Source organism: Salvia splendens, chromosome 7, assembly GCF_004379255.2.
Source record: "Salvia splendens isolate huo1 chromosome 7, SspV2, whole genome shotgun sequence".
Classification (NCBI taxonomy): Eukaryota; Viridiplantae; Streptophyta; class Magnoliopsida; order Lamiales; family Lamiaceae; genus Salvia; species Salvia splendens.
In genome coordinates, this window is record NC_056038.1 from 5,225,101 (window position 1) to 5,291,542 (window position 66,442).

A 66,442-nucleotide genomic window follows, 5' to 3' on the forward strand; every position below is an offset into this window, starting at 1 on the left:
ATGCCCCAAGAGGAACAACACACTCGCCTCCAAGCCGATCTAATCGAAGAAATTTGGACTCGCACCAACGTTTTCCAGCATTGACGTTATGTATTTTATTTTCGGTTTTAAAATTTATATGTTGTAATTTTGCAGTATTCGGTGAAATTAAATTTTCCGTGTTATAAATTTCCGGCGTTTTTTATTTTACGTTCAAAATAGGTTGGAGTTGTGAATAATGTCATTTATTAGTTGCGGTCCGAGTTGCGGCCTGCAGGGTTACTGCAGTTGGGTCATGGGCCGCAACTGTAGAGGAATGATGATGTGAAGGGGACTTGGGGCCGGAAATGGGGACGGGGTTACTTATGCCCTTATAGAGTGAATTATTTTCTTTTTCATCCGTCTAAGAAAAGTATGAATTTTTCAATTTTGAAAAATTCAAACAATATATTACCCTTATAAATCATTTTATTTACAACTTATACCGTTATTATTAACAACTTATATCATTACAATAACGTAGACCTTACTCTTCACTAACATTATTTTCACTACCATTTCTCTCTCTCTTACTTTTTTCCTTATTTATTAAAATAAGTGCCGAACTCATTGTTCATATTCTTTGGGGAATGAGGGAGTATCTTGGTTAAGTTCGAGTACTACTATATTTTGGAAAATGATTGTAATACGGAGTAGTACTACTATAAGTTTGTTTAAATCCCAAGTTTTGTACAGTTGAGAAAAAATATGGAGTATCGGGATTGGAAATTGGGTCAAGAAATTATTAATCTCTTCGTTAAATTCTTTGTTGGTCGCGTAATTTTTATTTCATCAATGGAAGTTAATGTCTCGAATTTAAATTTTGAAAATTTTTCCTTAATTAAGGTTTTATTACTAAATCCATAAAAAAAATTATGGCTCGGCAAAATAATTTACAGCATCTTTTCATAAAATAAAATGAGGAAATCATTATAGTCGGTGATAGATTGAAAAGTATGTACATATATTGATGTTACTGATACAAGACAGCAGAGCAGGGCGGCGACCTGCAAATATCGCCTCGTTAACTACAAAACTTTTGTATAATGTAGAATATCCAAGTTCCAAAACTGCCTATATAAACAATGTGTATAGCAGATGTGTAAGTAATTCACCAAGCCTTGACTAACTTTAGTTGCTATATATAAAGAAATGTCGGATTCGAAGGTGAGCTTGAAGCTGTTGATAGACACACGAGGCAAGCGAGTCCTGTTCGCTGAGGCTGGCAAGGATTGTGTGGATTTCCTCTTCCACATACTTTCTTTGCCGTGGCCACCATCATTGGCCTTCTGAAAACCCAAGGAATGGTGGGATCTTTGCCCAATCTCTACAAAAGCTTAGAAACCCTCAGCGAAACCTACATACTTCCCGACCAGAAAAAAGATACATAACCGAAACCGATGCCGCCCATCTCCAGGTCCTCGGCACTGGTGCTGGTCAGTCTCCGAATAAATTTTACATATGCAGCCATTGTGTCGGTTATGTTTCTGATGAACCAGGCACCCCGCGTGGTTATGGCCTCGAATATAACCTATGTGGCTCCTCCAGCTGCCAAATCGTCGTCGGAAGAAGGCGGTTTGGTTAAGGGGGTGGTGACCTATATGGTCATGGACGATTTGATGATCAAGCCTATGTGTACCATCTCCAGCATTACTATGCTCATTAAGTTTAATGTTAAGGAGGTGGGTGCTTTGGAAGAGAAGCTTGTTACTCTGGGAATGAATGAGGTATCTTCTTCTCTCACTTACTATGTTTCTTCATCTTCTTCGCTTAAACTTACTTAATACTTTTAGTAACATTTTGTGTTATCTGATAGGCTGTGAAGTTGCTCAAGACTTCTGTGCAGAGCAAGAAGGTTCTCACAGATGTCTTCATTTAATTAGTTGAAGAAGAAATGTTGCCTGCTTTTGTTATCCTTTTGTGTATCCGGTTAGATTGCTTTTGCGGTAGTTGTGAGTTCTAACGCTTGTCGCTGCTAGTGTGTGTATGTATATGTATGGTGGCAAATGGCAATATATGTAAATATCTATGTATGAACTCTCCTTTTCAAACCGTGTGTCTCATTTTCTATCAATTTGTCTATGGGAACGCTGTTTAGAATCTTTAGATCAGATGTCCATGGCAATATTTTTTGATTAAATTGGCTTTGGACAGTTGGTAAGATTAAATTATTTTTGGTTTTTTAAGATCTTGCACCCTACATTTCATGTTGATCCTCGGTTTACACAATTGTTGATTTGTCGATGGATACGAACAATTCATAAATTTAATCTTATTTTAGTTACACATTGTTATTTCAAGTGAGAAAATAGAAATAAAGGTTACTAGTAGTATGGACTCCTATTAGTTTCCAACAGGCCCTAAATCTATGTATTGGGCTCGTCGACAGTTTGTGGGCATTTAATTAAAGCCCAACCAACGAAGTTTACGACTTAAACAAATCTGCCTCTCGTTTTCTAATTAGTTGTACTTGGCTAACGCAATATTCGATGCTATTGAGGACTTTGACTTGATTTTAAGCACATTGTCACAATAAATATGTTACTAGTACTCTTCAATGCGTAGGATAATGTGCATTAATTAGTCACATGCTAATAGTAGTAAAATGAGTATTGAGCTCAAATTGGCACAAAATTTATTGAATATACTAGGAGTATATGTTATTCTGCTAATGATACAAAGTGTATGGGATGTACTTAACAATTACCGTTAATTCGATCCATCATCTATGAGATCTTTAAACAATTACTTTTTACCATTTTGATTTTTTTTTAAATAGAGATTTTGTCCACATACACTTGATTCTTATGCTTTTATATTTTTATTCAGGTCCTTAAATTCTATTTGAAGCTTTGAATTTTTTATTTTTCTTTACTAAAACTAGGACTCTATGTCAAAAATAAGTAATATACTTACACTACAATTAGGAAGCTTAAAAATCATTATCCTTCAAACTATGTAATTTATTTGACTATGCGCAAATATTATTATAGTGAGAGGGACATTATATGTCCCATGGTTGGAGACAAAAAAAAAGGAGATAAACGCGTTAGATTTGCACATGAATTGAACTCCAAAGTCAGAGTTATTTCCACAAACATCAACTACTTCTATCTATTTTATTAGTCCATTTCTTAGCAGCCTTTTAAAAACTTTTTTCTGTGAATTTAAGGACTTGGGGTTCCCATTTGGATATAAATATCTTTATATAATAGTAGTAGATAACATATATATTCACCATCACTTTATAAATGGGCAAAAGGAGGCACCTACTCTTGACGAATAATCACAAGCTTTGTTATATGCTGAGCGTTAAATATTTATCTACTACTACTACTACTATATTTATCACAACAAGGTTATCAACTTTATTTTTTTATTGAGATTTGAGATGACAACCCTCTCTATTTTATTGAACAATAAAAATGGGATCAAAGGATATTGAGAAAAAGTGATTACGTATAATTTAAGATCAAAGAAAGACATTGCATATGTATGTAATCATGTAATGTAAGTTTTTAATGGAAGACTTCCAAAAATAAATGGTAGAATTCAAATCGCAGGAAAGTCTTCCTTTTAATTTGGGCCCTGCTGACACAGTCTCGGAAACACATACATAAATGGCAAACCGGTAAATCCTTCTCTTTTATTTTTAATAACAATGTTACTCTTCCCTCCGTCTACCATTTAAAAGTCATTTTGACTCTGGCACAAATTTTAAGAAACTGTTTGACATTATTAAGAAACACTAAAGAGAGAAAGTGAGTGAAATGTGAGACTTATTTAAAGTATTAGTAGTTTTATATTGAATTGTAAGTGTAAAAAGTTGGTAAATTGTAGGGTCAGTACTAAAAATAGAATAAACAAATGGTTCTATAAATCATGGTCTATGGACAACTAAAATGGCAAAATGATTCTTTAAATGGTGAACGGAGGGAGTAATTTGTAAATATACTCCATGCTAAAAGTAGTAAATTAATAGTAATGAATAAAATTAAATTAGTTATGGTAGTTTCTTACACAGTAAAAAGTGAGGGACTGAAATATTTAACTCTTCATCACAAATTCATGTAAAAAAGTCTTAATCACAAATTAGCGAAAAAAAACCTAGAATATGCTCTGTTTACCGACGTAGAATTTTGCCTGTAGTAACGGAAAGTTAGAATTGAATCGCCTGCTTTTTATGACTTTTTCTTTTAGAGCTTCTACAGTGAGACGGATGTCCCGTAGGACATCCCGATGGACTTCCCAAAAAAACCTCCTGCCACGTCATAAGGACATCCCACTGCACAATGACGGACATCCCTAAGGACATCCCGACGGACATCCACAAAAAAAATAAAAAATCGGGACATCCGCCGGGACGTCCGTCGTGGCACTGCAATGACAGACGTCCCAACGGATGTCCTGGAAAGCCGCGGATGTGCGGTGTCCGCAGCCGACGTCCGCCCCTCCCTCGCCTAATGGCGGACGTCCCGCGCAAATGTGCGGCACGCCATCCGACGTCCGACGGGACATCCTCCATTGTGGATGCTCTTAGAATAATTTTGTCCACCATTTAAAAAACACTTTTAATTCAGCGCAAGTTCAAAAGATTGCTTGACTTTTGTAAAAGAAAATAAATGACAAAAGTAAGTGAAATATGACTTTCATTTTTAGTACTCCCCCGGTTCTCAAAATATATAAAACTGTAAATAATACGGGTTCTAATGTATAATTGGCAAAGTAAGAGAGAAATTGAAAAATGTAACATAGAGAGAGCGAAAAGATAGTAGAAGGAGTGTTAGTGGATTGTGGGTACGCATTATAAATGAAAACTTTCGATATTTAAACTTGGTCTAATTTAGGGATGACAATAAATGATAAAATTAGTCTATTTTTTGTGCGGATAGAGTATTAATTTTATAAAGTACATCGAATGTAAAAAGTTATTGGAATATGAAGTTTGTATATTCAATATAGAAAAAAAGTAAATGATTCTTTAATTTAAATCATAAACAACCCAAAATGCAAAATGCTCCTTCTGTCCGCGAATAGGAGTCTCGTTTTTTCATTTTGGTCCGTCCGCGAATAGGAGTTCCGATTCATAATTACTATAAATGGTAAAGATGTCACACATTCTACTAACTCACTACACTCACATAGTATCATTTAAAACTGTATATATAAGTGAGACTCATATTCAACTCACTTTCTTCTACCCACTTTTCTTAACATTTCTTAAAATCAGTGCCGGATAGGAATGAAACTCCTATTTACAGACGGAGAGAGCAGCTATTTAAATAATGGACGGATCTTAATCTATAAATCGCTTAAATATATTTTGAAGGAAGCGAATGTAGTACTACTAAGAAAGAAAAGGAAACGAGCGTAAAAGTAACTGAAAATAATGTTTGCTTCATAATATATGGTTAAATATGTAAATTAGGTAGAACAAATAAAAAAAAGTGTAATATATTTGGGTATAATTTAATTATCGGTGAAAAATATAGGTCTACTATGAATTTGGAGAAAAAAACCTCAATACGTATACAGGCTGCTAATGGAACAAAAAATAAAACGGAATAAACCAAAAATTACTAAGAAACAATGATAACAAAGCAACTCAAGTGCAAGTTGAACAAAGAAAAGATCCTTCTTTTACACCAACAAGAGATCAAATAGTTTCCTTCTTGGTGAAATTAACTGAATTCCAAACTCACTAGACAAAAACCATGCCATTAATTTCCAACCGAACTTTCAATAAAAACTCTATGTTTTAAAGTAATCCCATCAATATAAACCACATGCGCTTTAACTTTTACGAGCAAGACGAATGCCTGTGTTGAACTTTATTAGAGAAAAACAAAATACTTGTCAATAAAACTCAAGACGTTAGTTAAAACAAATCCATCTTTTCTTTTTCCTTCTTGTAGAAAAAATCTACAAGAAAATAATATGTAGGACGGTATTAATTCAGAGAACACTATATAGTGTTGGTTCTACTGATTACAAGAGATAAAAGCCGAGCGTAATACAACCCAAAAGAAGGAATACAAGAAACGAAACTGAACTGAATTACAATGAAACAAATAAACCGTGAATGTTTAGCCGAGTCGAGGAGGCCTCTTCCCGCAAGACGAGATACGCCCCGGTAGTGCTCTTCGGTTTGACGTGTCGTCTCCAAAGGTAAAGCGGCTACGTCTCTATTGATGCAGCACCGCAATCAGTAGAGCTCCGGCGAACTGGATGGAGGAGAGGGCAGAGCTTCGACAGAAGGACAATGCAGAGAGAGGGAGAGAGCTTATGATGATGCAGAAGGCTTGTAATGGTGTGTACTAATGCAGTGGTATGGCTAGCCTATTTATAGGCCAAGCCACCATGCAGGGTCAACCGAGCCATGAAGGCTCATCATGGCAGATTCGTAACCGCCGTCGGTTACGAGCGTGTGGCAGGCGTGTGCCTATCGCATGTGGAGCGTGTGGATTTCTCACGTGACAGCCGTGATTGTGCCTCGCTTGACGACGTGTCAAGCCACTTGGATTGCTGACTCGGCGGTGGTCCAAAAAGAATAGTTTGGGCCAAGCCCCAAGCCCAAAGACCACCCAAAGACCAAGATCCAAGATCCAAGATTCCCGATCGGGCCCGAGGCCCGAGGCCCGCGCCCGCGCCCACGCCCCAAGCCCAAAGACCAATTGCCAAGATCCAAGTCCAAGTCCAAGTCCAAGTCCAAGTCCAAGTCCAAGCCCAAGCCCAAGCCCAAGATCGGGATCGGGATCGGGATCGGGCCCGAGGCCCGCGCCCACGCCCACGAGCACGGGCTCGGGCTCGGGCGGCGGCGGCGGCGCGCGTGTGTGGGCTTTTTCACCCATCTTGATCCACTATAATTATTAAGTAACATAAAGTCACTTAATTTAAACACATTAAAGATGTATTAATCTTCCAATGTGAGATAATTAACACTAGTTAATTATTCCCTAAGCACATGCTCCAAGCTTTAATTAAAAGCTAATTATGCCCAACTTTAATCCACTATTTCTCACTCACCGGAAATCGGATTTGAGAAAGTGAATATACTACATTTATCTACGTAAAATGTAGATCGACGCTATATCATTTAATTTCACAAAATTAAATGTCTCGTCACATTTATTCTTTGGTCAAAACCATTGACCGGACATATTTAATCCATGATTTTTACAATCCCCCACATGAGTGGAAATAGCCAAATGCATATGCATGCAGACATAAGCTCAACCCTCGAGAGGTATATAAGCATAAGGATAGGTAGTTGTTGACTTTGAACCCTCCATAGTCGACACCATCGGATACACAAGCGGCTTAGTAGCGCGATGCTTTGAACTAATCCCCCACGGCGTGCACCGAGACAATGGTGTTAACGCTTAAACACCTCAACCTCATCCGTTCTCACGTTTTGTGTCCATTGCGGTCTTGGACACCACTTTGGATTCATAAGTACGTTTTATGAAGCGACCACACTTCGCACTTACATAGGTGATTCTTAGTCAAGTACCTTGCCATACTTGGTCTCTTTGAGAACTCCATCTCTTTGAGATCTTTAAGAACCATTAAAAGTCATAGACTTAGCCTTTACCACTAGGCAAGTTCTCCAACACTCTATTGCTCTTAGAGAATAGATATAGTTTGAGTGTTTTCCATGAACTCTCATAGCTTAGTTGTCCCTTTGAACCAAGTTCTTGGAATCTCCAGTCATCATGGTTGGGTTACCACTGTGATAGTTCTTTAGTTTGAGGATTTCAAACCCATTCCCTCTAGCAACTTATTCATTTGATCACGGTTTAACCCTTTGGTTAGCGGATCCGCTAGATTATCTATTGACTTCACATAGTCAATTGTAATCACCCCTGTTGTGATCAAATGTCTCACGGTGTTATGTCGTCGACGTATATGTCGAGACTTACCGTTATAGAAGCCATTGTTTGCCCTTCCAATAGCTGCTTGGCTATCGCAGTGGATCAGCACTGGTGGCACTGGCTTAGACCAACATGGAATGTCTTCAAGGAAGTTCTTAAGCCACTCGGCTTCCTCACCAGCCTTATCCAAGGCAATGAACTCCGATTCCATTGTTGATCGGGCTATACAGGTCTGTTTTGTGGATTTCCACGATACAGCACCACCCCCAATAGTAAAGACATATCCACTTGTTGAAAGTGAGTCTCTATTATCGGATATCCAATTAGCATCACAGTACCCTTCAAGTACCGGGGGGTATCTCGAGAAGCGTAGCCCATAATTTTGAGTATGTTTTAAATATCTCAAAACCCTTACAAGAGCTCTCCAATGCTCTTTGCTTGGATTGCTCGTGTAACGACTCAACTTGTTCACGGCACAAGCGATGTCAGGTCGAGTGCAATTAGTCAAGTACATAATGCACCCGATGACCCGTGCATACTCTTCTTGAGCAACGGGCTCGCCTTTGTTCTTGCTCAAGTGAACGTCGAGTTCAATTGGAGTCTTAACCGGCGCGCCATCATAGGCTTTGAATTTATTCAATATCTTCTCAACATAATGTGATTGTGTTAAGATGATTCCATCATTCGTTCTTAGAATCTTCATTCCAAGAATTACATCGGCTAGACCCATGTCTTTCATGTCAAAGTTTCTCTTTAATATGGCCTTTGCATCGTTAATTACTTGAGTGTTGCTACCCAAGATTAACATATCATCAACGTAGAGACACACTATAACATGACCGTTATTAGTGCTCTTGATGTAGACACATTTGTCGCACTCGTTGATTTTAAACCCATTTGATAACATCACATTATCAAACTTCAAGTGCCATTGCAATGGCGCTTGTTTCAATCCATATAGGGACTTTACGAGCTTGCATACCTTTTTCTCTTGTCCAGGTACTACAAACCCTTCGGGTTGTTCCATATAGATTTCATCTTCTAGTTCACCATTTAGAAACGCGGTCTTTACATCCATTTGATGAATCTCAAGATTGTGCAATGCAGCAATAGCGAGAAGCACTCATATAGATGTAATCCTTGTTACAGGTGAATAGGTATCGAAGAAGTCATGTCCTTCCTTTTGTTTAAAACCCTTTACTACTAATCGGGCTTTATACTTATCAACTGTTCCATCGGCCTTAAACTTTCTTTTAAGAACTCATTTGCATCCTAAAGGTTTAGCACCTTCGGGCAAATCAACCAACACCCATGTGTGGTTTAGCAAAATTGAATCAATTTCGCTTTGAACAGCTTCTCTCCAATGCAGCCCGTCTGGGCCAGCAAAGGCTACTTTTATCGATGTTGGTTCTTCATCCAACATGAAAGCAATGTAGTCAGGACCAAAAGTTTTTGGTGTTCTGACTCTATTTCCACGTCTTAGTACTGTATCTTTTGGATCGGGCCTTGCACGCTTGCGCGATTCAGGTTCCGCATCTGCTGATTTAGAACTAGTGGCTTCTTCTTCCACTTGTTTAGAACTAGTGGCTTCTTCAATTCTTGTCTCAGAATTGGTTGAGACTTTTTCCTTGTCTTTGCAAGGAAATGTATTTTCGAGAAATACAGCATTCCTCGACTCAATTGTTGTTCCTACTGTGATAGTCGATATTTCAGACTTGTGAACAACAAATCGATATGCACTACTGTTAAGTGCATATCCAATGAAGATGCAATCAACCGTCTTAGGTCCGATTGTAACTTCTTTGGGCGGAGGAACCATCACCTTTGCCAAACACCCCTACACTTTGAGGTATTTGTAGGATGGCTTCCTTCCCTTCCACAACTCATAAGGAGTGACATCTTTTCCTTTGAGAGGGATCTTATTCAAGATATAGTTGGTTGTCAAAACAGCTTCTCCCCACATGTTATGTGGTAATCCTGAAGTTAGAAGCAGTGCATTCATCATCTCTTTTAGAGTTCGATTTTTGCGTTCTGCAACACCATTAGATTGTGGTGAATATGGAGCAGTTGTTTGATGAATTATACCACTTGCGTTGCATAACTCCTCAAACGGGGCTACATATTCGCCTCCTCTATCGCTTCGAATCATTTTGATTTTACAACCAAGTTGATTCTCAACTTCGTTCTTATAATTTTTGAACGCTTCTATTGCTTCATCTTTACTTCTTAAAAGATAAATGTAGCAATACCTTGTGCAATCATCTATGAAAGTGATAAAGTACTTTTTACCACCTCTTGTTTGCACCATCTTTAAATCACATACGTCCGTGTGAATTAATTCAAGGGGTTTTGTGCTTCGTTCAACCGAGTGAAACGGCAACTAAGTCATTTTTGCTTCAAGACAAATTTCACATTTATCTTGGGTATCCAATTCATTAGCCTTTAGTAAATCTAAATTCACTAATCTTTTAATAGCTTTTGAATTCACATGTCCCAATCTACAATGCCACAAATTTGAAGACTCAATCAAATAAGAGGAAGTAGATGTTTTATTCTTATTAGCCAGTGGCTTTGGAACACGCAGTGTTGCTACACTAAGCTTGAAAAGTCCGTCGGTTACATAACCTTTTCCGAGGGACTTCCCAAACTTATACAATGCAAACCTATCGGATTCAAATACAAGTTTAAAACCCTTATTCACTAGTATTGATCCTGAAACTAGGTTCTTCCGGATGTCCGGAACGTGCAGCGCATCCTTCAAGGTGATTGAGACGTCAGACGTCATCTTTAGGATTACATCACCAACTCTGAGGATTTCAGACGAGGCTTGATTCCCCATGTTTATCTTTGTCCCTTCAACGTTGTTGTAGGTGGAAAACATACTCCTATCTGCACAAACATGTGCAGTAGCGCCGGTATCAATATACCAGCCACCCTTGTTGTTGTTGACAAGGTTGACCTCTTCAGTGACCACAGCAATGAGGCCGTTCTCATCCCAGTCCTTGAATTCCTTCTCAATGACGTGGCAGCCGGCTTCTTCTTCTTGCTGCGGCAGTCTTTAGCAAAGTGGCCTGGTTTGCCACACTTGTAGCAGTCGCCTTCAAACTTCTTTGAAGGCTGCTTTCCCTTCCCTTTGTCGTTTGGACGGTTTGGGCGAGGGCGTTTGTTGGAGGGTCCGCCCCGCTCCAACAGATTGGCTTTGGCCTCATTTGGGGTGAAGCCCTTAGCCTTTTGATCACTTTTGCGCACGTCGGCCTCGATGCGCAACTTCACGATCAAGTCTTCAAGGGTCATCTGCTTTCGCTTGTGCTTGAGATAACTCTTGAAGTCCTTCCAACTTGGAGGGAGCTTGTCAATGATCGTGCACCTTAGGAATTTGTCGGGCAAGGTCATCCCTTCAGCCACTAATGAGTGGATGATCATTTGGAGCTCTTGGACTTGCTCCATGACGGGTCGAGAGTCGACCATTTTGTAGTCCATAAACTTGGATGCTACAACTTGTTCCGTCCCTGCAGCATTATCTATGCTATACTTCTTTTCTAGGTTTTCCCACATTTGTTTAGATGTGGTTACATTGGAGTATACATTATAGAGGCTATCATCTAATGCACTTAAAATAAAATTTTTACATAGATAATCCCCTTTTCTCCAAGCTTCATAGTCCGCCATGACTTCGAGCCTAGTCTCTTGGTCGCTTGGCGCGGGCGGCTCGTTCTCCGTGAGGAAGTTGGCGACGCCCAATGTTGTCAAGTAGAACAACATCTTCTGGTACCACCGCTTGAAGTCAGATCCTCCAAACTTTGGTGGCTTCTCGGCAGGTGGCATCATTCTTGGTGCCATAGGTGCCGCACTTGGTCCTTGGAATGAACCAATTCCGTTGCCCCCGAAGGAGCCAACAACATGGTTGGGCATAGAGCCCCCACCATTCATGTTGGGCATAGAGCCCGCCATGGTCGTACCAGCCCCGAAGGGACTAGCACCCGCATGAGACCCGAAGGCCCCAGCATTCGTGTGAGACCCGAAGGCCCCAACACCCGTGTGAGACCCGGAGGCCCCAGCACTCGATCCATTAAAGGACCCGAAGGAACCACTAAAAGTGGAACCAACCGACCCACTCGAAGTGGATCCACCAGTGAGCCCAAGGGGGTTAACGAACTCCCAAGGGGTTGTTGAGGAAGAAGGATAGCGCCCGGGAGTGGGCATCATCGTCGAAATCGACGACGTGTTGACAGGTCCAGTGGTCGCCATGGTTGAAGGAATGGCGGCGGTGGTGGCGGCAGCGGTGGTGTTGGATTCCGTCGACATCTCCAGCAAAGGTGTATTAAGTTTCGAAATTTTAAGTTCAGTTTAGAGGTCAAAAATCCCTTCAAAAGCAAGTTATCTCGTCTTGCGTTTGTTGGTTCTACTGATTACAAGAGATAAAAGCCGGGCGTAATACAACCCAAAAGAAGGAATACAAGAAACGAAACTGAACTGAATTACAATGAAACAAATAAACCGTGAATGTTTAGCCGAGTCGAGGAGGCCTCTTCCCGCAAGACGAAATACGCCCCGGTAGTGCTCTTCGGTTTGGCGTGTCGTCCCCAAAGGTAAAACGGCTACGTCTCTATTGATGCAGCACCGCAATCAGTAGAGCTCCGGCGAACTGGATGGAGGAGAGGGCAGAGCTTCGACAGAAGGACAATGCAGAGAGAGGGAGAGAGCTTATGATGATGCAGAAGGCTTGTAATGGTGTGTACTAATGCAGTGGTATGGCTAGCCTATTTATAGGCCAAGCCACCATGCAGGGTCAACCGAGCCATGAAGGCTCATCATGGCAGATTCGTAACCGCCGTCGGTTACGAGCGTGTGGCAGGCGTGTGCCTATCGCATGTGGAGCGTGTGGATTTCTCACGTGACAGCCGTGATTGTGCCTCGCTTGACGACGTGTCAAGCCACTTGGATTGCTGACTCGGCGGTGGTCCAAAAAGAATAGTTTGGGCCAAGCACCAAGCCCAAAGACCACCCAAAGACCAAGATCCAAGATCCAAGATTCCCGATCGGGCCCGAGGCCCGAGGCCCGCGCCCGCGCCCACGCCCCAAGCCCAAAGACCAATTGCCAAGATCCAAGTCCAAGTCCAAGTCCAAGTCCAAGTCCAAGTCCAAGTCCAAGCCCAAGCCCAAGCCCAAGATCGGGATCGGGATCGGGATCGGGCCCGAGGCCCGCGCCCACGCCCACGAGCACGGGCTCGGGCTCGGGCGGCGGCGGCGGCGCGCGTGTGTGGGCTTTTTCACCCATCTTGATCCACTATAATTATTAAGTAACATAAAGTCACTTAATTTAAACACATTAAAGATGTATTAATCTTCCAATGTGGGATAATTAACACTAGTTAATTATTCCCTAAGCACATGCTCCAAGCTTTAATTAAAAGCTAATTATGCCCAACTTTAATCCACTATTTCTCACTCACCGGAAATCGGATTTGAGAAAGTGAATATACTACATTTATCTACGTAAAATGTAGATCGACGCTATATCATTTAATTTCACAAAATTAAATGTCTCGTCACATTTATTCTTTGGTCAAAACCATTGACCGGGCATATTTAATCCATGATTTTTACATATAGTACTTAATTCAAGGCTATCGGAAGAAATTATTATCGTATATATTCACTAATTTAAGTTTTAGATGGATGAAATAAAAATTAGTGGATAATTGTATTATTATAGATACATACATGATAGTAGGAAAATGATCAATATAAAAATACATCTCAATACAAAATCCATATCAAATCCTGATCATGAGATTTGCTAATCTGATGGTTAATAATTAATTAAAAATATAAAGGGTTATTATTAAGGAGTTTTAGATCATATTATAAAATTAGGATTTAAGGTCGTGTTAAGATCATTTTAAATTTAATTTAATTTAATGAACTAAATATAAACTAACAATGACCTAAAAATAATATTTGCATGCTTGATTATATTAAAATTTAGTTTTGCAAAAATCAAAAACTCGGAAAATGATCAATATTAATAGTATATTGATTTGTATGAAATTCTCATCAAAAGATTGGTAATATCCAAGTGTATTAAATAGCGAAAAAATAAATGGAAGATGCAAAGTTTAAGGCGATAAACATATTTGCATTAAATCACAATTGAAAAATAATAATGATACAATGTGATCGTCATATTAGTGTTAGCTTGTTTATTTACCGTTAAACATAATTATCATTAGTTTGCTACAGGTAACACATTAAAGTTACGAACTCAATATCATACTCCTTCCGTTCTATAAAAATAACATCTTTCTATGTTTAGTAAGTCTTTTCTCTTTTATAAGGCGAGCCTCATTTTTCACTTACAATACTTCAATAACTTTTTTCTTTCTTCATCTCTCCTACTTCACCAATTTGGTAATAAATTAAATTCTTATCATCTCAAAAGTCCTTATTTCTTTTAATTTGGATTTGTAAACTAGGCAGAAATAATTAAATAAATAATAGAGAGTATAAAAACGAATTATACGAAACTGACGAAAAATGAAGAGTTTCATGATCCAACTACAACGACTTAGTTATTATTCAACTGATTTTCTTGCTTTTAGTATCACCAGAGTTATTAGATCTGTCACTTAATTAGATTAAACTCCTCCCAATGTGAGAGATATGTAGATTAAATGTTGATATCAAAGTCCCCGTTAAAAACCCAACGACCTCACATAAAATCTCAACTCTGCCGAATTCTATTGATTAAAGAGTGAATTATTCTTAAGCTCAAGTTAATATTTTATCTCCCAAATAATTTAATGAACACTAACACATTCAAGAGCTAGGTAATCAATTGAACGAAAAAAGCATAAGAATTACAAATAATTGCAAGAGCAAAACAAGGAAGAATCAATTGAAAAAAAAACTACTCCATCTGTCCCCTATTTTTGTCCACTTTTTGATATTTTCATTTGTCTCCCATTTATTGCCCACCTTCACTTTTTACCATGGTAAATAGGTCTCACATTCCACTAACTTATTACACCCATATTTTATTATACAACTAATATATAAAAGTGAGACTCACATTTCATTTACCTTTTCAACTCACTTTTCTGTATCTTTCTTAAAACCTGTGCTCACTATACAAAGTGGACTAAAAATGAGAGACAAAAGGTGTATGAATATAGTGCATCTTCACCAAGATTTCCACAAGTACTCACATACAAGAAGTAAAACAATAAATTTAAAGTACTAGACATGAAGTAAAAAAAAAACAAAACACAGTATTGAATTATGCGGTGTCCAGTCATATTATAAATTAGGTTATGAAGTATTTGTAAGTCTGGAAAAGATTTAGATATGGTAGGAAATGAATCCTAGAAGGTATAGAAGAGAGTTTTCACAAGGCAATATTTTATTTTCTTCCTTGAATTTCCGCCAGCTTTTTACTGTTTTGTGCAATGTTAGTAGAATGATCATAACTTTATCTATAGAACTCTGATTGAGGCGAAACCCTTTTCAGAGATGAAGAGAATGATATGTTTTAAGGACTAATTAGACTTCAAAAGTGCCAGCAAAATTGGCTCGAACTAAGAGTGTTGTACATCCTGTTGGGTCCAAACATCGGTTAATTTGGCTATTTTATCTTTTAAAGCCTTTTTCTGTAATTTTCAACAAACACGTCAAAATATAACAAAATGTAGAAACATACTCCATTTGTTCCACATTACTTGTGTCACTTCTTTTGCACTCATTTTGAAAAAATGACACTCCCTTCGTCCCACAAAGTTTGTCCCAGTTTGATCTGGTGCGGGTTTAAAGAAATTGTCTGACTTTGTATTAAATGGAGATGTGTAGTGGAATAAGGGTCTCATATTGAGGAGATTGAGGGGTGTATTTAATGTATATTTTTGGTAAAATTCCTAGTGGACAAACTTTGTGTGACGAACGAAAATGATAAAATGGGACAAACTTTGTGGGACGGGGATGGTAATAAATAGTTAAAGTGGAGAGAAAATTAAGTAAGCGAGAGAATAATGTGTAGAGAAGACTCTTTTCCTTTATATTCTTCTCTCTTACAAAATAATGAACATAATATGCATGATTAACATCTCAAACAAACCTAATATTTACCTACATGGAATATCCATGTTTTTCAAAAATCAATCACCAGGTTATAATATACTCATATAATTAGTTTTGTAGTATGGAATACTCATTAGAATGTCATAATTTTGTCATTATAGCAATGCGATTACCTATTTTAAAGTTACAACTTGCTCATTTATTACAATGATAAGGTTTAATCTTACAAATTGATGATCTTATTATTATTGTTACCCTAAAATTAGCAAAATTGAGAAATATGAGACCGACTTGACTAATAATATTTCTTAAAGTGAAAGTTATGAATCGTTTTTAGCAATCAAATTATAAAAATCCATGGTGAATTCATTATTTGAATGAATAAATAGTCTTTAATATGAATCTTATAAAGAAAGAATATACAAATAAAATACTCCGAACACAAAATCACTTACTATATATTTAATAAAATAAAATATACAAAATCAAATATCATTTCGCAAGTTCCATTAGCTTTTTTTAAGAGAAAATGTTCGTTCAAACCAACAGTTAGCAAGCGAGAGAAAAATTCACAAGCTAGAGAGTCCAAAATAATTCGTATTCAATCGATCATCTAATACTCTATTCAAATCATTACCCGCGGAATCTATTGTGAGGGAAAATTCGAACACCTTTAAAGCTCATTTTCAAGGGAGGAGGTAAATGTACAAGTGAAATAACTATTCCCCCGTTCCATAGTACTGAAGTTATTTTTTTCATTTTAGTAAGTTTCATAGTAGTGGAGTTATTTTTCTTTTTAGTAAAAGTCAATTCATTTCTTATCTCTTACATTACTATCTCTTACGTTATTTTCTTTTCATCTTTCTACCATTTTCATTTTTTTTCCTTTACTTAATTCACTTAACATAATATTTTCTAAATTTCGTGCAAAAAAAAAATGCTCCCACTGCCGCAAAATGAAGGGAGTATAATACTACTCCACTTTTTATCTCTTCTTCACAAAAACTCATTCTCCAATAAAAATGATATTTGGTACTTATGCTTTCTTCAATTTTGAACAAGTATATACTACTAGTAGTATAATATACTCATATCTCTTCTCCACACAAAAAGTAGATATAAAATAGTTGTTTTTTTACCTTTTCCGGTTTACCTTCTTTCAATGGATCTCACTACTTTGTAAGAAAGTACTATTATCTTTTTTTTAAAACAATAAAAAATATACATTTTCAATTTATAAATGCTTTAACATTTCATGATATGTTTGTTCAAAGTTATTGAATTCCACTCCCGTCGACACATAGCACTTTTTCTTATATATAGTCATTTTCTTTTCAATTTCATTAAAAGCAAAGGCAATCATAATCCGTCCAGGCATTGATTGGAACTATATATCACTACCTCACTTTGCAATAAATATGTGGGAATTTCTCGAGCCCATTTATGAATGTCTTACTTAATAACCAAATGATAATGGAAAATTCCATGTACAGAAAATTCTAAGCATAACGCGGTTGGAGAAAGAAACAATTACCCAAGTGTTATTAATTTCTTAATTAATTAAACAAATGGAAAACTTTCTCGATGTTCTACAAAAAAGTTAAAATAACCATACCTAACTCCCACTATTGCATAATTTAATAATGTGATTTTAGGAATTCTTTTATGCATAGTGTCTACTAACATTCTTCCAGCAACTGTTAGGGATAATTTAACCTCATCATTAAGCACTAATAAAGTAAGCCTTCATAGAGTGGTATCTCAAGGTAAAAAGGGTCAATTTAAGTCATATTATTTCCTTTTATTATAAAGCAAATTGTCAAATCAGTCTGACTTTTAGTTTAAAATAAGAGGTGAAGGAAGAAAAAATTGAGAAAGTAAGCTGAAGGAATGTACGTCTGCTTTTCAGGGCATCAACAGCAGTGGGGCGGCTAAGGGATGCCCTAAATCCCGTCATATGCATCGCTACCTTAGTATTTTATCCTCCTATTCTTTCACCTGCAGTGGGGCGCTCTAAGGCGCGTTCTATATGTTTTGCTATTGTTTTGTTAATTAATTTAAATGTTTTCAAATATATAAATGCAAACTAATTAAAAAACACAGCGATTAAATAAAAAATGGCAAATACTACATTGATTAAAAAAAAGGTACACGGGTTAGAAATAAAAAAAAGTTTTACTCTATAAAATTCTCAACTTCTGTCACAGCTCATCGATCAACCCCTTGAGGTATTCGGCTCTGACCGGATCCGTACACTTCATGAGGGCGTTGTGCGTGTCCAACAACGTCCGCGCCATTGAGGTCGTTGCCAACTCCGAGTAGACAAGTGCCGCCGGGGTCGGGGTCGTGATCGGCTATGGGGAGGCGGCTTGCGAGGAGGATGTCGCATTCGCCTTCCCCTTGTTATTCGCAACCTTGACGCCTATGGGACGTCGGGAGGACATCGGTGTGCCGGAACTCTCTTCCTCCGTGTACGTCCGGTTGAGGTCCACCGGACGAGTTCCGGTTTCGCTGCTCGTGTAACCACCAGCGTCGGTGGTCTTCGTCCTCTTCGTCGCACTGGTGTGTGCAGAATCCCGCCTTGAAACTTATGCTTGTCCCTCAAGAGCGCCCAGATGCTGAAATGCTTGAAGTCGCCGTACAGGGACTGGTACGACAACAATGCTCTATCGCGCACATCGCTCAAGCTCTCGCCGCTTCCCTACTCCCTCGAGCACTTCTTGTACTCCGCCGCGAACAGGTTGACTTGCTTCTTCACCTGATCCCAGTGCTTGCGGAGCTGCTCCCCATGGCGCTTATACGCGGTCGGCGGCTTCGCCTCATTGTAGCGCTCGGCGATGCGCTCCCAGTACGCGAGCTGCTTTAGGTTGTTCGCGAATATCGGATCCTCCGATATATCCACCCTACACCTCGCCAAGACGAGGGTTTCATCCGGTTGGTAGTTCGTATGTCCGGGGGCGTACTCTTCATTCGTTGCCGTAGGTGGCAACTTGTATGCCCTGTACTTGGTCCGCTTCTTTCTGGCGGGGGCGACGGCCGACGGCGCGTCGGCGGAGGGGCGGTGGCGCGACGGGAAGGGGCGGCAAGGCGAGTTAGAGACGGTTCCATGTCAGAGAGACCGTACGAATCCGTACTGAAATAGAGATCGTACTGCGTGTTGGGGTCGAACGACCGATATTCGTCAGGTTGTGTACCCGACCAACATGCACCGTCTCCAAACATCGGGCTATTGGGACTTGAGTATTCACCGGAATCCATTTTATAGCGTAAGTTGAGAGTGGAAAACTGAATCAAAAGGTTACAAATGAAATGTGGGGTAGGGGTATTTATATAAACACAATTTTCGAATTAAAAAAAAAACGTGTTGCATTGTCCGCGTCGTCCCAGTGGGTGGCCGATGCCCTATCGTCCGGGCTTGGTCCTCGGACTAAGCTTAGGGCGAGGACGACGCATCGTCCATCGTCCGCGCACCCACAGTGGCGGACGATGGCGCGCCCGAGGCATCGGGCGGCCTATCGTCCGCCCCACTGTGGAGAATTAAATTTGAACTGATCTCGTGTACTAATCCACTCCCCATTTCATTTCCTTAATTTTATCAACGAATAGTATCTTTTTAAGTTTGGGTAAAACTATAATAAAAAAATAATTTCTTTGTTATTTTCAATATAATACCAATAAATTATTACTATCACTATTTCTTATTTTAATTTTGTAACATATATTCTCATTTTAATTAGTAATATGTATTTGCTCACCGTGTTACTTACTACTAGTATATGGTAACGAATAGAGTTATGGTAATTTAGTGTACTGCTTGGGAGTGAATGCTTGTAATAAGGATATCCCTATTATAAATTTCGCAAATACGAAGGAAGTTATTTTAATTCCATTCCTACTACTACTACAAAACAAGGATTTATTGAGTATTCTTTGATAAGACAGCATGATTTAACCAAATTGCGATTTTAAAAAAAAAACACTTCTTTTTTTTTGGTCGTCGATAATTTTAGGCGGCCAGAATTTTTTTGAACGTCTACAGCTTATTCATTTCGCCTAGACATTGTCCACGCTCCACAGTCATAGATCGATTTATACATTAAGAGAGAAAGCATTATCGATAAATAATCCAACTCCAACCAAATAATTTTATTTGTATGGTTTAACTCGTGATAGATAACTTGATAAACAATCCAACTTCAACCAAATTTATGAAGATTTGTATGTCTGCCTTTTTTTGGGGGGGTCTCCGGGGCGGGGCGAGATTTGAACCCATGCTCTCAAGAGGTCACCATAGCTGTGCGCTGTCAATTGTAGTACAACTTGTTGGCTGTAACTTGTATGTGTGCTTTTTAATTGTATTTGACCATAGTTAACCGCATGATACAACAGAGACCAGATACAAACGAAAAAACTGGATTTGCATCGACAATATAATTTTGGCGAAGTAGATTTTGGAACAAATCCAAAGATTCTTAATGAAGAGCGAGACAGGAGCACATGAGCAGAATATGAGTTGTCTGCATTCCCGCATTTGTCGGATGAAAATGAAAAAATTGTGGTTAGCCAATAGCAATTATAGCAATAGCAATAGGTAGGCAAATATGATGTGAGTGAGTGAGTGAGTGAGTGAGTGAGTGAGTAGGATTAGATGTATCCTCTTCCCTTTACCCATTAGTCTATTTGGTTTGGCAGTCACTCCCTCTCCCCCACCCCCATAATTAGCCACCCTTAAATCTTTCTACTTTGATTTGTTAACAATAAAATGCGATTAGCACGGATAAAAATATACTTATCTAAATACTTAAAACTTATTTTATTATTGTATTTTAATAGCATATGCAATTTTTCAAATTAATGCATATAGTCAATGACCTACAAACAACAATTTTTACGGACATTTTTTTCTATTTTCTTTATTTTGATTTGTTCACACACGTGGATTTGTTTACCCACTAGGTTTTATTAATACTGCATTTGATGAATTTTTTGGATAGAATAAATGGTTTTTTTTCCTATTTATTTATTTTTATGCAGGAGTAGTATAGTGGAGTATATATAAAGAGAGAAATATCAGTAGTTGTGTTGTGTTTTCTTCTCTCCACCAAATAACAAAAGGTGCGATGGATCTTCAAAGAAGCCTCCTCCTCAATTTCACGTATTTCCAGCAAGATAAGGTAACAAAACTTGAATCATCTTCTTCACTTCATGACTCATTTGAAATAGGCTTCAAATTGTAATTGTGTGAATTACTAAAACAGAGCATGGACGAGGCGCGTGAGTCGCTGCTGCTAACAATGGAGCTTGAAGACACGCGCCTCCAAGCCCAGGAGGAGCTCAAAGCCAGAGACCAACAAATCTCTCACCTCAAAGAATTGCTCTCCGCCGCCATCAGAGACCGCGACGAAGCTCACGACAAATGCCACAAGCTAATGCTCCTCCTCCAACGCCAATCCACCACGCCACATTCCAGCATCGAGGACCGCAATAACAACGCCTCCGACTGCGACGAGAGCATTGTGTCGTCGCCGCCGCCGGAGCAGGATCTCGCCGTGCTGATAGACCACCGCCCGCTGCCGGAGAAGGGCAAGTTCCTGCAGGCGGTCATGAAAGCGGGGCCGCTGCTGCAGACGCTCCTCCTCGCCGGCCCTCTGCCGCAGTGGCGCCACCCTCCGCCGCCGCTCGACTCCTACCAGATCCCTCCGCCGCCTCTCTCCGCCCTCAACCACGACGGAAACTGCCGGAAAAGAGGCGCCTCGGAGATGTCGCATGACGACGCCCTCAAGTATCAAAGAATTGTGCTCCAATGACAACCCATAAAAAGGAAATTTGCCGATTTCTAAAATTTTCTTGAATTATTACTAGTATGATTGAAGATTCAAGATTAGGAAGGTGGGAAATGCAGGTGGAAATTAGTGAAATTTTGTACAGTAGTTTGGTTGAGATCGGTGAATGGTTAGAGAGTCGTTTTCAGTGACATGATTGGTCTCACTCCTTTTCTCCAAAAACTTGTGGAAACCAATGGGATGTGGATTTTTCATCATACTATTGTAACATGCTTGTTTTATGTTTATCAAAATTAGCTACAATATCAAATTGAATTTATAACTAGGAACCTCATGGACAAATGAGCAATTCATACATCATAGGTACATTGTTGGATATGAAAAATTGGCATCTTATTTAATCATCTTTCTACTAAACGAAAACTTTAAAAACATGTATGGAACACAAAATATTGACTTAAAGCGAAAACTAAAGATTTCACGACACGGGCTTTTGTGTGTGTGTGAATTTGACTCTATGGGAGAGGGGGGTTAGGGTGCACCAACCAGAAGGTGTGAAAGGGTTTGCTTGTCGGGTTAGGTGGGTTCCCACAAACCACAATTGAGATCTACTTATTGACCCATCTCTATTTATTTTTAACTTTTTATCATTGCTAATTAAATAATTCATCTTTTCTTTCATTTCTTTAATCCTAATTTACTCACTAATTCCTACTCTTTAAATATCATTATTATTATTAGTATAATTTAAAAGCCTAACAACAAAGAGCCGCAGCCCAACTTCCTTGAGCGCACAAAATCTTTAACTTCATCGAATTGAGGTTTTGGATGGCGACTTACCTCACTTTCCTCGTCATGCTATATACTAAATGTGCATTAAATTTTAGTTGCTTTAGTCTCACATTGTCACTTTTGTACAATATTCAACTTAATGTTTATGTACTTCCATACCTTATCACAATGATTTATATACTACGATTTTATGATGCATTTAATGGATGGAATGTTGACATGGTTTCATTAGAAAACGGTCTTATGATAGTACTCCTATCTTTTAGAAATTGGGATTTGATGCCGTTATACTTTTACATGCTGAAGTAATTTGAATTTGGTTTTCATGAACAATCAGAACACTAATAATTAGACCCGAATCAACCATGGGTAAAATTGTATATATGCTTCAAATATGATTACTTTGCACTCGAGTCTTTTCTTTTAATGTAGGGTGAAATAATAATTTAAATCAAAGTTAATCATAACTAATCAATTACATGAAATTTGTTAGTAATGATTCTAATGGAAAAGTTTGTGCAAATTTGCACAAACGGACCATAAACTGACCTTGTATATATGCCTGTGAATACATGATCATTTGATCACATAAATAATTACTTCATCTGTTCCACAATAAGAGTCCTATTTTACCATTTCAATCTGTCTCAAAATAAAACTCATATTTCATTTTTATCATAAATGGTAAGTAGGTCTCTCATTCCACCAACTTAATTCACTCACATTTTACTATAAAAACCAATATATATGAGTGAGACTCATATTCCACTAACTTATTCAATCCACTTTTCTTTACATTTTTTAAACTCCGTGCCCAAACAAAATAGGACCCTGTTGTGGGATGAAGGGAGTATTTGTTTTCTTTCGGTGTCATGATTACAATGCACACAAAAAATTGAACTAAATCTTTTAAAAAGGAAATAAAAAAGAAAAATAAATGTTTTAATAAAAATGAGAATATAATTTTGGCATTCTTCCTTCGTTGGTACATACTACATACTGTAATGTGGTGTATTTTTTGATGATAATTAATAACCCAACCGTGTGTTGATTAATTTCCTAGATATAGCATTAAAAAGCTGGCACTATCTTCGCGGGAGTGATTTGATACATAAATCAAGATATATGGAGTACTAACAAGTAGAATGAGGAGAGAAGAATTGGGCGTGAGAGACGGTTTGAATAACGCAGACCAAAGGTCGAAAACACACAAAATATCATCTTCAAGAGTCAAGAATGGTCCACACGGCAAAACAAATCATTAAAAAACAAAAATCAGCAAAGAAACTCAATGCACGAATCACGTTGCTTGCTCCCAAACACAAGTTTCTTCTCTAGTTTCCATCAACCCATTTCATTTTCAACAAAATCTCTACACCCCATTTGCTAACCCACATATGCTTCATCCTAAAATGTCTAGATGCCAACCCAAACATTAACAATAGGCCATACATTTTTCCATTAAAATTGCAAGTGCATTCCATGTGGCATGGATATAATATTTTCCTTTGTAAGGCTACCAAACTAATACATACTTCTAAATTCTAGTAACATGAAAATTTGCTAGCTCTCAGGCCCCATTAGTTTATCATAAAATTGTTTCCTCATTCACACAGTATAAATTAAAGGAAAAATATTTCAATTGGAAGTCTTACCAATCTAATGCCGAACTCCTGAATCTTGAGCACCAACTACTTCCTATATTACCCGCTCCACCTTCAGCGTTGATATCTGTCAGATTAATCAAATTAAGTCAATGCACAACCATAAAATATGAAAACAATGATATAGGTCAATGGTTTAGGTCAAGAGCTTGCAAATTTACCCTAGCTGCAAAAATGAATCTCATCATGTAATTTTTAATGTTTGTTTCTACCCTGTATCAGTTAATTTTAGGAATATTAAAATTTGCAAGTTTCAAATGCTGGAGAAGTTTGACGTATAGTATGAAAACACACCTAAGCAGACAAAGAAAAGGATGGAATAGATGACTACAATGCATGTTCCAGCTTGTTATCATCACTACTTGACTTTACGTCCAGAAATATCACATCTTTGCAAACTAATTGCAAACTGGAGTTTAATTAAAGTGCATGTTAGGTTTCCATATAATTCTTTGGGAGCTAATGAGATTAAAACCACTGTAAAATGAATTATTCTGCAGAAAAGAACCAACTTTACTCAGCAATGAAAATCCATTTCTTACAAGAGATAACACTTCCAGAATTAATGAAAGCCACTCTTTCCCATTTCAAACATCATCATTTTCATATTGGTTGTCTTTCTGGGTGTGCTTCTGTGCGTTGTACATATCAGCAACCTAAATGTAGCAAAATAAATGGCTCAAATCAACTGTTAAGAACAGTAAACTCACAAGCATAAAAAATAAAGGATGATTGAGCAAAAACCACAATATGCCAGTGAGTAGTTACCATATCAGATGAGGAGGCCTGTTCTGGATTCTTATCTTCTCGCACACGAAGTAAACGTGGAAACCTCAGAGAAATTCCCTAGGTCAAGATAGAATAAACAACATGAGCGGATGATCCGTACTTGAAGGTAATAACAAAGAAATCCAGCTTTCACGTATGTGTATGAAAATGAATTGGAATTTGTGGGTGGAAACATACAGCGCTTTTTAGCAACCAAAGGAGTTTACAAAGATACACAACAATAAAATAGTGAACAAAAAACGGCACAATTTAGTAAGGAATGTAGCATGCAATAGTTTTCACATACTAGAACTTTTGAACAAAATCACATCTCCAATAAATATGATACAATAGACAAATACAAGAGTAACCAAATCAACTCATTATCTCACTTTCTTTTCACTATGGCCTTGGACTTTTCACTATGGAAGAGTCACATACATTGGTAAGACATTTAATCTTAATTGAAAACTGAAGGAGCTCTCTAGGCTTAGAGCAGCCCACTACCTGTTTTGGACTCTTAGTTCAGTCTAGGCTTAGAGTTCCAACATTTATAAACACAACAATATCATACTAGATTATAATAATCATGGTTTTTTTTCTTGCAAGAGAAAAGGAGGTACCTTGTCGGGATCTACGGTGCCAACGGCAGCTCGGTGAACGGGGCTAATGGTAAGATCAGCCGCTTTGACCTCCCAAACCTAAAAGAGTAATATAAATATCAAACATCCAATATTTGAGATTTTATAAATCATGTACTATCTCTAGCAAACCAACCATTGAAAGATGTTTATAGGTACCTCACTAGGTTCAAACCACACATCCGGACTAAGTGTATCTCCATACCTGTAATATGACTGGACATTTGCAGATGTCAGAACCTTGTGAAGCTTCGAATCCCATTAAAATAAAGCACACGGGTTCGAAGTTAATTTAAATAAAACTCCAACCTTTGGCTTCTCAATAACTTTTGAGCGAAGACTAGAAGAACGTTCTTCAAGCATAGCTTCAGAAAATCCAGTTCCTAACCAGAAACAAACGTTCGTATATCAATAGACATCAAACACAACTTCAAACCATCAAGCAACAACAATTATGTATTTTGTTAGGAACATAGAAGAATGTCAGGATGGCATCAAGTAGAGCGTACCGATTTTACATATGCTTTGGAATTCTTCTTTGTCATTGTCATAACATGCAAGGAGAAAGGCACCGTAGACACCTAGAAGCACCAACAACATTACAATGCAGCAATTTGTCAGTAACTAAATGAAGAGGAATGCATCACCATTAACATGTCTGACACAAGGCATCATGTGATTATTGGTGTCCAATCAAACAAAGTTCATAAAGAACTTACCAGTACGTTTACCCCTGCCATGGAATGCAGCAATGGGGACCAAATCTAATGAATCACCAATACTGCAGAGCAGATAATGTCAATTATACCATGCAATGAGCTTATAAATTAAAGTTTCAACAAGCTAATGAGATTAAGGGCTTACGTGTCCATGTAGTCTTTCTTCAGTTTTAGCCAGTTAAGTGACCTTTTTGAAGGTTCATACGTAGCATCTTTTTTCAATGTTTTGATAATCAACCCCTCAGAGCTGGAAAGTAAAAATGAAGCAACAAAAAGGTAAAGAAGAAAAACTATTTGTACTAATTCATAGCATAGATAAAATATGTCCACGGATTCTAAGCACGCTTCTTTTCAGTTTCCAGGCGAGGTGCAGCAGCAAAAATTCAACTGCATCCCACAATTGGCATTACTCACAGCCCATGCGTCTAAATTAGTAAGACTAACCTTGAATTAACAGCATCATCTAGAAACTTTTGTATTTCCTCAAGATCATCTGATGTTATAGCAGTAGCAAACTGGAAAAAACCAGGTTCTTCTTGAAATGATTTGTAAAGGTGCTGCAAAAATGCCATTAGGGAGTCAACAAACATTATACAAGGCAAGACAAAATATATTGAATCACAGAACAAGTGTCCAAGCATGCAACAGCAGAGCAAAGTTAGAAAACAAATACTGAAGTTGATGGTGTTCAGCAGAAGCATTTATCATAACAAAGATTACATCAGTAAGTAAGTGCCAAACATTATACTGAAGATTACTGTTGAAGAAAGAAGATTGTTTCAGGATGTTAGTTGAAGACATGATGAAACCTAAAGGAAGCTCATACTTATTGCAACAATCTTCGTAACACAGACAAACTCTCAGAGTCAGAGCCAACATTAGGTAAAAGTTTATCCTCTTCAATTTAACCGGAAAAATAGAGGCATAAAACAACTAAAAGTTCCAGTATGCCTCAAACTCGTCCAGTTGCTCATGAACAGTTCAAAATAAGAATGATTGGAAGCATAAGTATTATCAGCAGGCAAAAGGAAAAGCAAACGAGGCATCACACCTCTCTACGAACATTCAGTTGCTCCTGCAGGAGTAGTTGGCCATCAAGATAGAGAATGTCGAAAGCATATATGCAAACATTGACTTTGATTTCATTCATGACAACATTTTTCCGAGCACGAGTGCTGAGTATCTGACAAAAACAAATTTGGTAAGCAACACATCTACAACAGTTATATGTAATGAATAAGACTGCAATATCTTCCATCAAAAAGTAAAAATGCACAAAACAAAAACTAAAAACAGTATGCTAAATGTATCATTTTTTAGATAGTGGTGGAGACAACAACTCTATTAAGTATTAATAATACGAAAATAATAACCATTATGAAGACTGAAGAGGCATTTAAACCCAAAAAGAAGCACTATGACAGCATAGTTCAGATAGAAGGAAAATGATAGGAATATCCACAACAAAAATTAGGGTATCTACCAATGCATTGGAACAAAAACCCAGTTTAAAAACCCCTCTGGTCAATTTTCCATAAGGCACTTAACCATTTCCATCTGGGAAACAGCACAATAATGGCTAACATTCATATTAGCATGATTTAGATATAGCACCTACAATCCCTACAAAAGCTGCCAGTACAATATATGTGGATACGAATTCCCCAAGTAAAACGTAACAACCACCACTCATAGTAAAATGAATTATCAAAAATTGGTCCTAGTTATGTATAAATAATCAAAAACTTTTGTACCTGGAAAGGTAGGATTTTCTGTTTTTCGCGATCGTATGCAACAAGTTCGCAGTCAAGAACAAATGATTTTACAGAAGGCTTTTTCAATCTGCAGTTAGAAGGTAAATGTTAGTAAGCAGTACACAAATAAATAAATGTAATGACTCAGTGTGAACAGCAAGAAAAGAGTTTCATGAGAATGGCCAGAGTGGAAGAGAAAAAAATGATAATGCCGCCATACAAATGGAATAGAGCTCTTTTAGGATTTATTATCAATGCATAAAAGCATAAAAGTTAGTTGATGGAACTATATAAAGCACTCCCTGAATCAGATAGGATAAAGTGTCAGTTCTATGATAAAAGATAAGGCATAGTGTTATCTTTCCTTTTCACCTAGGCTGCCTCCTATTTTCCTTTTGTACAATGCCATTGAAAAGATACTTGTAGTTTTTTAAATGGAAAAAGATACATGTAAGTTGTACTAGTTAATAAACAAATAAAAACATGTGCCACTAATACCAATAAGATAAACAGATAAGTCATCAACAAATGCAAATGTCACTGATACAACTAACTAATTTTTCTTAAAAAAATAAAAAATACCCACTCGTGGTATATTCCTGAATCCCGCCAAAAAAAATTTCCATCTCCGCAATATTCTAGGATGCCACAAATGATAATGAAAAATCATTTAATTTTATTGGGGGGGGGAGAATTCTGGCAGTTTTTAAGTAACTGATTGTATTCTTGGATAAATCCAAGTTTCTTCAATCTTCTCCTATTTACTTTGTAATCAAGCGCTCAGTTAAAACTACTAAAACAAGTGCAAAGGGCACAACTTGGTTGATATTAACTTGGCAAAAGAACATGTTTATCAGATATATACTACTCCTATCAGTTTCAGTTAAACAAAATCAGGCCTGATGTATTAGTATCTATTAGAAATGGGCCACTCACCCCCTTAAAAGCCCTCATAAGGGGGGAGGGTTATCCACACTTATATAGAAGAGATAGGATCATCGCCAAGTCGAAGTGGGACAAGATTTAGAGATTTTAACAGTAACAATTAGAAAGAAGTACTGCAGCAAAAATCATTTTCCTTCTACAAAAGTACTACTACTACTACTACTTTCTATGGTTGACAAGCCATTTCAAACAGCTTGTGGTAGCCTGTTCCCAAAGGCTTTCTGGCTTAGCTACTCCGGAATGGTACTTTTATAAGATCGGGTTATCATGGTATACTTGTCAAGTAGGTGTCACAACTCAAGTCCTAACACATGAAAATAGCCTATAGCTATTCATTAAAGTAAAGATTACCTAGTGATAGCAGCAACAACATCTGGAAACTTTCCAGTGTTCCGCTCTGCATTTCTACTGTATATCTCTACTGAGCCATTCTCCATATAGTGTATCTACAAGGAAAGTTAACAGTTTTATTAAAAACAAACTCGAGATTTCATAATTCCAGAATTTTTGCATATTATTTTAAGTATTGTCACCTGAGCACGTTCTCCATCATACTTGTATTCGCAGGTGTATTCCATACCTTGAAACTTTTCCACAATTTCAGATACTCCTTTTGTAGGTTTAGCTAACATGGGTCCGACAGGAATACCGGGTGAAAAGCTACATGTCTTGTGTAGATCCCACACACCACCACAAAGAAGAGCCGGAATGATTTTATCGTATACTGGAATTACAGAATAAACTTGTTTGATGATTTTTGCAGCCTGGTAGACAGAAGAGAAAATAAATAAATTTATCTAAAAACGTCGTACGATAGCCGGAAAGAATAAGTATATAGAAAATCATTCAATTCAACAACTTAAATCTGCAATCCAAATTAACTTCCCAGACTTCAACCCACTAGCTCTTGATGTCTACCTTTAATCTACATGACATTATAATCCATTGCTCAATTAATTTAGACTCTTCTGCACATCAGGGTAGATTGTTCTGGAGATATTCTAGTACATAACAACTTACTTCTTCGAGCGAATGATCAGCCTTCGCAGAAACTGAATGCTTCTCTGAATATACAGCAGCATGCCCTAATGCAGCCAATAGAGTTTGTTCTGCCAAACCAATACGTAATTTTGTCTGCATGAAAGCCAAGTTTGTGATTTGTTGCATGAATCAAATCTAAACCAAATAGATTATTTTTAATGTACCTGGAGCAAACGAATCAAAAATTGAGGTTCGCAATCAGTTGTTGCAACTAGTAATGCCTTTATGAGATTCTTTTTCTTCTCTTGACTATCTTTCCCAGATTCCTGTGGCAGCTAGCAAGTTAGACGAGAAATACATTGATCACTTGATTAATGTAACTTTAAAATTAAGGTTCAAAAGTGAATATTCTGATGAGTTAATGAAAAAACAATCTGTAATAGAAATATAGAATATATAAGAAGCATCATTCTTGATAATAGTATCAGACAAGCTCTTAAGTTGGCATGTCTTATCACTCCATGGTCAATGGAAGGTGAGAGCACTAGAAAAGGATACAGGGTCTATTGCATTAACTGTGATTAAGAAGCCAACAATGTTAACATATAAGAGCTCCAGTCTGGACTCTGGAGCCATTAAGTGATTAAACTAACTTGAACGTCCGATCTGTTACACGTAAAGCTATACACAGTAATTTCTAACCAAAATGCATCAGAACCTTCGCTGGAAAAAAGAGAGCAATATTTGGAACCACCTACTTGCTTACTAAAATCAAGCTGCATTTAATTTCTATATTTTGAAACCAATTAAAGAAAGATGCAACATCTGAATCAAAGAACCTAATTATGCAAACAGAAAATGTAACAAAAACTTCAACAAGGAAAATAAATACAAAGATAATAGTCATAATACCAAATACATTTCGGAGAAATAATAATACCTTGGCAATCAGCCTAAATGTGTCAAAGACTTTAACAACGGTTAACGGTTCTGGTTTACGCAACAAAGGCTGCGACGTACGTATGGCTTTTGCTACAAGGCCTAGATCACCAAGTTCCTACAGTGAAGAAATATTCAAATAAACAGAACAATAACAAAGCAGCAAAGAGTGTGACAGATATTACAAGAATAGAAGCTCATCACTAGAAAAAAGCAAAATAGAAACAAGGACTTATTAATAAAACACAGCAATAAAACCATATCTCCAAAGAAGACATGTCACAACAAGAAAAAAAGATGCCCATATTAGTGTCATCTAGGTTCTACCAGTAGAGCAGGAAGAAACCATTTTTCATAATCTTTATCCACGTTATGAACAATTTCTTATTGTGAAACAAATGATTCACAGGGTCAGGACGGCAACAGTTCTTCATCTTAAATGCTGACCGAAATGATGGAATGATAAGATGGTGCATTACAAGGAACAAAATAGAAGAATGCTTAGAAATGAAATCATGTAGGTGAGCGCATATACACAGAGGTTTATCTTCGGCGCATACTAAACTTAAGATTCAGGGAAGCTAATCCATGTTATTCCATCATACATGATTTAGAAAAAGCTCAAAACCAAGCAAATTAAAGGCATGGCACATAGTCAACTTCAATGGTAAATCATGCAATCACCTCGTATTGCTTCTTAATATGTGCTTCTTTAGCCCCACAAGCCTCAGCAAGTGCCTTGATAATCGAAGATTCCCCAATACCAAGCTCCAAACCCTCATGAGCAGGTGCGATCCTATTCACCAAAAGGTACATAACCGCCAAGAGATCATCCGGCGCTGTCTCCATCACTGTCCTCAGCATATTACACACGATGCCTGTGATAACAATCCTGCCTGACTCCTTAGAGACAGCCTCCAACGTCTTTGCTAAAAACATGAAAGGCACCCGTTTTCCTTCACCCCAATACGCCGCCTTCTTCGCTTTGAATTCTACAGCCTTTTTCTTCAACTCCGATACACTCTCCTCTGGCGTAATTGACAACTTCGGCTTCTTCGCAACCACCAAGCCTTTATCCGCATTACTACTAGTCTGAATTTGATTTGAACCTGAATCTTTCAACCCACCGATTTCACACGAGCGCGAATTCTGCACAACATCTTGATTTTCAGTGGGTGCTGGTGTGTCTTCCTTTTGTGGAAGTAAATCAGGGGTTTGGGATTGGGGTTTAGATGGGCTTTTACGTTTCCGTGGTGATGATTCTTTAGCCTTGGACGGTTGATTTTTCTTCTTGGAAGCATTGGCCATGAGAACATCAAAAGCTGAGCGGGAAGAGCCAGACATTGTTCGTGCACTAGGGTTTAGTGTGGTGGAATTAAAGAAATGCTTAGAGGAGATGGAGACAGGGGATCGGGAGGTGAGTTTTGTGGCGACGTTAAGAGAGAGAGATACGAGGAGTGAGGTGTGGCGGCATGAGCAGAACGAGAACATCAACTGCGCGGGAAAATTGTGCAGTGGATTGTGAAGGCTTCACAGCAGAACGAGAACATCAAAGGCTAAAACTCAAAACGACATCGTCATCTAAATTTCACCTGTGATTAAAGAAAAAAACCAGTAAGAGAAATACCAAAATGAGGGATACGTCAAAATTCAAATTGATGAATCTGAAGCCCATACTATAAAAGGCCCACATTCTGTACCAAAGGAGATTTTCATCCACATTGGAAAAATCGAAGAGATAGATAAATTATTTACTCCCTAGTAGTAAGTATTTAAGGCTATAATAATATTTTCATAATGATTTGACAAAAGAAATTCTCTGATAGTAAAATGTAATTAATGTTGTTTTACATACACCAAACAATGTGACCTCCTATATCATGAATCAGATAGAAAAGTTATGAATCAAATCGCAACATTAATATCAATTTATCAACTTCAATCTCGATGGATCAAATCAAAGTGGTAGTTGGAATTGAAAATGAGTTGGCACTTCGGCCTGTTAAATTGGGTACTCGCGGATACCTGATCCGAAATTTTCGGGTACCTGATTCTGAAATTTCCAAAATCCAATATCAGATACTCGACCCGAATTTGAATTCGAGTACCCAAATACCGGACTTGAGTATCCAGTCCCAAAAAAATCGGGTATCCAGTCCCAACTGTGATTTTGATTTTTTTTTTTTACCTTCACTCCTCATAGCTAACGGCGGTAGCGAAGGCGGCGGCTATGGATGGCGGTTGAGCGGGACGGTGGCGGAGAGGGTGCCTTGTCGTTGGCCACTGGGAGAAGGCCGAGGCGGAGGAGGGAGGGGCGAGAGGGAGAGGGAGAGTCGAGAGGGTGACGGGAGGTGGAGAAGGAGTTGCGCTCACTTCATTCTTCAACTGAATAAGAATTTGAATTGGGAATTGGGTTTGGCCGTTTGGGGCCCTTGGGTTATTCTAACTAGTATTAACACCCGAGCTATGCACGGGACATAAGAGTTTCAAATAATGAATATAAAATATAATAAATATATAGAAAATAAGAATTGAAAGCAATATGGAGATTTAAAAAAACAGATATGTACTTATCTTGTCTCACTCAAAATGAAGAATTTATTACTCCTCAGTGAATGAAACATTTATGCAATTTTAATTTATAATCTAAGTGAAGTAAAAACAATAAAATTAATGACAAAAATAAGATGTGTGACTAATGATCTAAGAGTATGAATTAATTAGAATTAGATATACAAATAAAGAAAACATGTGTGAGTAAAGATGTTTATTGAAAGTGCTATGCAAGTCATTAAACCAAATAAAAGGCAAACTGATATATAAATTTAATAGCTTAATTTATAAAAAAATTAATTTGAAATATATATATATATATTTCAATTTTAACCTAAATAAATGGACGACAAACTAAACTCTCTAACACAATTTTAATTTAACTCAGATATAAGTCTAATTAGTAAATAAATTTAATAACTTAATTATAAAAAAAATTTAATGGTAGTGCACTATTTAAATGTGTTTTAAAACTTTTTCAAGAAGTTAGCATTTTATTGGGCTATTATTTGTCCTATTGCTTTTGCCTTAAAAAATTATTTTTGAATAGAAGACACATCATCTTTCTATTTTCCCCCCAAAAAGGGCATTAAAGACTTTTCATCAAACTTGCACTTTAGATAGGATAGATTTTACCAAGTCAGAATTTGTGTTTGACTCATTACTTAATACTAATAATTTGTAATTTAAAATTAAAATAAACTAACCGTATATAAAATTAAAAAAATTGAGAAATTCGGGTATACCCGATTGGGTATCGGCTTACCCGAAATCCGAAAAATTGGGTATCGAGTATCCAATTACTCGATTTTTCGAGTTTGGATATCAGGTATTGGTCCGACAACCATTTTGACAGCAATAGGCACTTGTATCAAAATTTAAACATAAATTAATACTCCAATTGACAAATTAAAATTAGAGGGAACATCATTTTTGGTCCACGAACTTTGCCAAAGTATCATTTTAGGTCCGTGAACTTTGAAAATATCATTTTAGGTCCGTGAACTTTGAGTTAGTATTATTTGAGGTACCTTTTACTATTTCTAAGTTTTTTTGGACGAAAATACCCTCAATACCTTAAAGTTTATATATTTTTAATAAATTTATCATATACTCATATTTTTTTATAAATATCTTTACAATATATTTTTGACAAATTTTCTAAATATAATTTAAGCTTAAATATTAACACTTAAAAAATTGCTTCTTCAATTTTTTATATTAATTTTTTTAATTGAATAAAGAACTTTTCTTTAATAATAAAAAATTGAATAAAGATCTTTTCTTGAATGTCACAAAATTAAATGATAATATTGAAGGTCAAATTATATTTAGAAAATTTGTCAAAAATATATTGTAAAGATATTTATAAAAAGATCTTTATTCAATTTTTTATTATTAAAGAAAAGTTCTTTATTCAATTTTTAAAAAAATTAATATAAAAAATTTAAGAAGCAATTTTACTTGCATGTCACAAAATTAAGTGATAATATTTAAGATCAAATTATATTTAGAAAATTTATCAAAAATATATTGTAAAGATATTTATAAAAAAATATGAGTATATGATAAATTTATTAAAAATATATACACTTTAAGGTATTGAGGGTATTTTCGTCCAAAAAAACTTGGGAATAGTAAAAAGTACCTCAAATGATACTAACTCAAAGTTCACGAATCTAAAATGATATTTTCAAAAGTTACGGACCTAAAATGATACTTTGGCAAAGTTCGTGAACCAAAAATGAGGTTCTCTCTTAAAATTAAGTTATCAGCAAATCAGAAAGTCAAACCACAATTAATTAGCCCGAGGCAGCAAAAAATTGGGCGGGCAGCAAAAAATGAAACAGAAGCTCCTCCCTTGGAAAACAACAACAAAAAAGCTCTGAAATTGTATGACCTGTGGAATAACGCCAAATCAACTCCCCCCTCCATCTCCACTCATCAGTCCCTTTCTCCAATCTCTACTGTGTAGTCACACTTCACTCTCCCCGACCTCTGTCACCAACACGCAGTGCCCACACTGCTACATTTATTGTGCACTGCCCCTTCTCTTTTAGTTATTACCTCCGCTTTCTCCAGGTTGCCGCTATTCGCCATTTCATGCTTTCAGAATTTTCAGCTCATGTACCTCGCCATCTTCTTTTCGCCTTCAGTTTTTTGGCTGTTATTTTGGTTTGATTACTTCCAACTTCATTTGGTCGAAAAATTATGGTTTGTTTTCTTGCGAGACTATTGATTTTTGGACGTTTTCAAGGTTTTGGAGCTATTATAGTTCATGTCTAAATCTGTTAAACGTTAAACATGCGTTTGATCTGTGTAAAGATTCAATTTTTTTTTTGTTAAATTCCGGCATTGGCGGAGTTTGGGGATGTGATGATTATGTAACCTGAGAACCTTAAATTCCAACCGCTGCAGTTGATTAAATTGAAGGAAAACTTAAAAGGGTAGTGGATCAATTTCAATTTTCAACTGCTTTTTGGTGCAAAAGAATGGAGAGAACGAAGAAATATAGGCAACTGAGCCCAGAACGGGCCAAAGTGTGGAGAGAAAAATCGCCCAAGTATCACTACAACCAGCTGCCGCCGCAGCACAAGCAGAAGGTGCCTGTAATTTACTATCTATCTCGAAATCGCCAGCTCGAGCATCCTCATTTCATGGAGGTCACCCTCTCCACTCCAGATGGCCTTTACTTGAAAGGTAACTGTATGCAGCTATGTTATAATGTGTTTGAACACAAATGTTTATTTGGGGATTGTGTTATGAAATTTGACTATTGTTTGTTTTGTGAAGACGTAATTGTGAGGCTTAATGCTTTGAGAGGCCGAGGCATGGCTTCGACTTACTCCTGGTCCTGCAAGAGGTGAAAATGCTTTATGCACTTTCTTTTCATTAGTCATTGCAATTTGAATTCAGCTCCTCTTTTGGGTTGTGAGTATGTTTTGAGGGTGATTTGTGGATGTAGGAGTTACAAGAACGGATATGTATGGCATGATCTTTGCGACAATGATATAATCCTTCCTGCTCATGGGAATGAGTATATCCTCAAGGGTTCAGAGTTTTTTGAAGATTCCAATTATGGTAAAAATATGGCCTATTTATCAATTCTTTGCTGATTTCTTGAGATGGAGTTGTTGTGATTATTTCCTACTTTCATGCGTAGTCTGACTTCCTAATGATGAATGCTTGATTTGTAGGTAACTGTAGTCCTGCTGAGACTGTCATATTACATAATCAGAAGGCACTTCCAGAGCCACCATGTTCAAGAAGCCAAGAGGAGTCGTCATCTTCATCTAGCTTGGATGACAGGGCTACAAAGACTTCTCAGGAGGATGAGTTATCTCCTCCTGATCAGCGTCCTCATTCCACTTCCGTGTCTCCTGAATGCAGCACTGAGAAGAATTCATCGTGGAGCGTTACAGAGTATAAAGTCTACAAGAGCGATGGTTTTGCTGATGCTTCCACTCAAACTGAGGATAATGCGAACAGAGGTACTACTAGAGCCCAACGTTCTTGTATGAGAGGTGTGTCGACTGATGATGGACTAGTGGAGCCTGAAAGTAGTGGAGCTTGTCCTAGACTAACTCCTAAAGTAAAAGCCACTCCAGAGATTCACAGAGATTTTGTTTCACCACCTCCTTCTACATCCAGTGCTTCTTCTTCAAGTGGCAGGACCGACACCTTGGAATCTCTCATTAAAGCTGATGCTAGGAAGCTCAACAGCTTTAGGATACTTGAAGAAGAAGAATTTCGATTGCCATCCCATTCTAAACTAAAGGCTTCAAATATGATAATGCAACTGATATCTTGTGGTTCAGTATCTGTCAAGGATCACAGCTTTGGCCTAATCCTGAGCTACAAGCCAAGGTTCTCACACTCCAAATTTCCATCCCTGTTGTTCTCAAAATCATCAATGTTGGGAGAGCTTGATTGCCTGGCAGAGAATCCTCGCCTTGTGGGCATGCCTTTGGAGGACAAAGAGTACTTCAGTGGGAGTTTGATAGAAAGGAATATGATGAAGGATGGCGCACCCAAATTAAAAAGATCATCTTCGTTCAATGCTGACCGGTAAGTCCTCTTTATCTCAGTTAACACTCATATTTCTAAAGGAGTTAACGCGAGTTCAAGTCTTTGTGGTTTCACAATGTATGTTGCTCTTCTATGGTTACATCTTCACAATTTTGCAGTGCTTTTTGAATTTTCAGAAGTATCAGGCAACTTGATTCTACTGAAGACAAAGATGAGGGAGGTTCCACTCGCACAAAGTGCATCCCAAGATCAATTAAAGTCGCTCTGAGCAAGCAGTCGAGATATGACTCTGTGCGGTCCCCTGTTTCAGAGGGACCAAGAATCTCATCCGACGGAGTAAGAAGTTCAAGAACATCCACACCAGCCTCATCGAATGGTGGGAGCAAGAGAATCACTGAGCCACTCCCAGGGAAACATATAGTTTCATAAGATCAACTTAGTCAATGTACTTTGTTTCACTTCTTTAGCATACCATAGAACTCTTTAGTCTATGATGGTAGAGTGCCAGCTTTGACTCCTTGAAGCACAGACATAACATAATACAAATACCATATTGCTTTACAATATTATAGTACAGAGTAACCAGAGGAAAATTTGTGAGGTAATTTGCAAAATAGTTGAACTTCTCTTATAAAGAGAGTTCAGCTGCACATTATGTAAAATAGTTGAACTTTCCTCTCAAAGCAAGCTCAGCTGCATATTAAGTAGGATTTTTTTTTTCTATTTACTCCTGTTCCACTTATATAGGCAAAATAATTGTTCACCATTGAAAAGGAGAATATAACAACTATTCACTATATAATGTGCACTTTCCTAATTTAACTCTACTAAATGAGCATATAATTTTCCAATGGGATCAATAGACATCTATTGAAGTACAGTAAATTAGGGAAGGATTTCTTTTGATAAAGTATCAAGTATGAGACCCGTGGACATTTTCAGTCAGTCTTATGATATGGAATCTTCTTTTATGCATTCTAGTTGGAAAAACAGAAAAAGAATCTTCTTACTGAAAGGTTGCTTGAGGAGCAATGCGATCGAGAGGTCTCTGAAACTTTATGATAGGAGAGACTGAAACATGTGGGAATACCAAGGTACAAACTCCTACGACTCCGCAACCTCTACATAGGGACTCCGAAAAGGTTAGCTTCTAACCTCACTTCCATTAGATTTGACTGACCCTATTCCTATGCATCATCTGGTTTTCATCTAACATTTAAACTTGAATTTGTATAAGATCATAAACCTCTGCCCCATTAGCCATCCCAATTATTTTAAATTTGTCACTATAATGTTCTCAGATATCTAAAAGATCCCTTCGGTATTAGATATTAGCATTGTCAGTTGGATATTTGCATTTTACGATACACGATTTAAGATGTGTCTATCTTGTTACTAAGTAAAATGGATATTTAGAGGATTCATCAAAATTCAGATATGTAGAGGTGATGCTTTTTACAGATGAGAAGATAAACTTTAAAGTGGATCCCTCAGTTGGAGAGTCAATTTGGCTTTGAAATACGATGCAATTATAGTGGTATATCACTGCATCATCCTGCCGAGATGAATTTCAATATTTCTTTTACAGTTTACAGTCATTTGTTTTTCAACGAATGACTTTCTCAATACAAGCAACAATTATATTTTATTAAAGTAACTGTTGTTAACGAAGTAGTGACACGCCCCTCGTGCCCAAGAACTCTTGACAATGATGGGTGGACAAGGTTGGATTCCTAGGATGATCCTGGTGTCGGCTCGCCAAAGATAGAAAATTCTTCAAGCAAAACTCGAACACAAACTTTATTCATCTGGAAATCAACAATGGATGCAACAGTGAAATGAATAATGCCACAATGATTGTTTGATACGTCGTGAATAACTATGATTCAAGCACTTTGCTACGAGAATTATTATTGGAAATAAAGAGTTTTGACACTGAGAACAAACTGTGTTTATCGAATTTGCAAGCTGCAGAAACAATTACTACATGTTGGCCTATTTGTAATGAGCTGAATATATATCCTAAAATTGCTTGACGTATAACTAAACAAACAACCTTTCAATTAATATTGTTGGTCTAATTTTTCACACAATATAAAGTTCGGATTTACAGTTTATCCGACAATGAAACTAACTAGTATAGCACGGGTCAGATGATTTTAGTTAATGAATACAAATTCTAAATAATTCAACATAAATAATAACTAATATCTTTATGTACACTTTTGCAAAAAAAAGGGCATTTCTCTCATCCCACTCTAAGTGATTAGTGAAGCATTTCCTATTCGGCACAAAATTTTATATTATATTTTTATTTTGTTAATTAAGTGGAGAATAAATAAAAGAAGATAAAGGATAAAGTGGACATAATGCTATTTTCATCTCAGAACATGTGTTAATTAGAATAAACCTACTAAAAAGATAAATGTGTGCTTATAATGGAATAAAGAGAGTTTATAGTAATATTACACTTTATTATATATATATATATATATATATATATATATATATATATATAGGGTAGTGATCTATGGCAAACACTCCTTAAGCAAATAACTAGAGAACAAATCATAGCCACAAGATCAAAAAAATCAAGGGCTAATATTAATTTTCGAATTTAATGAGATATTAGCTCCCTCAATCACAAATTTACTCCATAATAACAAGTCAGGGGTATTTTGGTCATTGCACAGCGAATTAAATCCAATTTTGAAAATTGAATTCAAACAGTGTCGCGTCTTCTTCTCTCTTCTCCTCTTCTCGTTGCAGTTGGCGGTGTCGCAGAAGAGAGTTTTGGTGGCGACAATGGCGGTTGCCGAAACCGTCTTCGCTCTCATCGGTAGCTCAGCCGCGCAGGAAGGTCCCGCACCGGCGCTGGCTTCCGTCGCTCGCCGTCGCCGTCGCCGTAGCCGTAGCTTCGTTCGTCGTCGGCGCGGCGCTCAGGACCTGAGTTTTTATTTTCCTTTCTAGGCTATGGCGGAGTGTGTATGTAATATATATTGATTTGCGGTGTTTGGGGGTTTGGATCAGTTGAATTGCTGTGTTTGGGGTTTTTGAAATTCTTTTTCGGTTTGTAATATTCATTCGACATTTTTATGTGTGACTTCTAACAGTGTGTATCACACTATTAGATATTCATACTGTGCATTTGATGTTAATTAGGATAAGTAGTATAAAATTGCCATTTTCTCCAAATCATATTGCCCGTAAGTTCTTACCAATTTTGATGTTATTATTATATTGATTTCATTACTTATTTTGTTGTTGTTGTTTATACTATAAGAGTGATGTGTTTTGTAAACAAGAGTGAAGTAAAATCACAATAAGAGTGATGTGTTTTGTAAACAAGAGTGAAGTAAAGTCATGCTACGAGTGATGTGTTTTGTGAACAAGAGTGAAGTAAAATCTGAGTAAGAGTGATGTGTTTTGTGAATAAGAGTGAAGTAAAATCTGAGTAAGAGTGATGTGTTTTGTAAACAAGAGTGAAGTAAAATCTGAGTAAGAGTGATGTGTTTTGTGAACAAGAGTGAAGTAAAATCTGAGTAAGAGTGATGTGTTTTGTGAACAAGAGTGAAGTAAAATCTGAGTAAGAGTGATGTGTTTTGTGAACAAGAGTGAAGTAAAACCTGAGTAAGAGTGATGTGTTTTATGAACAAGAGTGAAGTAAAACCTGAGTAAGAGTGATGTAAAATGATGTCATTAGACAATAAAGGTATGGTAGGAAACAACCTCTTTGTGGTTTGGATGACTGTTTAGACTGGAGCTTAGCACTAAACAACAGTGAGATCTTGCGAGTTGATTCAATTAAAAGCTATATCAAGCTACCCAGTGCCAATGAATTAAGGTTACCATGCACAAAGTTCGGGTGATCAATTTCAGAAACTTTCTTATAAAGTTGATCACTTGATCTACAGTGAATTTATAAATTTATCATCGCATGTTCTTCTTGCATGCATGCTTTACCTAAAATAATTAAAACACTAGCACACACGAATTCATGAGAACAAAGAAGCTCATGCATAAGCTCATATGACTGGTTTACTTAACAATTAATGTAAACCACATCGAAAGTGTTGGGTTCCACAGCCCTCACAAAACGCAATTTGAGGAGACTTGTTTACCAAGCAAAAAGTGATGTGTTTTGTAAACAAGAGTGAAGTAAAATCTGAGTAAGAGTGATGTGTTTTGTGAACAAGAGTGAAGTAAAATCTGAGTAAGAGTGATGTGTTTTGTGAACAAGAGTGAAGTAAAATCTGAGTAAGAGTGATGTGTTTTGTGAACAAGAGTGAAGTAAAACCTGAGTAAGAGTGATGTGTTTTATGAACAAGAGTGAAGTAAAACCTGAGTAAGAGTGATGTAAAATGATGTCATTAGACAATAAAGGTATGGTAGGAAACAACCTCTTTGTGGTTTGGATGACTGTTTAGACTGGAGCTTAGCACTAAACAACAGTGAGATCTTGCGAGTTGATTCAATTAAAAGCTATATCAAGCTACCCAGTGCCAATGAATTAAGGTTACCATGCACAAAGTTCGGGTGATCAATTTCAGAAACTTTCTTATAAAGTTGATCACTTGATCTACAGTGAATTTATAAATTTATCATCGCATGTTCTTCTTGCATGCATGCTTTACCTAAAATAATTAAAACACTAGCACACACGAATTCATGAGAACAAAGAAGCTCCTGCATAAGCTCATATGACTGGTTTACTTAACAATTAATGTAAACCACATCGAAAGTGTTGGGTTCCACAGCCATCACAAAACGCAATTTGAGGAGACTTGTTTACCAAGCAAAGAGTGACGTGTTTTGTAAACAAGAGTGAAGTAAAATCTGAGTAAGAGTGATGTGTTTTGTGAACAAGAGTGAAGTAAAATCTGAGTAAGAGTCATGTGTTTTGTGAACAAGAGTGAAGTAAAATCTGAGTAAGAGTGATGTGTTTGGTAAACAAGAGTGATTTGTTTTGTAAACAAGAGTGAAGTATTCAAAATCCACTTCAATTTGACAATTTCTCCATTGAGAAAAACCACGGCTCTTTTAGCATGCACTTCTCTTATCAAGGTTATGGATTCATCAACTCAGACATACATCTAAGCATCCAATTTATGATCAAGTTATAATTATTTTTGGAGAATTACACCAGCCATATACCTAATTCAACTAGTACATAGGAAGAAAATCCTAAAACTGATATTAGAATCCTTGAATAATTTTCAATCCCAATCCATTTCGGTAGAAATTACTAATTAATTTTTTTACTTAAATCATTTTCGAGCTAAAGCCGAGCGAAAGCAGAAAGAAAAAATGTTATCTCCACTTAGAAAATATATAATGCATAATTGCTCCAGCATACAGCGCCGGAGCCGAAGAAGTCGACGAGATCACCGACGGCGGCGGTGCAGCCGTCAGAGACGTCTGAGAAGGCGTCGGAGTGGGCGGAGCCTGCGGCAGCTCCGCCACAGAGACAGCTAGCGCGGCGCATGACTTTCGTAAGATTGGATTCACGATGATTATATGTTATTCATGAATTCACATTGATGTATTGAATTCCCAAAATGCCCTTGGACAAGTTTTTTTTCATAAAAATCTGAAAGTTTGTTTAAGCCATAGGATTAATTTGGAGTATTAAAATGTGTGGCTGAGATTTGTTCTCTAGTTATACACTTAAGATTAGTCATATATTGATCACTACCCTATATATATATATATATATAAATGTAGGTATTTGATCAAAACAAAAATGGTCTTAAACCAAGAATTGCAGACGGGTTTTTGTCCATTGGATTAGACAATCTAATCTTTAGATTACATTAATTAACGGCTAGATTTATTAGGAAGATATTATTATTTTAATTACTTATAATCTAAAAAGGTTAATTAAGTAAATTGCATATTGTCGTTAGTTATAGTATTTCCTATGATTGTGCTCCTTCATCTCTCCACTAACTTCTCTCCACTAACTGCTCTTTAGCGTAGGTTATCAGCCCATAATTTCTTCTCCTTTAATCTTTCGTCGAATTTTCATACCCTATTCCATTTACTGTAGTTGTGCTAAGTCTTATCATTTGAAGATATGCAAAAATTCTCTGTCGATGTAGTTATTGTGGTGTAGTATACGATGCTATGACTCTAATATTCATTTATTATGACACAAATTAAGCATATGATGCTATGACCCAAATATTCATTTATTATGACCCAATGTATGAATTCTCATATATTATTAGTTTTTTTGCCTAATTATGCTTATTATGACTCGTACATGCATATATTATGACATGAACTGCTAATTTACATAATCAATTTTTTCTCACAAGTTAGCTTGGTTATTGTACAAAATTCCCACAACAAATTAATGATTTTATTTTTATCTTTTTTGCTCAAAATGACTCTAACATGTACGAAGTATGACATAGAGTCATCTTATACTTTGTTTTTACTTTTCAGAAGAGATCAAACAACCATTATATTTTTACCTTGGTCATAGAGTCAGAAAAATAATTCATATTAAAGTCTAATTTGCAGAAACAATAAAATCCAAAGCCATTTTAAAGTATCACCCATTGATGAAATAAAATATTTGAAAACCCATATGTTAAATACACACATAATTATATCAATAAAACATACTTTAAATCCAAAATTTATGACATGGCCACTACAGAAGCTCTGTAGATTGCTATCATCTTTTCAACGTCGATCATCATTTTCTTGTTGTCCGTTGCATAATGTTTGGATGTCGATGTTTTATTGGAAAGGGAGCTGTGATTATTTTCGGCCAACTTCAACACAACACTTTTTAGCTCTTAAATACTTAAGCGCACCCTTATATCTAGTCGATAGTCCACAATTCCAATGGCCTTCTCTCACCCATGTTGACTTCCATCTGAGAAAATAAACATTGCAGTCACTTATGACATAAAAGTGATACAAACATGACCTAATTCATATATTTCACTTATGACATAGAAGTGATACAAACATGGCCTAATTCATATATTGCTACTACATAACCCATAAAACTATTCCAATGCTAATCAATGACCATACATTTATTTTAGGTGATTCCAAATTGAATGCAACCTATAGAAACAATAACAGTTTGTAAACATGACACAAAACTGTTACATATATGACCTAATACACTCATATTCTGATATGACATATATAATTGTTTAGTATGACCCAAAATCATATCTATTTTTTTAATAATTGTTTTTGCATGATTCAATTGTATTACCTCTCGGAGCCTTTGGGATCTTTTGTAGCTTTGTCTTCGCGGATGTTCTCTCATACACTACGTGAACAACAGATTTAAATTACAAATCGGCCTGATTTTGTCAACTTTAAGTCATGGGTTACAACATCGTACTAACCTTTTCCGTCACGAGGTGCGGATCCAGAGGCTCTAGTGTTGACCATGGTTGTAGTAGCTTTTTTGTTATCCTTCTTCGTCAAGTTTTGAATTCTGCCAAGGTTTTGTGGTAGAGGAATCAGTTTTTATGGAAAACTCGATTTTTGGTGCAGACGAGGTTGAGATAGTGGAGGAGACGACTAATGTTTACAGATTTGTATGGTTTGGGCGATTGGGTAGAGATTTTGGTGATGGGGTTGAGATTTGGGTGTTTTGTCGTGTAGATTCTAGGGTTTGTTGGGATGGGGTTGATATTTTGGTGAGAGAGATGCATTGAATGGCGAGGGAACCGAAGAATCAACTTAGAAAATGTGTGGAGTAATGATCCCAATTAATCTGGTCTTAATTAACGGAAGGGCGGTTGTTTATATTTTCTATACCTAAACTGCCCTTTCATGACATAGATCAATCCTATTATGACCCACAGAAATTGTTGACAAATCCACATCGTGGCCATTCATTTCCATATCTTACGGTCCATAATTGGTCTGTATTTCTATACTTAAGGGCTTCTTTTGATAGATTAAGACCCTATAAATGTATCAATAATTTAAGCATATAGGAGTACAGGATAATATTAACAAAAAAGTAAAAAAAAATATACTATAAATTTGATCATGCATAGTACCCCCCATCATGAGTGATTTACAATTTTTTGGCGTCCCACTGAAAATGAGTTAATTTCCTTATTAGCAAAAAATAACATTTTTTCTATGTCTTAGTTTACATTCTCTCAACTTATCTACTTAATTTTCTCTCATACTTTACTTTCTATCAACTTAAAGTTTAATTCTTAAATCTCGTACCCAAAACAAACATCTCGCTAAAATAAATTATGATTTTTATTTGTTTAAAATTAATTGTCTTCAACGACCTTAGCCATTTATTTTGTTTTAAATTAGAGTGTGTGGCGTTTTTATAATGCATTCTTTGTGTTTTTATTTAATAGTTTTAATCAGATCATATAACACGATTTATTCTAAAATAAATATGCATTTAATGTAAGACTAATATAATTTTCGTTTATTGATTTGAAAACAATCGAAATTAACTAGAAAATTTCAACAAAAATTCTCCTATATCAATTTTTTAGTAGTATCAAATTTTTAGTCAACTTCATAATATTTAATCACGAGCAATTATAACAACCGAACGAAGGCTAAATAGAATAGCTCTTATTTTTCCATCATGATTAATCTGTACTTCTTCAATTCAGCTGAATATTATATTAAATAACAAAAATTAATAGTTTTAATCAATATTTATAATGTCCATGAGTTAACAGATTAAAATAAATTTTTTTATTGATATTTAAAAATCAAAGTTTAAAATTTAATTTTATAAAATTAAATATAATATTGAAATAAAGAAACAAAGTAAAGGATGACCAAAGGGAAGAAGAATCATAATTTTGAAATAATATCAGATTTAGTACATCACTGAAATAATATCATATTTAAAATGTTAAAAATGTAAAAACACCAAATTGCCCAAATGCTTAAAAGGGTATTTTCGACCCAAAACAGTGAAAAATGATCATTTTCGAGATAAACGCTTAGTCTAGGGTTGTCTGGGGATATTTTGAAAGTCCAGGGACTAAGGGAGAGATAAACGCATAGTCCAAGACTGTTTTTGTAGTTTACTCTATTTTAAAAGAATATGTTAAATATTAATAGTCTTTGTATACTTTGAATAATAAGACCATCCACAATGGATGCCCGATCGCACGAGATCGGGCTCGTGCATCCATTGCAGGTGCCCGAGTGAGTCGACCGAAAGATCGGTCGTCCCCATCAGGCGCCTAATCGGGCGCCCATTGCAACGCAATGCCCAATCGAGCTTGAGCCCGACATACGCATTTTCCCTTTTTTTATTTATTTATTTTCTATCTATATATATACCTTATTTTCACTCATTTTTCACACAACTCTCACACATCTTTCTAGCCTCACACAAATCTCTCCATTCCAATATCTCTCTTTCACTCACTTTTCCAAAATGTTTCCCAGGGAAGATATAGGTCGGGCGATGGAACGCGCAATGTTTTCTTTCGGGAACCAGATTCTCGCAGGTATTCGTGCAATACAAGAGCAAGAGCAGGCCAAAGAGCAGGTCCCGAGGCCCATCTGCCACCGGACATCCGTCCGTCGAGAGCATGGCCTAGCTCATCAACGTCTGTTCGAGGATTACTTCGTCGATGAGCCCCGGTGGGGACCGACGGATTTTCTCCGACGGTTTAGGATGCGGCGATAACTGTTTCTCCAGATTGTTCACGCGATGGAGGCGCGCGACGAGTACTTCCAGCAGTGGCAAGATGCGGCCCACAGAAGCGGTCTATCCCCGCTCACGAAGTGCACGGTCGCGCTTCGTCAGTTGGCATACGACACCACGACGAACATGTTCGACGAGTATCTTCACGTCAGGGATACAACTGGGCGGGAGTGTCTGGTAAGATTTTGTGAGGGCGTGATTGACGTCTTCGGCGCCACATATTTGCGCAAGCCGAATGCCGAAGATTGCCAGTTCCGGATGAGGATGCACGATAGGGTGCACGTCTTTCCTGGAATGTTAGGGAGCATTAATTGTATGCACTGGGAGTGGAAGAATTGTCCGGCAGCGTGAAGAGGCCAATTCACCAGTGGGTATAAGGGTACTCACCCAACGATGATTCTTGAAGCCATCGTTGACCACCGTCTTTGGATTTTGCATGCTCACTTTGGCGATTTTGCATGCTCACTTTGGCGTGGCGGGGTCAAACAACGACATCAACGTGCTGAACACGTCAAGTCTCTTCACCGAGCAATGCAATAGCAACGGTCCGGTTATCAAGTTCACTGCCAACGGACGACAGCATCATATGGGGTACTACTTAACCGATGGCATATACTCGAGATGGCCAGTTTTCTTGAAGACGATCTCTTGCCCAACGGATGAGAGGAGAGGAAAGGCCTTTTTGCATAGCGACAAGAGTCTGCACAGAAGGACGTGGAGCGAGGATTTGGTGTGCTTCAAGCACGTTGGGCAATAGTGAAAGGCCGGCTCGGTCCTGGTACGGGCATCACATCGCCAATGTCATGTACGCGTGCATCATCTTGCACAACATGATTATTCACGATGAAGGTGCAAGAGCTGCCGATTGGACCGACGATGAAGTTGAATCGATCGCAGGTCATGCAACTCTGTCGGTCATTCGAGGTTTACCCTATGGAGTCAGTGAGAGATTACAAGCTCGGGAATCCACGCGCAACCAACAAGCTCATCTTGAACTCATGAACGACATGGTTGAAGAAGTTTGGACACGTAGTGGTCGTTGAATTTTTTTTTTACGTAGTGGTCGTTGAAATTGTACCTCTTTTCAAGTATTTTCGTTGTAATTTAAAAAAAATTAAGTAATGTATGTTTTTTGCTAGTTCTTTAATTTAGAGTCTAATTTTGCTATTTATAATATTAAAATTGAAATGAAAAATGGATAATAGATAGGGCATCCACCAGAGCTCAACCATTGCATAAAGAAGAGGCATGCTGATGTGGCAACCACTAGGGCATCCATTGTGGATGCTCTAATCCAAAATACATGATTACTACCGTGCAAAGGTTATAATTTAAGGTTATAATTTAAGATGGATTGACTTGTACTAAAATTAAATAAATTAATGCATATACTCCTTCCGTCCCTGAAAAGAGTATATATGAACTATTTTTTTAGTCCGTCCGTGACCTGAAAAAGTGGGAACTTTTTCATTTTAGAAACCCCTTTTTCTTAAAATTATGTATTATTTTTTACGTAAATACAACAAATAAAAAATTGAGTATTATTTATTCATGACGTAGGGATCCAGATCAATTTATTTGATGACATAGATGAGGTGATAGATGAGGAGTACTGTTAATATATTATTTAATAAATCCTCTCAATATTTTAAAACATTTCATTTTTGCACACAACTACACCTATACATTTATAAAACCATCACCATAAACCAAAAAAATAGTTTCACTCACATATAAACGTAAGTTGCGTAACATAACAATTTAATACTCCCTCCATCCGTAAAATGTTGTCCAATTTTACCATTTTAATCTGTCATGAAAAGTTGTCCACTTTGCATTTTTCTATTTTTGGTAAATGAAATTCACTTTCCACCGACTCTTTTACACTCACATTTTTTCTATAAAACTAATATATAAATGTGAGACATTCATTCCATTCACTTTTTCAACTCTTTTTTCTTTACATTTTTTAAAACTCCGCATATAGTAAAACTTGGATAATATTTCATGGACGGAGGGATTATTAAAAAAACTATTAATACAAATTAATTTTGATACATTGTAAATTTAGGATCCGTTAAGCCCACTTGCAATGCTTAGAGGATCTCCAATGGTTATGGACAAGCCATAGGCCAGCCGTTGACTAGTCACATCTCCTCCTGCCACATCATCAGCACTTAAAAACTCCTCCTGCCACATCATCAGGACAAGCAACTGGACAAACAATAGGCTAGCCACAATAAACAAAATTATAAAAAATAAATAATTACCAATCACACAAAATACGGAATTAAATTTACGACACAGATACGGAAAAAATCAATAATAAAATTTAAAATTAAAAAAAGTACATTAATTAAAAAAATTATATTAATATTAAAAAAAGCTCCTCTTCCATTTCGCGTTGTTGCTATTGTACAGAAATTAAGATACATAGAAAACTCGTTAAAACAAGTGGTGCGAATGAAAATGACGTGCAAATCGCGTATATACAGTGTTTCGAAAATTAAATTAAAAAAATAAAAAATCGGCTAGCCGATCGGGAGCCTGCAATGGCGGCCAACCGATCGGCGAGCGCATCGGCCAGCGCCCGAAAATCGGCATGCCCTCGCTGTTTTTCTCGCCGATTTGCCGCTCGCCGGCTGCAATGATTCGGCGAGCGGACCGGCTCCGGCGCTGGGAATCGGCTAGCCGGTCCGCCGGCTCTAGGCCGTGCGCTAGCGCACCGCCTAGCGCACCGCCTAGCCGAGCGCCGGCTCTAGGCCGTGCGCTAGGCGATCTATTGCAGCCGCCTAGCGGATTTCGCGAAAAAAAACTGCTTAGCGCTCGGAGGATCCGCGGCGCTAAGCGGTGCGTTAGGCGATCCGCTAGGCGCTATTGCAGCGTCCGGATCGCCCAGCGCACCGCCTAGCGCGAATTTTTAAATTTTTTTTTCCGAAACACTATATATACGCGACTTGCCTGTCATTTTCATTCGCACCACTTGTATTAACGAGTACTCTCTCTATCTAAATTTCTGTACAAGATCAATAACGGTAAATGGATCTCAACAACGAGCCTACTTCAGGGAGTAGCGTATCTCAAACTCCCCCGATCCCCGTGGGAGGTGGATGGAGTCAGATGCACCCATACTACAACATGTACCCGTGGCAGCAGATGATGCCCGGGATACCAGCGGGGGGGAGTCCGCCGGGGGCGTTTCCGGCAATGTCGGGGTGGGCACCCAGTGTCCAGATGCCGGGGTGGGCACCCGGGATGCAGATGATGCCCGGGGGGTACCGGCGACGCAGGGGACGCCCGCGACACAAGGGACGCCGGGGGACGTCTATCGCCCTAGTTTTGATTTTTCGACTAGTTCGTCGCACACATCGACGCCAATGGAGGCTGCGCCTCCGACCCAGTTTGACACTTTCTCCTTCGATGACTTGGGGTTAGATCTTTCCGGTGTTCCGGATGCTCCCGTTCAAACGGGGGGCGCAGGGCGGGGTCGGGGCGCCCCAAAGAAGAAAGGCAAGGGGAAAAGGGTCGGCGAGTCCTCGCAGCCGGGTGAGGACGACAACTCGGTACGGAGGAGGTGGACGGACGCGAAGAACGTCGCGCTGTCCAAGGCGTGGGTGAGTGTTTGCGACGATCCTCTCGTTTCGAACAACCAGAGGATCGTCAACTTGTGGGGCAAGATAGCAGCAGCCTACCAGAGGTTTTGCCCGGAGGGGAGGCCACGCAATGGGGAGGATTGCCGGAAGGGGTGGGACCGAATCAGGGTTGCGGTCTCCCGATTTTTGGGCTTGTACACCAACGCCCTCCGCATGATGAGCAGTGGGCAACCGGAGGACGACTGCAGGAGGATAGCGGAGAAAGCCTTCCCCCTGAAGGGGGTGTACAAGGAATTCACCTACTGGAACTGCTATCTTGTGCTGAACGACTCCGAGAAGTTCCGAGTAGGTGTCGACTCTGGCTGGCCGAAGAAGCAACGGTTGAACTATTCCGGTGATTTCAGTGGCAGTAGCGGTGGTTCCCACGACCTCCCTGAGACGGCCCAGGAGGTCCCGACCCCTCGTTCGTTTGCTCGCCGTACTCGTCCGGTTGGGCACAGGCGGGCTCAACGGGAGGCGTGGGGGGTCGCCGGGGGTTCACAGGAGGTCCAGTCGGCATCCCCCCTTGGCCAATCCATAGCGGATCTCAAATTCTTCGCGCGTCAACAAACGCGCGCTCAGATGGTCAAGACGATGGTCGAATGGCGGGCGGCGGTGGACCCCGTGGAGAAGAGTTTGCTTCAAACATTGCTCCTGAGCATGCAGGAGGATTTAGAGGCGGCACGGAGGGAAGCCGCCGGGAGTAGAGGCGGCGACGACGGAGGCGGAGGCGATGGTGGCGACAGCGACGGAGGAGACGACGACGACGACGAGGAGTGAATTATTGTACTTTTTTATAAATTATTGTAATTTTTTTTAATTATTGTACTTTTTTAAAATTATTGTACTTTTTAAAATTTTAATAGTATTATTAATGTTTCCCGTATATGTCTCGTAAATTAAATTTCATATATTGTGTGATTGTTAATTATTTCATTTTGTATATATTTGTTAATAGTGATGTGGATATTATGTGGCTAGGCTATGACTGGGCTATTGCTGGGCTATTTGCTTGTTTTGATGATGTGGCAGGAGGATTTTTAGTGCTGATGATGTGGCAGTGGCTAGGCTATGGCTGGGCTATTGCTATTGTGGATGGCCTTACTACAACACCAAGCTCTTTGGTTTAATTTCTGCGCCGCCTTACTTTCTGAAACCCTCAGTCGTCTTCTTCCTTAATCTCGAATCTCAGCCTTACCACCTGCATTCCGGCGAGCTCAGCACCAACCACCACTAAACCGAACAGAAATTCCCAAATCCCTAAATTATGAAAACCCCGTCACCGGACACCAGATATTGGTGTTTCCTACTGCAACATTATCTTCCTGTCTGATTTGACGTCGATCCTCCAATTTAGTTTGCCGCCGCGATGGAAGGAGGAAGCTCAGGAATTGAGCATATTTTTCGGTTGCTGCGAGCGGCAGGTGCAACGGATCACCCAACATTGTAGCTGATAAAATCTATCCCTCTTTACAATCCATCTCCAATTTTCTTCATCTAGTGTTCCAGCCTTCCAGGTATGCCAGTGCTATATATTGCTATAACTTTTGCATGTCCATAAATTAATTGAGCATAAATTTGAAATTGTGTGGTGGAATATTGGAAATGAAGTGTTGAATTTTGAAAAAAAAACTTAGTCGACATTGTAGGCACAAAGTCACATACTTAAACCCTTATACGAATTTAGAATAAATAGAGGTGTTTCAACACCTTCTTAAACCCTTATACGCAAGAAACTAAAGAACTATGTGGGACTTCTTCATTTATTATAGTTTCTTCTTTTCTCCTCTCAAGTCTTAACTAGGTTTTTCATTCACTGTTCAATCTTCACTCTCTCTCAATACCATTAAACTCATTAAAGCTTCAGTTTTCCCTCCTCCAGCGTCTTCTCGACTCTCTCTGAAATTCACGCCGCCCACTCCTCCAGGCTCCGGCACTGACTCTTGCTTCAGCCCCCTGTTTCAGAGCCGTCGCATGAAAGACTTTGTTATTGAACTGCCTGAACAAATCCTCACAAAAGAATAAGGCTGCGCTTATTGAAATATCTGATTTCCCAAAACATCTCTGAAGGATTCTTCCATTGGCTTATGCCAAGCATTCAAGAATGAGGGCAATTTTCATTAATCCAGGTACGTTGCGATTTTACATTTGAAGTATCTCTAGTTCCGGATTGAATGTTTGTGAGATGGTTTTGAAGTTGACTTTGTTACAGGAATTTTCCCTTTCTTGCTAATTCTCTTTTTCCCTTTCCTGCTAATTCAGTATCAGCATATTTGTTCTTTTCATGTTTATGTTCATTAATGATTCTGCTCCCTTCTGTTGCTGCAGTGCTGAAACTGCGGCTTGAGCAGAAACCGTTCTACTTGTATAACACTTTTAAAAGGTTATCATCTTTGAATGATGGGACTAGTGGTGTGGATGTTAATGAAGGATCCAACAATGAGGGGAAGTGGAGAACTCATAGTAATGGAGGAGATGCTCATATGAGGAAACATGAACTTCTTAGGAGAGGGATTGAGAATGTGTGTCATATATTGGAAAGTGGTCCGTGGGGACCTTCATTGGAGAAAGCTCTCTCTTTGTGTGATGATAAACCTGAGCCAGACCTGGTTATTGGAGTGTTGAGGAGGCTGAAGGATATCAATCTAGCAATTCACTACTTTAGATGGGTGGAGAAGGCGACAAACCAAGTGAATCTGCCAGAAACATACCATTCGCTTCTGATACTGATGGCAAGGTGTAGGAAATTTGATAGAATTGGACATGTTTTGGAGGAAATGAGTCTTGCTGGATTTGGACTTTCTTTCGAGACTAGCATGGAGTTAGTTTCTAGTTGTGTGAGGGCACAAAGGTTGAGGGAGGCGTACGGTCTTATGCAAACAATGAGAAACTTCAAATTCCGCCCAGCATTTTCAGCTTACACCACTCTTATAGGGGCACTGGCTGAGGTGCGTAAGCCTGAGCACCCTAATCTCATGCTTTTCCTCTTTCATCAGATGCAGGAGTTAGGCTATGAAGTAAGTGTGCATCTGTTTACGACTTTAATTCGTATATTCGCCCGTGATGGCCAGGCTGATGCTGCTCTCTCCTTGTTAGATGAGATGAAGAGCAACTCATTTCAAGCAGACATTGTTCTCTATAATGTGTGTATCGACTGCTTTGGTAAGGCTGGTAAAGTTGATATGGCTTGGAAATTCTTTCATGAGATAAAATCCCATGGTCTCATTCTTGATGATGTGTCATTTACCAGCATGATTGGAGTTCTTTGTAAAGCTAATAGGATGAATGAAGCTGTTGAGCTGTTCGAACAGATGGAGCTGAATAGGTCTGTTCCATGTGCATATGCTTATACCATGATCATGGGCTATGGGTCTGCTGGAAGGTTTGATGAAGTGTATAAGTTGCTTGAGAGGCAAAGAATGAAGGGGTCTATTCCAAGCGTGATTGCATACAATAGCCTTCTTACATGCCTTGGTAGGAGAGGAAAAGTAGACGAGGCCTTAAAAGTTTATAATGATATGAGAACAGATGCCATGCCCAACCTCTCTACATATAATATTCTTGTTGATATGCTTTGTCGGGCAGGAAAACTCGATGCAGCTTTAGCGATACAACATGACATGAAGGCATCTGGCATGGCTCCTGATATAATGACCGTCAACATAATGATAGACAGATTGTGCAAGGCTAATAAACTGGATGAGGCTTGTTCTGTCTTTCACAGCATGGATCGTAAAGTTTGTAGCCCAAACAAATATACATTTTGTTCCCTGATAGATGGCTTGGGCAGGCATGGCAGAGTAGATGATGCATATAAATTATATGAAGGGATGTTGGATTCTAATGAGGTGCCAGATGCGATTATATATACACCCCTAATCAAGAACTTTTTCAAGTCTGGCAGAAAGGAGGATGGTCATAAGATTTACAAGGAAATGGTCCGGAAAGGCACCTCACCAGACCTCACACTCCTTAACACTTATATGGATAGTGTTTTCAAAGCTGGTGAAACAGAAAAGGGCAGAGCCTTGTTTGAGGATATCAAAGTGCAGTTTACCCCTGATGCACGAAGCTACTCGATTCTAATAAATGGTCTCATAAAGGCTGGTTTTGCACGTGAGACTTACGAGATCTTCTATGCAATGAAGGAACAGGGTTGTGCTCTTGACACCCTTGCTTATAATACTGTTATTGATGGATTCTGTAAATCAGGTAAAGTTAATAAAGCTTACCAGCTATTGGAGGAAATGAAGGCCAAAGGTCATCAACCAACTGTAGTGACATATGGTTCTGTTATTGATGGGCTTGCTAAGATTGACCGGCTTGACGAATCTTATATGCTTTTTGAAGAAGCAAAATCAATTGGAGTGGAACTGAATGTAGTTGTGTATAGTAGTCTTGTAGATGGGTTCGGAAAGGTGGGCAGAATAGATGAAGCATATCTCATCATAGAGGAAATGATGCAGAATAATTTGACACCTAACATCCAAACATGGAATTGCTTGCTTGATGCACTTGTTAAGGCAGAAGAGATTGATGAAGCCCTTGTCTGCTGGAACTCTATTAAAGACTTGAAATGCATACCTAACATCGTAACATACAGCATTCTTATAAATGGTCTCTGTAAGGTTCGGAAGTTCAATAAAGCCTTCGTGTTTTGGCAGGAGATGCAGAAACAAGGGTTGAAACCTAATGCAATCACCTATGTCACCATGATATCTAGGCTTTCCAAGGCTGGGAATATATTGGAGGCCGTTAAACTGTATGAAAGATTCAAAGAAAACGGAGGTATACCTGATTCGGCCTGCTATAATGCAGTGATAGAAGGCTTGAGCTTAGCGAATAAGGCAACTGAGGCATATCAACTATTTGAGGAAACAAGGTTAAAGGGTTGTAAAATACACACCAAAACCTGTGTGGTTCTTTTGGATGCACTTCATAAAGCTGAATGTCTCGAGCAAGCTGCTATAGTGGGCGCTGTATTAAGGGAAACAGCTAAATCACAACATGCTTCTAGATTGTTGTGATGTTGGATTTTCCGGTGCCAGAAGTTGTATATCTTTTGATGTGTAGTTGGCTCTTCTATTTACAAGCACAGAAAGATTGAAAGGAAACTTACACATGTTAAATTAGTGGATACTGAGGAAGCAATCAACTCAATATCAACTATTTTTATGAGCACCACACGTATTGGTCGATTAAGGGATTGCATTGCAGATTTGGCCCTAGGGGTATGATTATTTTCTTGTTAATATTAGTGTGAGATGGGCTGAATCATGAAATGCCATTTTTTTTCTGCACTGCGTGTTTTTCTGGAGGATGCATTCACTTTTCTTTTCAAAGTTGCTCTACTTATTGGGCTTTAAAGGAACTGTTAGTCTGTTCATAGTTAGAAAAATTTATGTCCTGGTCTTAGCTTCATTAGTATCTTGGTTATATACATTTAAGCTGCTTGCCTGTTCTGGTGCTCATACCTGTATGCTACTTGGCAAAGATGAGTACTTGTTACTAGACTGATAAAAGTATTGTTCCACCAGATAACTCTTCATAGAGTTCGTAGGAGAACTAAGACATGCTGTTGATGAAATCCGGACTGAACTAAATCAAGTTGTTGAAATAAATTAGTTTGCTAAAGCTTTATTCTTTCTAGTATTAATGCTTAGTGCTGTTTTATCTATTGAACTATTTGCTCTCTCTGCGCAGGCGATGGGAAGAAATCAGACAGCTTTGGCCAGTAATGACTGCTCGCTATCAGAAAGTGATAAGACTCCTCACGATTCCTTCATAATCAGAGAGAAATATGCTAAAAAATTGGAGCAGGTTCTCTTCTGTTCTAGTCGGTCTTTGTTAAATACCTGTTTCTATTGCTTCCTATCAAAGTTAGGACTAGACATAAGCTGTCTTTTGTTACCATCAATTTCAGTTTAGTACTCGTGCATCAGTGATATACTTTTTCATATGTAGATTCATAAGATCAAATTGGCAGTTTATTATGACTTGCTTGTAGTAACACAGACCACAAGTACAGCTGGTGGTTGTTGACCTGACATGAAAATAAAGATTTTTTTAGCCTTATTGTGTTTGTGTCGTCACAATAAAAACACGAATTTTTTTTATTTATTGTCTTATTTGTAAATTGTGTCAACCAGTTAGAAAAAGATTAAGAGGTGATTCCGTTTCGTTTAGTGAAGTTGATGTCGGCACCATTATATCTTGTTGGTTCTTCAGCATATTAATGAGATATGACATATAGTTTCATAAGATCAACTTAGTCAATGTACTTTGCTTCACTTCTTTAGCATACACATAACTCTTTAGTCTATTATGGTAGAGTGCCAGCTTTGACTCCTTGAAGCACAGACATAACATAATACAAATACCATATTGCTTTACAATATTATAGTACAGAGTAACCAGAGGAAAATTTGTGAGGTAATTTGCAAAATAGTTGAACTTCTCTTATAAAGAGAGTTCAGCTGCACATTATGTAAAATAGTTGAACTTTCCTCTCAAAGCAAGCTCAGCTGCATATTAAGTAGGAATTTTTTTTTCTATTTACTCCTGTTCCACTTATATAGGCAAAATAATTGTTCACCATTGAAAAGGAGAATATAGCAACTTTTCACTATATAATGTGCACTTTCCTAATTTAACTCTACTAAATGAGCATATAATTTTCCTATGGGATCAAGACATCTATTGAAGTACAGTAAATTAGGGAAGGATTTCTTTTGATAAAGTATCAAGTATGAGACCCGTGGACATTTTCAGTCAGTCTTATGATATGGAATCTTCTTTTACGCATTCTAGTTGGAAAAACAGAAAAAGAATCTTCTTACTGAAATGTTGCTTGAGGAGCAATGCGACCGAGAGGTCTCTGAAACTTATGAAGAACTTTCTAATTCAATAGCTTCAGAAAGGTGTTTGTTAAATATGGTTACTAAATTGTTCACGTCTAAACAGTTAGTTTTAACAAATTTATATATGTCGAGCTAAAAGCAATGCAATGCTGTATAATCTCATATTACTGACACATTTTTTTCTGGTTTTCTAAAGAGAAGCAGTGATAAAAATCGGATGTCGGAAAGACTGAGAGTGGATGCAGAAAGGTACTTTGAGGACGCAAGAGACGGATTTATCTTCATTTGATGGGGAAAGAAGTGATGGAAGTTCAACTTTAGGAGGTTTGTTGAAGGGAAGAAGTGATAGGAGAGACTGAAACTTGTTGAAATGGATGGCGTTATCTTCCCCTGTCCTGAAGATTTAAGACATGTCTATCTTGTTACTAAGTAAAATGGATCCACATTGAAGAAAGTTAAATGCCAATTGCCAGACCCTTTTAATATGCATAATTCAGTGTCAAGTTCACACTGGTCTCTTCCTCTTCATGTAGGTTGAAGCATTCTTTTCCATTTTTTCCAACAGGCTTACTTCAGGAGCTCGGGTTATAATTCAGTCGAAAGTATGTTCTGACAGTGAGGGTAGCTCATAATGGACATGTATGAGAATGAGACTTGAGAGATGGAAGACTTATCACACTATTTTCTGAATGAATTGTTCACATCGATGGAGCCATGGTTGAAGCCTTTTGAGGTGACTCTTCATCTCATGCATAAGAAATTTTGTTTTCGTGGAAATATTTTCGATTGAATTATGCTGAATATTCAACTTTAGTGTCGTTTTTGCTGGTAAGAGTTAAGGTAGGCCGTAGGAGTACCAGACATGCCACTGAACATGATATATTGATATTTACACTAGGATGAGTTCAATAGTGTTCAAGCACTGTACTATTTTTGCCCTATTTAAAATTTTCAGGCGTAAATTTGTTGATTAACAAATTACAATGTAGTTATTGCCTAACCTTGAGAGGGTCAAGATACTCAAGAATTTGCCCGTTTCGAAATCAAGAATATTTCGAAAGTTGAGTGTTTGATTTTTGCAAGAAGCACTAGATTCCGGTGGTTTCTGTATGCCGAGTTCCTAGACAAACATTCGACAATCAACATAGCATTTTAACTGAAAGTTGATATCAGACAAATGCATAGGATGCTGCATTTTGTTTTATTCAGAAGAATTTCTGTATAGTACTGTTTATTTTGAGCTAAAAGTCTAGGTTTAGATGGTATTTATTAATGAGGAAGCATGATTGTGGATACTTGAAATTCTGTATGTACCTTTCTTTGGCTGTTAGGCCATCCACAATAGGAATAGCCCAGCAATAGCCTAGCCACAAACTCCTCCTGCCATATCATCAACACTAAAAATCCTCCTGCCACATCATAAATAGCCCAGCCATAGTCTAGCCACATCATAAATAGCCCAACCACATCAATAGCCACATCACTCAAAATTATATAAAACAAATAATTAACAATCACACAAAATACGCAATTTAATTTACGATAGATATACGAGAAAATTCAATAATATTATTAAAATTTAAAAAGTACATTAATTAAAAAAAATTACATAATTAACAAAAAAAACTACTGCCGTGCAGTCCTCCGCGCCCATAACTCTTCAATTAAATCCTTTTGGAGTCGAATATGAGCCTCCGTTTGGCGCATGTCGGGCAAGTCGCGTATATATAGTGTTTCGGAAACAAAAAAAAAATTAAAAATTCGCGCTAGGCGGTGCGCTAGGCGATCCGGACGCTGCAATAGCGCCTAGCGGATCGCCTAGCGCCACGGAACCGCCGAGCGCTAGGCGGTTTTTTTTTCGCGAAAATCGCTGGGCGGCTGCAATAGACCGCCTAGCGCACCGCCTAGCGCCGGCGCTCGGCTAGGCTGTGCGCTAGGCGCTATTGTGGATGCTCTTAAAGAGTAGAACAAGTGGCGGGATTCATAATTTTTAAAGTTGTGTTTGAGGGGAAGGATATTTTAGTAAAAGAGCCATGTCAGGGCATTATTGAGTGGTGACAGAAAATAATTTGTTGTACTCTGATAAGAACATTGCATAATGTCTTAATCTCAGCTTTCGACTTGTGAAATGGGCCAACCCAGTCTCAGACCCAGCCCACTAATCAAATGAAGCAATTATGGGTTAGATTTATGGATTGAAACTTGAATCCAGTTTTGATTGGGTCTCTTCTAAACTTGGATCCAGTCCAACCCAGATAACATCCATAATTATTAATTTTATATTTAAAAATTATTTCTATTCTTATTTTAATCTAATTTTAATTATGTTAATTATCTATATTATTTATATTTTTCAAAATCCTCCTTACAATTAAATTTTCTCAAAAACAATTGCAATAAAATAAAATTGAATATGCATAATTATTTAATAAATAGTACTCCAATATATTATTTCATGTAATTCTAAAATTATCCAATAGATATAGAGACTATAATTGAAAATAAAAGATCTTGTAAATAATTTAATCCTACAAATATAATTATTTTTAATTCATAATACGGAGTAAAATTTAATATAAAAAATTCAAAACCAAATAAAATTTTTTAAAAATAAATGAAAAAACAATTATTTGCATAGCCCAATCCAACCACTTACCAAGTGTGCATAGGTTAGGAATTAGGATGGTAATGTGAGGTGAAATTCTGTGCGTATTATATTGACAGCACTTGTAAAATGTTGGGAAGCAACTTGCTGGTGGCTAAGAGCTTTCCAAACAGAATGGCTGCTTTTCATTGCCCAACTAAAGCTGGAAACAACCGAAAACCTAAATCTAGTTGAGTTTTGTGGTGGAAAACATAGTTACTCTATTTGGGAGCATGATGTAGAGCCCTTGTTTTCTAGTTTCCAAATATAGTATGAGTCGAAAGAGATGCATTTCTGATAACTCCCATTTCTTCTCCATACTGCTGCCTAAGCTGTTAAAAATTGCCATGACGACTGTTAGGCATTATATACATGTGTAACTGTGCTATATATTCGTCTCAACCTTGGTGCACAACGCGTGCACGTGGGTCGCTTAATTCAAGTATGAGGGCTCAACTTATTGGGGACCATAATGTGCATTTTATTAATGTGAGTCATTTTTAGTTGATGCGAAGAAATTGTAATAACGCAGTTGATCATTGCCAAGTCCAAAAGTTATTTTCAATTTCAAATTCTCTTTTATAATGCATGTTGAGTTTGGTTGGTGATTTATTGTCAAATCTGAGGTTTCTTGCTATGAGTCTTGGTAAAAGCAAGTAAAATCAACTCACCTAAAATCTGTGTAAGCAATCGCTTTCTCATATTGAGTAAATATTAGGTAGGATTAATATTACTTATGAGAATGAATATTTACATTTTTTAGTCAATGTCAATCTCTTTAGGGGGAATATAATCGTATGATGAGATGAATGAATTAATTATATGTCAAATTTAGGAAAATACTAGTTGAGGAACATGGTGTAAGTAGAGGTAGTTTTTAAGAATTGGTCAGTGATGAGTGAGGTGTGGTTGTAAGTAGTAGAGTTGGCATAAAGTCAACATCAAAGAAAGTAGGGAGTTTAAATAGCCAACTTATCCACCTATTTTGGGCCTTCTTTTGTGTGCATTTGGTTACAACTTCCACTTCACAAGTGGGTTCTCTCTATACATCCATCACTAGATCCACTTGTATCCACTGTACATACATTATGTGTGTGTTACACACACACACAAGCTAACTTATATTATTCTTATATATCTAGACTATCATCTAAGCTAACGGATTAATAGGTGCTACTTTTGGGAGTTGCTTTATTAGAAATGGGTCACTCACCCCTTAAAAGACCTTATAAGTGGGAGGGTTATCCACACTTATATAGGTGAGCTAGGATCGTTACCAAGTCGATGTGAGATAAGAATTATGAATTTTAACAGGCTTAGTGGTCGGAATGGGGACTGGGACAAATAGGCGGGAGCATGTGAGTACGTAATTCATGTTCCCCGCCTCCCAAATGAGGAGAAATTTGTCCCTATCCATAGTGCTATATCAAGTTGGATCTATAAATTTGTTACTATTAGTGCTCTATTAATCCAAAAATGATTAGAGGGAAGTGAACGCAATTAATTAAAATTGTATCATGTCTTAGTGCAACTGAAAAAGCAAAAAGAGGTGATTTAACAGTGACACACAATTTTAATTAGGTTGGAGTACACGAGTGCCTTGCACATCACCTCATTAACTAAAACAACACAACATATAACTTTTGACTGATTTTATTTGAAGGATTAGCTGGTGCATCAGATGTGATATTAGACTATTAGTGCATCAATTTATGTTATAAATTGTTTCTTTAAAATGGTTATAATGTATTCTTATTTACATTAAAAGGGTTTATATTTAGTAAACTATATATTGATGTAAATAATTAATATGATTGGCATAGGTGTTTAGTTCCTTACGTGCCTGACACAGCCAACTAAACTTCACTTGAATTTGTTACGCCAAGAATAAAATGGGGTCCCTCTCTACTCTTTCTCCGCCGCTATATTTGTTGCTTCCACTAACTATACTAACACTTTACATTAAAAATGTAGTATCTATTTTTTTCTTAATACTCATCAATACTCCAATATAATTCGAAATATTACATATTTTCTTGATAAAATATTGAACTTCCCGTGGACAAAGAATTTTAGTTTCTTGGTTTATTTTATTGATTCGAATACATTATATGATCACCAAGTCTGCATCGACCCAACGTAGTAATTAATTACACTTAATACTTTCTCTTCTTAAAAATATTTTGTTGAGTTGACTTCTAATTTTATTAGCTAACACTTGTAAAATGGTTGATCACAAAGTATAGCTAATACACTCAACAATAATTTGCGTATTAAAGTAAGACTTAGTATAATTGGCCTATTTTATATACACCATTCACATTATGATTAACGTCTTCTCGAATTTTCAAAGAATGCAAATTTGCTACTTTATTATTAAGATATACATACGTGAAAGAAACACCTAAGTTGATTGGCCCTTATATAAATTATAATGATCAAATTATTACATCTTACTTTCATCCGTTTGGCTTATCTTTAAACTCCTCACTTCCTTCATTTTTGAAAAATGTATACATTGAGAATCTGTTTTTTTTTTCTTTAAAAATTTACGAAGTTATGTGAGTTGACATCAACCACGCACGATCAATCCGTTTAAGTCAACAAAAGATACATCTACTTGCAAATGATTGAAACAATCCAGTGTTATTGAACTCCACATTGGGAAACAGTTTGTCAAATTTTTAAAAATTCGAGAAAAATTACAACTTGCATCCAGTGCCATCTTTTATTTAATTTGTTGAAAATATTAGATGTATCGGATAAAATACAACAATTGTTTATTTATTTATTGGTAACTAACGAAGACAATGGCAACGGGCAGTTTTAATTTGTTGTTGATTTCACAATAGTTCACTCATAATTGATGATTGTGTTAGGGTTTCTATACTAGAAATCACCTTTTGAGTGATTGAATACTGTAAAACTCTAATAATTATTTTTCAATGAATGTAACAGATTATTTTTGTCGTAATGTTGTTATGTTTTACATTTAATGGATGTTTATTGCATATTTAAATGTATAAGCGAACATAATATAAGTCAAAGTCTTTGTTCTAGACCGGTTGTGGGCTGCGCTCAATTTAAGGTACGCGGTCAGTTCTGAACAAAGAAAAATAAGAATTTCACAACTCAGATAGACCTAGACTACATATCGTGAAAGGTTGCAATGTCAGTCCGATTATTTCTAAGCCTTATTGAAATATGGTGACGTTGGTGTGGTATAGCACTGAATGGATCTAACAGCAAGACAAGTCTTTATGCTATCTATTGAAAGACGAGGTCTTGAAAATTAATTTCTTAATCAATGTACGTTAGCATTAAGCATATGATATTGAGTATCTACTACTTTGACTTACCAAAGATGCGAGTTTTTCGTCACCCAACGATCCAGGTATATTGGGTAGTGGTGATCATTATCTAGCGGTGCTAGGATTGCTATTATGTTGAATCGTGCGCGAGGAGAGTCTCGTTTGATAACATCCACAAGAGGAGCTCGAAACAAGGTTTTATTATTCGGAACCTAGCTAGTTGGAGTTTAATTACTCTATGAATAATAAATAAGAGTTTCTTGCTAAGTCCACTCTTGGAGTTCAAAATATGTTGATTAATTAAGTCCATAGCAGACATTAATTAATTAATGGATGTTTCTATCTTAAGCGCGGGAAATGAATTAAATGCAATTAAAAGGAAACCCGGAATACTTGTAATTTCGGATTTGGAAAGGCAGTGCAATATTACTTCTGTAGTGGCTGCTTGTAATATTCCAATATAAGCTTATATTAAATTGTGGGTTCAATTTAATTAGTAAAAAGCTAATTGGGTGAGGCCATGTCCAAATTCTTCCTTAGATCCCCGACTGGGCCCAATATGTGACTTCATATAAATAGGAGAATAAAGGAGACAGAAAATATAACAATTATTGCTCAGAATTTTCGTCCCCCTCAGAGAAAGAGAGAGTTCGAAATTTTGCCTCCTCCGTGAGCTGAGTTCTGTCTTCGTTATTCAAGTCCTAGTACGCTGGTGAGATTTGCCCACACAAATATCAGTGTACAGTCCGGGACACTAGTCAGAAGATCCGAGGTCGAGTATTGAAGATCTTCACGTGGAGACGGAGTAAGCCATCATCGATTCTTGATTGAATCCACGAGGTAAATTGGCTAATTCCGTAGTAAGCATGTTTTAGGGATTTCATATGCTAAAGCATGTTTTAATTCAAGTTATGAGCATGATACATGTGATAATTACGCGAATAGAATTTGTCTAAATAATCTGCTAAATAGATCAAATTTATGTGATCGGATATCATGCACGCTTCCGCTGCCAACCCCTTCTGATTGTCTAACAAAAGGAAGCCTAAAACAGTCATTTCACTCATAAGTAATCTTGGAAGCGTGAATTGCAAGGCCAGTTGATAAAATCAAATATTCTTCAACACTGAGATTAATTAATTTATTTTATTATAGGGTTCTACTTAGTAGTACTATATCATTACAAAAAAATAATTATTACTACATAAATATCATCTGAAAGTATATGATAAAGAAATTTGGAGCTGTGAATTAGTAGTCACATGTCACAAATTGTCCATAGATAGTTACTCTTATGGCGCACACACACTTCACAATCCTTTGCACTGGCATTTAGTGTCCCTACACAAGTCCTTTTCTTGCAAATGCAACCCTTGGGGGTATATATGGCCCAATTATAGATATATTTAATTTTTAACTTCAATTAATAGTTTCTTCTAAAAGCTAAATAGAATTATGAAAATTACCCTAGATCTCATTTCTATCATGTACTAAACATACACACACCATACATTTTCACGAATATAACGGCGAATATAATGCCATGTAAAATTCTGGTTCTGTCACTGACCCACTGTGTATATTAATTTTGTGGTATATTCGATATTTTCACTATTATAACAAAGAGTGGATAAAGAGTGAGTAGAGAGCAAGTATATTGAAAAAAATGAATATAATGTTGTCGAAAAGGGTTGATGGGGCTTGCTTGAAAGCCAGTGGAATCTTGTTTGTATGCTCTCTTCTCTCACTCTAAAGTATACTTTTCTTTAAGTTTAAGAAGAGATGGAGTGAATGAGGTGGAGCATGCCTTTAACGTGCAATCCCCCTTGCTTTAATGCCTCTGCTTATTTCTCACTTTCGCTGGCAAATTGTGACGACAAGTGAGATTGTATTTTAATTTGAGGGATCATGTTACATTGTTCCACACCACGAACTTTCCCATCATATTGAAGTATATATAAATAATGAGCCTACCGTTTATTTTATTTTAACGTACATTAAAGCCTCTGACTTAGACTAATCAATTAATTAGCTTTATTAAATGCCACTCGATTTTGACGTATATAGCCATATTTTACACACAACATAACTATCATAGTTGATGATGCATACTAATATTTTCATATAGTATAAAAAAAGACAAAATGAAATTGTGGTTGGTTAAGAAAGTAGGGAGAAAGAAAAACAGAGGATTCACACAAACTTTTATAGTTGGAAACTGAAGCAAGAAAGATTGGTTGGCTTAAGCTAACTGTTGAGTCTTTATTATAGCCCTCACTATTTCATTCTCACTTTCTCTCACTCTTAAAATTCCACTCTCAATAATAGTGTGTGTTGTGTTCTTTTCTTCAATTTCTTCTTCACTCTCAATTCAATTTATTTATTGTTTTGGGATGATGAAATTGGAGGAATTTCACGATCAGAATATGATCGGGAAAGGGAAGCGCACGAAGCGGCCACAGCCGTCTTCCTCCACCTCCTCCAAAGGCGGCGTCGCCGAGTTATACAACTCACTGGCGTCATCTCCCGCCACCTCAAGCGGGATATCGACGAGCACGGAAGAGGACGAGGACATGGCCAACTGCTTGATCCTCCTCGCGCGTGGGAATTCCCCTCCTCAGCCCGACGAAATCAAGACTAAATTCAGCAGCCGGAAATTCGCCGAGATGGCCACCACCGCCGCCGGAAAAGTAGGCATCTATGTCTACGAGTGCAAGACCTGCAACAGAACCTTCCCGTCGTTCCAAGCGCTGGGCGGGCACCGAGCCAGCCAC

At 37.5% G+C, this 66,442-nt stretch overlaps 5 protein-coding genes and 1 long non-coding RNA gene across 9 annotated transcripts in view; 4 read left to right on the forward strand and 2 right to left on the reverse strand.

The window, feature by feature from the left end:
- The first annotated feature begins 21,022 nt into the window (after nucleotides 1-21,022).
- Nucleotides 21,023-22,058, forward strand: LOC121811426. The gene is made up of 2 exons (XM_042212279.1): nucleotides 21,023-21,139; nucleotides 21,224-22,058. Exons 1-2 carry the CDS (start codon nucleotides 21,086-21,088, stop codon nucleotides 21,770-21,772), a joined length of 603 nt encoding a protein of 200 aa, XP_042068213.1. The 5' UTR covers nucleotides 21,023-21,085; the 3' UTR covers nucleotides 21,773-22,058.
- A 1,917-nt stretch (nucleotides 22,059-23,975) lies between these two features.
- Nucleotides 23,976-32,570, reverse strand: LOC121742703 (DNA ligase 1-like). Its single transcript, XM_042135934.1, has 18 exons — nucleotides 31,636-32,570; nucleotides 30,953-31,069; nucleotides 30,237-30,338; nucleotides 30,052-30,165; nucleotides 29,565-29,795; nucleotides 29,383-29,477; nucleotides 28,087-28,174; nucleotides 27,384-27,515; nucleotides 26,777-26,889; nucleotides 26,478-26,579; nucleotides 26,333-26,394; nucleotides 26,123-26,194; nucleotides 25,923-25,996; nucleotides 25,773-25,829; nucleotides 25,596-25,673; nucleotides 24,973-25,050; nucleotides 24,747-24,860; nucleotides 23,976-24,271 (listed from the first exon to the last, which is right to left on the reverse strand). The coding sequence occupies exons 1-17, from the start codon at nucleotides 32,440-32,442 to the stop codon at nucleotides 24,792-24,794; spliced, it is 2,391 nt and encodes a 796-aa protein (XP_041991868.1). The 5' UTR covers nucleotides 32,443-32,570; the 3' UTR covers nucleotides 23,976-24,271; nucleotides 24,747-24,791.
- A 2,789-nt stretch (nucleotides 32,571-35,359) lies between these two features.
- LOC121741519 (protein SOSEKI 3-like) lies at nucleotides 35,360-38,097 on the forward strand. Of its 2 annotated transcripts, XM_042134305.1 has the most exons (6): nucleotides 35,360-35,586; nucleotides 35,923-36,204; nucleotides 36,298-36,367; nucleotides 36,470-36,585; nucleotides 36,702-37,572; nucleotides 37,710-38,097. In XM_042134305.1, the coding sequence occupies exons 2-6, from the start codon at nucleotides 35,997-35,999 to the stop codon at nucleotides 37,960-37,962; spliced, it is 1,518 nt and encodes a 505-aa protein (XP_041990239.1). In that variant the 5' UTR covers nucleotides 35,360-35,586; nucleotides 35,923-35,996; the 3' UTR covers nucleotides 37,963-38,097. The 2 variants fall into 2 exon arrangements, with proteins under 2 accessions (XP_041990239.1, XP_041990240.1); XM_042134306.1 differs by having other exon boundaries at nucleotides 35,360-36,204; nucleotides 37,692-37,800.
- A 6,129-nt stretch (nucleotides 38,098-44,226) lies between these two features.
- LOC121741520 lies at nucleotides 44,227-45,177 on the reverse strand. Its single transcript, XR_006037890.1, has 3 exons — nucleotides 44,913-45,177; nucleotides 44,777-44,833; nucleotides 44,227-44,422 (listed from the first exon to the last, which is right to left on the reverse strand). It is a non-coding gene; the product is annotated as an uncharacterized LOC121741520 (long non-coding RNA).
- Nucleotides 45,178-52,590: 7,413 nt separating this feature from the next.
- LOC121741518 (pentatricopeptide repeat-containing protein At3g06920-like) lies at nucleotides 52,591-58,691 on the forward strand. 3 transcript variants are annotated; one of them, XM_042134303.1, is made up of 4 exons: nucleotides 52,591-52,982; nucleotides 53,182-56,084; nucleotides 56,557-56,673; nucleotides 57,910-58,691. In XM_042134303.1, the coding sequence occupies exons 1-2, from the start codon at nucleotides 52,958-52,960 to the stop codon at nucleotides 55,878-55,880; spliced, it is 2,724 nt and encodes a 907-aa protein (XP_041990237.1). In that variant the 5' UTR covers nucleotides 52,591-52,957; the 3' UTR covers nucleotides 55,881-56,084; nucleotides 56,557-56,673; nucleotides 57,910-58,691. The 3 variants fall into 3 exon arrangements, with proteins under 3 accessions (XP_041990237.1, XP_041990236.1, XP_041990235.1); XM_042134302.1 differs by lacking the exon at nucleotides 52,591-52,982 and having other exon boundaries at nucleotides 53,154-56,084; nucleotides 57,910-58,037; nucleotides 58,279-58,691; XM_042134301.1 differs by lacking the exon at nucleotides 52,591-52,982 and having other exon boundaries at nucleotides 53,154-56,084.
- Nucleotides 58,692-65,867: 7,176 nt separating this feature from the next.
- The window catches only part of LOC121811531 (zinc finger protein ZAT5-like), a 1,116-nt gene continuing 541 nt past the window's right edge, over nucleotides 65,868-66,442 (forward strand). The window contains exon 1 of the mRNA XM_042212412.1: nucleotides 65,868-66,442. This exon is cut by the window's right edge and continues 541 nt beyond it. Coding sequence (XP_042068346.1) covers nucleotides 66,062-66,442 — 381 coding nt within the window. The 5' untranslated portion in view covers nucleotides 65,868-66,061.

Excerpts from the sequence above, each read along its gene's own strand:
- LOC121811426 (XM_042212279.1), top strand. The coding sequence starts at position 21,086 with ATGGATCTTCAAAGAAGCCTCCTCCTCAATTTCACGTATTTCCAGCAA. Across the intron at positions 21,140-21,223 it reads CGTATTTCCAGCAAGATAAG|AGCATGGACGAGGCGCGTGA; the intron begins GTAACAAAACTT and ends TTACTAAAACAG.
- LOC121742703 (XM_042135934.1), bottom strand. The coding sequence starts at position 32,442 with ATGTTCTCGTTCTGCTCATGCCGCCACACCTCACTCCTCGTATCTCTC. Across the intron at positions 29,478-29,564 it reads ATGATGGAGAACGTGCTCAG|ATACACTATATGGAGAATGG; the intron begins GTGACAATACTT and ends CTTTCCTTGTAG. Across the intron at positions 28,175-29,382 it reads GTTGTTGCTGCTATCACTAG|ATTGAAAAAGCCTTCTGTAA; the intron begins GTAATCTTTACT and ends TTCTAACTGCAG.
- LOC121741519 (XM_042134305.1), top strand. The coding sequence starts at position 35,997 with ATGGAGAGAACGAAGAAATATAGGCAACTGAGCCCAGAACGGGCCAAA. Across the intron at positions 36,368-36,469 it reads TACTCCTGGTCCTGCAAGAG|GAGTTACAAGAACGGATATG; the intron begins GTGAAAATGCTT and ends TTGTGGATGTAG. Across the intron at positions 36,586-36,701 it reads TTTTGAAGATTCCAATTATG|GTAACTGTAGTCCTGCTGAG; the intron begins GTAAAAATATGG and ends CTTGATTTGTAG.
- LOC121741518 (XM_042134301.1), top strand. The coding sequence starts at position 53,154 with ATGATTCTGCTCCCTTCTGTTGCTGCAGTGCTGAAACTGCGGCTTGAG.